The following is a 72,089-nucleotide window of genomic DNA, read 5'->3' on the forward strand; positions in this document are numbered from 1 at the left end:
GGCCCTGTCATGGTGGTGGGGGTAGGGCTGCACCGCTGGCCCTGAGACAGATATAGACAAGAATTAAGGAGACAGAATTTGCACTCTTAGCCCTGTCTGGTTTACAGGCATCAGCAGCTGAAAGCTCCACTAGATCTCCATCTCCCTCTGCTTTTACGTCACATCCTTCCTGGGGGTAGTGGTGACCCAACACCCGCTCATCTCCCTCAACACAAAGCCCCAAATTGAACACAGGTGGTGCTCTACCCAACAAATATGCTGGTGACTCGAAATAAACAATGGCTCATTATTGGATCTGAAAGACACCACTTCCGGCACCTGTCCACTTTAAGCCAGCTCCGCTGACAATTTCCTAAATACTTATTAGAACCACTTGTGAGCCTGCACACAACTTTCATTCCCACAAACTTCCCTGTGTATGTGTTTCTCCTTCTTGAGTTGCCCACACTATTCAGTAAACCCCAAATGTGCTTGTATCAGTGCTTCACTGAAGCAGAGAGGTGATCACGCTGAGCAAAACATTAAATCAAATACGCCATGTTCTTGCACCATTAAATCAAACGTAGATGATCTAGATATTTCATACATATTTTATGGAAATTCACGTCAATGCGATCTGTTCAATAATTTTTTTTTTTTTTTTAAAAAAAGGTCTGCGCAATGCTTGGTCACAGATGAGAGTATCAGTCAGAGATGAACTGAACTCACATCAGTTTTATTATGGTAACTGGAGACGTGTTTAATGCAGCTCTTCGGCTTATCCCTTGTAATTATCAAGTATTTATGATCCTTCATTTCAACCTGGCAGTAACGTTGGTATGTAACATGTTATGTAACTGCACATCGGATCCATTCTTCATTTTACAGAGGAATCTCTCTCCCCCCTTTCAGTGTTTAATTCAAGACTATACCTGCCGATTTGAAATTTAGTTAAATCAAAATGTGTCCAGCATTAGTCGCTGTTTATTGTCAAAAAAAAATCTTAAAAGCCTTAAAAGATTTTTTTAAGCAGCAGATTATGTTTCCGAGATGGATCTAGATGCGTAATAGAGCGCATCGCTGTGCGTAAAAGTGAAACTTTTCCGATTTGCTCCAGAGGAAGCCATGCATGGGTTACCCCGGGTAACCTTTCACGCCGATTCCAATGTTTTCGTTCTTGATTAAAGCTAAAAGGCATAAATAAACACTTTCTGGCCCGCAGCCCTATATTCCATGTTTAGAGAGAACACCTCCACACACACACACACCCCTCCCATCCGTCATCCAATCCTTACGCGGGGATAGCGTAGGAGGGGGTCAAGAGGAAAAATAGCCTCATATATATACGCCCAAACTGTGATTTCTTGCTCCGAGTCCCCTCCATTCTGTGCAGCACTCTTTGTGTGTCACCCAAACCGGGAATTGTCCGTGCTTCAGGGCTTAAGTACTTCTACTAACAGTTGAGATGGCACCCAAGAAGGACCCTAAGGCTCCCGCCAAGAAGGCCGAACCTGCAGCGGCACCCGCACCCGCACCGGCACCCGAGCCTGCCCCTGCTCCTGCAGCTCCCGCTGTCGACCTGTCCGCCGTCAAGGTACAATGAGCGTGAAGGCATGATCTGATGTGCTTTGGGGAGGGATGGAGATAGTGTGCTGGCTGCTCAGGAAGACCTGGGATTTGACTTTTCCAATCACAGTTGCGTAACAGAACCGTAGTGGTTCCCTCAATGGAGACTTCTTGACCAAATCAGTCATTTTTCTGATGTATATGTCATACTTTTAAATAGATGACAGTGTGAGCATATCACACAGGACTGCTGTGACTACACTGATTATATGACTCAAACACAGACACATTTATATGAACACCTGGGAGCAGCTGTACAGTTTACAGTTCAAAGTGAGTTAGCTGCAGGTTTAAAGGCCTGACTCAGAGTTGTGCAGAGGACTGGGGAGAAGGACTAGAACCATGGAGAGCTCACCAAGGCTTAGACCACACCCAAAGCTCTCTGGATTGGACTATCAGAGTGGTGACTAATGTGTGATGGCAATGCAGAGTGACACCAAATGTGGACATGTTAATGTAGCTAAAGATGGACCTCCACAGATCAGGTGCCACCATGTGGGGCTAATTTGGGCAAGTTTAATGTCGGTTTAGGTGGGATTGTTTAAACCAGACTGCCCGGCTATGTTAGTCAAATGAATAAAAAATCTCTGTGATGTTGATTGCACGGCACCTCAAAACTTGTATACTTACTAGGCTGCTTTGTATTGGCTTGTAGGTGGAATTCAGCCCAGACCAGATTGAAGGTATGTAAGCCCCGTCCTACCTTTTGCAACCACATAGCATCACATACAGTCCATGAAACTCAAGCCACCTGTATCATAAATGGCTGCTAACAAAGGGAAACAATTTGAGAGTGCACCAATGGGAGGACCTTTATAATACAATGAACTTTACCTTAACGCTAGACAGGGCTAGACTTGGCAGCAGGTTGTAAAATACTCACTCACTATGTCATTTTTGTGTTTTCATAGAAACTGCACAGAAACCATTCATGTGTGCAGTCCATTTTAATTAGACTTTTAAAAAATGAGTTTTCCAGCAGCTTGGTGGATGTAAATAAAACCTTTAATGCTACAGTATAGAGAAAGTACCTTCAGTGAGGTGGTCATAGTTTGGCTAAATGCATTGCTTGCAATTGGAGCTGTTGTGTCAGTGCAACATTTTCCAAGTAACAGTCTGTAACATCCAGCGATAAACGCGTGCACAGTTTCGTTCTAAACAAACATGAGCTGATTGACCTGAATTAAGCCAGTCTCAGATTAAAAGCATTAAGATCGTATCGCGCATTAGATGAAGGGCCACACATCGCAGAGCAATTCTATCCACCCCTGACTCCTGATACTAACTTCAGCTTAAGTGGCTGCTTGCAGATGACTTATCACTCTGCGTCACTAGATCAGTGGTATCAAAATAACTGTCAAGAAACGACAGCCAAAAACAAAAAAAAGTCAGCTCAGTTCAGATATTAGACAAAGAAGAAAGGTGAGATGATGGAGTGTGACAGAAAGAAACACCTGTGTGCTCTTTGCTGGATTGCACTCTGCAGGAACAGACCTGAGGTCTGGCCGGCTGCTCGGTACGCTGAAGTCAGCATTCTCTACTTTTACTCAGCTCACCCACAGCGGAGGGTCTTGCCTTTAAAAGGAGGGGGCTCATATTCTCAGCTATGTTTATCAATTCCAAGGTGGTCTTTTAAAAGAGTCCATAGCCCTGCCGAGAGAGAGGGAGAGAGAGAGAGAGAGAGAGAAGGAGACAGCTGAGATAGAAATAGTACGAGGGGTGACTGAACTCGGCAGGAGTTCGTCCATTGAGCCAATAATACCGCAACCTTTTGAGATGTCTTGCACTTGTTTTATGTTTCCCTTGTCAGCTTGTGGAGTAGCTCCCTCCACCTGCTGGCAGGCGTGCAACAGCCTCAGCTGCACCTGGTGAATTGTAAACCACTGATTCCAGTAATGAGAAGAATGCATTTTGAGGCATAATGTATATTCTGAAATGTGGTAAAAACTTATGAATGCTTGACAGTGGCCATCTCAGAGGTTAATACATGACTCTGCAGAAACAAAATAAAATACTTTCAGATACAAACACACTGTCACGGCTGAATAATTTGAGGTTTCAAACAGCTCCAGCGCACAAACACAAACTTCTCAATGATGCTGCACGTACTGGATCACTGAAGTGAGGATCTCCCCCTCTCCCCATATTCCACAGACTATAGGGAGGCCTTCGGTCTGTTCGACAGAGTGGGTGACAACAAGGTGGCTTACAACCAGATCGCTGACATCATGCGCGCTCTGGGACAGAACCCCACCAACAAGGAGGTGAGCAAGCTGCTGGGAAACCCCTCTGCTGATGGTGAGTGACACACTTTCTATCGTTGAATTAGATCGTGTCGAGGTTATATATGTATATGGAGTTTTAAAGGTACATATGTGTGCCTACGTGTTATGTTTAGACATGGTCATTTTATGCAAAAGGTCTTAAAAAAGAATCATGAATGATTTAAATTTACCAACCATTTTTAAAACAAATATTACTCTAATTTGTACTAAATGTTTTAAGGTGCATGGCTCTGATTTCCTTCATCACCAGTTTTTGGCACAATTTAAAAAAGAGGCACACCGTGCAACATGTGTGTAGGTTTTAGGCTCACACCTGTCCACGGACATGCATCAGATTTGAACATTTTTACCCTATAGAAGTCACTGCAACACTGTTTTTTTCTCCATACTAAATTTGATGGAGTTTATCTCTGGATACTAATCAGTGTGTAAGTCTCCGGAAACCAAAACAACAAAATAGTTATCATTCTATGTGAAACATATAAAGAAATCTTGTCACAAACCCTCCACCATGAACCTGCAGAGCTTGTAGCATAAGTATAGCCTGCGGCAGAGAGGTGGAAATACATTATTGGTGCAGAAAATTTCACCTCGGGATACAATTGTCTCCTTTAACACAGACATGGCCAACAAGAGAGTAGAGTTCGAGGGCTTCCTGCCCATGCTCCAGACCATCATCAACAGCCCAAACAAGGCAGGATTTGAGGACTACGTTGAGGGTCTGCGCGTCTTCGACAAGGAGGGCAACGGCACAGTGATGGGTGCTGAGCTGCGTATCGTCCTGTCAACACTGGGTGAGTCAGCTGCTGCTCTGCCGTACCTCTCTGTGCCGTATGCATGTGTGACCTTGTGTGTCGCTAATGTCAGATGTTCTGTGGCTCCCCCTACAGGAGAGAAGATGACTGAGGCTGAGATCGATGCCCTCATGGCAGGACAGGAGGATGAGAATGGCTGTGTCAACTACGAGGGTGAGCCGCAAATTTACATCATAACAAGAACTAGGATTGTTATGATAGAAAAATAAATTAACAGTCACTTTGCACGTAATAATTTAGGTTTTTAGGCTATAAGACAATTAATGATATTCCACATAGTACTTTTTATGTGTTATGGATGTGTTGTAAAGTAAGATGCCGTTGAAATGCATTATGGGGTTTTTGAGCCATACTACAGATCTAAAGTTTGAGATATCACCATAAAAATCTCCAGAGCTGATCAATTACAGTATATCACATTGTATTACAAGTTCTCTTAAATTTTATGTATTTAAACATAGCAATTGTTAATTTTTATACACATCCAGAACAGAAATCTGAACACTGGATGACGCCAGGTTCAAAGTTACTGTTTCCTTCTTTTGACATATGAAAATTAAAGCTTATTTTACCAAAGTAATTTTGGATATATATTGTTTTATGACTCATTCATAAAATACTATAATCGTCAGAAGAAATTCTTTTTTTTTTATTGGAAACCAATATTTACAGTATTGGTTGAGCTATCTAATAAAATAATAACCGTAAACTGTAATAAAATGTGTACATTTTTAATAGACTAATTGCAGCAAAATGAACTTTAAATGTAATTTTGATTGCCTTGACCTCTGCTGCTTTGATTTCGACCAGCTAGTTTTGATTTGATCTCTTTGTGAGTTCTGATTCTGGAATAATTACTGAATCACTGATGTGTCCTTTCAATACACGTTTAACTCCTGAAGACTGACCAAGCTGAATACAGTGATACATCTGCATCTGCTTATTTGAAAGCACAACGCCTCAAGATTTAAATGGGTGTAAACCACTCTAAGATTCCATTACCATAGCAACAATACTGGCAGCAGTATTTCCTTACGCCGTAATAGGAGCGCTTACACAGTCATTTCCTATTTTTTCAGTTGCCTGTAGGGACACATACTTGAAGAATCAGTATATGCGTCATTTTCCACTTTATATACATTATTTGCTAGTCATTTTTATGTTTTAATGTATTTTTCATCTGTTTTTGTTCTGATGTCGTTTGAACCATTTATTCATTCTCCTCACTCACTCGCTCCTCTCTTGTGTTCTTTTCTTTCTGCTGCCTCGGTCTTCATCTGCAGCCTTTGTGAAGCACATCATGTCTGTGTAAGGACCCTGCCACTGCGGTGGTGAGCATCTATAAGTGCAGACCCCATGGTGTCGCGACATCCACTCGCTGTTTTCCTGTACCATCTGTGGAAGCAGGGGGAACAAAGGACTATGAGATGTCATTTCCTGAACCCTTCCTTTTTTTTTTGTTTTTGTTCTACACTTTTTTTTTCTCTTTTTGTCCAACTGGTGCTTTTTTTTTTCCTTCTATCGTTCTCCTCCCGCTTTCGGGCAGCTGCCCCCCCCCCCGACTCGTCACGAGGAGTTCCGTTCCTCATCTTCACCCAAGTCCCCCTCCCCATCCTCTCTGGTCTCATTGGGGTTTTTGTTGTCACAGGGGAACAGTGATGGAGGGTAAAAGGCGGGATTATAATGACCACCCCCCCCCTCCCATTTACTGTCTGGCTCTCGATCTGTCAGTAAAGTGACTGGTTTGGCCCAGGACTGGCCATCAAAATGAATCCACTCCTCATCCATCCCATCCCTAAGTCTTAACTTATTGTATCCTCTGCCATTTCACAATAAATTTTCACACTCCCATTTTATTTCCCAGTTTTTGACTCTATTTATTTTTTTCACTGTTATAAGGGTAGTCACTTCAGTCACATGTGCATTAAAAGACATTTTGTAACATACACTACATATACACATAAGAGTCTGATGAAACATTTTGGTACCACTCTGAATTATGAAGCTTCAGCTAGCAGTGGATTGGCTTAATTTAGGACACACTTGTGACTTTTGCACTGTTTAATACAAAGCTTAGTGAGATTTTGATTTATCTTATCTGGCATGCAACTGCACAGAGCTACAAATCCCATCTCATCTCAGCAAGAACGCGAGTATATGTTTTGCCAACTGATGCCACTCCATTCCTCCGTCTGGTCATCTGAAAAGAAAACAGCACTCCAGCGTCACTTTTTGTCCTTTTTATTGTCATTAATTATTGTAACTGGTGTCATATCAACAAGAGAAAAACTGCGTACATCTACCTTTTAAATACATTTACACTTGCCGTGGGGTGGAGCAGGAGGTGTGTGTGGGGTGGGGGGGGGGGGGCACACAGAGATGGGCAATGCAGAAAAAACACAGAAGCAAACAAACAGTCGCAAGTGAGGGCAGTAAATAGGCAGGAGGCGGGGCATACCACACGTGGTGTCTGAGAAAGAAAAACTAGATCACCTGAACACTTTTTTTTCCTAACAGATACAACAGGAGTGTCTTTTTCAGGATTTAAGGATTTTTTTTTCCCAACTTCTTCTTCTCCAACATAACATAAACATAAACATCCAGTTGCGGAAGCGTCCGCCGCAAAAACGGAAAGGGATCTGCACCAAATGCACACACAGACAGGTTTCAGGATAGCTGCATCTCCCGCCAAATATCAGGTCTCAAACTCAAGCGACTTCCTCGTGATGAGTGCACCGTCAGCCCGCGTCTCATCACATCTCAACTGTTGATTTTTTTGCGGAACGAGCCCCGGCGTTTAACATTGTTCTGATGTGCATACGAGATGCTGCACGCGAGCGTGTGCGGCTCTCCGACAGGGCCGAGATGCATTCCTTAGCAACACCGAATCAGCTGTCTGACACTGTCACCAAGCATTACACTGTAAACAACTATTAACTACAAAACATGAATTTGTTTCATCTTTATCCAATAGTGAGGAAATAACTTACTAAAATCCTTTTTATTAATTACAAAATAGCCTCTTTTAATATTTGAATCCATACATGCTTGTCTTAACGCGACCTAGTTCTTGCATAAATGCAATTTTACAGTTATATTTTATAGCCATATTGTCACTTCCTTTTAAAATGTTTCGAGGACACGTGGATGGCGAAGAACTTGTATTTTATACATGTTTCTATATATATATTTGTTAAATATATTATATATTGGATGAGAAGAATGACTTGCAGTAAGGATGCTTGTTTCGTTTTTTTTTTTTTTTGGAGGGGGGGAGAGGGGTGTCTGGCGTCCATGCACGTTTACTGAGCAAGAACAATACGTGCAGCATGGTGTGCTGGTCACATTACGTCTGATTTAAAGTAGAAAAAAATGCTGCAGCTTCTTCAAAACACTGATCCGAGACCAGTCAAGCCAATACTGGGTCCCCACTATGAAGCAGATATACCACTTAATCTAGGACCGGTGCTCAGACCGAACTATTCTATGCAACATCATTCAAAAAGAGGGAGATCAATAAAATGAGTGAGAAATAGTACATGTTTGGGTTTAAAATAGGAAACAGTTTCAAGAGGACCAAAGTACAGTAGCTCCTAATTTGAGTCTCTACTTAAGGGTTGAGTGATGGATCTTGAAGTAAAGGTGTTTAGAGGCTGTGGTTTAGCTGAGTAGTGGTGTTAACCAGTCGGCCTCAGGGCGGCAGGAGAGGGCAGAAAAGTTTAAAAGGATCAGGGTGAGGGCGACGAGGTGCAGCAGAGCATCAGACCGCAGAGCCAAGTGTTCACAAACCCTGCTTGGCCAGAGCCGCAGTGACATCCTCAGCCAGGGTCGCTAACTGCGGGGACTCAGTCATGTTGAGGCTGCCAGAGGACGATAGGTGGCTGTCACGGTGGCGGTGGGGGGACACCGAGCCAGACATGCCGGGCGACTGGACAACGATATCGGCCCCGTGGTCCACTCGGGCCTTGGCCTGGTCACGGAACATCAACCTGTGGCTCTCGATCTGTTGAAGGCACGCGGTTTGAGGTGAGAAAACATTTGACATCACGTTACACAGTAATATTTATTTTATGTATTTGTGAATCAGCAAATGGAACAACTGCAAATGGAATGTGCTTTCCTGGGTTGACTACACTCTGAGGCCTCCGGAGGTCGACTGAACACTTTGTGAGGGTTAACGTCAGCATTATGAATTGGCTGTGGCATTTTCCATACCTTTACTGCTACCCACATGAGAAGATAAAGGAATACAACAAGTTTTTGGAAGACTGGCGCAGTGGAAACATCATTTTTACGTATATATTAGATATGTGCTTAACTATTTTTGTGAAAACATTATCACTTTACCCTACAGTGCATTACAGTATGGACCTATCTTTCAATAATACAGTAACATGTGTGCAGTATTTATTATTACCTTAGACACTTGATGAGTTTCTGCACTTGCATTCTCTTCTACACTAATGAAGGCAACTAAGCGTCTAAAAAGACCATGACTTGTGTGCGTAGTTTATATCTAAAGTGATTAGTAGGACAATCTCTCAAAAACTTGTTGTTTTCCTTTAAATCATGGATTGGGAGCACGGAGCTGACACTCACCGTGATGCGGCCTCCACCAGGAATGTGGTGAGCATTATCCAGGGAACCCACCTTGGCTTGGGCTTTGTCTTTAAAGTCCAACTTCACACTCTCTATGCGCACGTTGCCGCCCCCTGAGAAGAAGCAGAGAAATTGTAAAAACTGAAGTGAGGCCTGCGCAACAGGAATACTCAGCTTAATTTTGCCGACTAACGGAAGATCAAAGAAGAGTCTTTGAGGCTGGATTTGCGTTTGTTCAAAGCAACAGTTGAAAACGGTACAGCTGCTGTCAAAATGAATATTCATTCCCAGCAAGGCCTCAACAACTAAAGGTGGTATAAACACCACGAGGTGGCGCTGCAGGACATAACACACATATTGGAGGGTAAAAAGGGATTCATCAACTCAACAAAGCGGTCTAGAAAACTGCACAAACATACTGGTAGTGTTCCTAAATTTCTTTGATGCTGTTAGATTAGACGAATTTTCAGCCAACACAAAATAAAGAAATAAATAAAATGACCAATTATTCCTACTGTCTAATCATTACACTGTATCTGTTAATGGTAGGAGGCTTTGCAATGGCTGCCACAGACAGTGTAGGTTTGAAATATATGAAGTGGCATTCATGGCAATTAAATCTGAAAACTCAACGGCACTATTCCTACAAATATTTTACCTGTTATTCAGTATAAATGAACAGTTTTTGTAAGTTGTCTGTAGCAGATTCTAACAGATCTGTTCTCTCAGACTGGGTTCAGTCAAAGCTGTGAGAGTGATCTAATACATTGCATTTCTGTGATTTGAATGAAAACAACATTGAATGTATAACCCTGTCCAGGTCTGATCCAGCCCGAGTCAACAACATCCTGTTCCACGATTGCTCACACACTCAAGGTAGAGAGGCTCAAAATGCAGCGACGCTGCCAGGAACCGAAACACCTCCTACATTCGGCCGCCTGCGGGCAGATCTATCGAGCTGTCAGTCCAAATGCAGTCTACTGCTTGCTTCCAGTGTCACATTTTCAGCTCTCCGTGATACAGATCTGTGCAGGAACTCTGTCTGATTGACATGTTATTTCAGGACACTGCAGGTTACATGTGTTATAAGCATTGCAGATTGAGACTGCGCATTCAGTGTTTGACATATGCAAATAAACAAGTCTTTGAACAGCTAACCTGTGGAAGTTCTGGTTCCCAGCTAGACCTGGCGGGATCATGTGAATTGTATATTATATAGAGGTATATTATGTGAATAATGTTGTCTGATCCACAGGCAATTACAGTTTTCTTGTTTGCTTTTTATGAAGAAAGGCTTTCTTGCATACCTGTACCTTGCATTAACATGGATATTTCCTTATTCATATATGATATAAAGACACAGATCACATGTGACCTGAAGTTTTGGACCCTTTGCATAAAATTCATGCTGAAAAGTCAGTGTGCTTAATCCTCTGCCACCACCCTCTTGGCGGGGCACTGTGTACCTGGCCGATGATGGATGTTGTCTAGAGAACCGCACTTGGAGGTCACATGGCTCAAGTCGATCTTCTTGTTCTGTATTTGAACCTGGAATAAGCAAAAAGTCAACAAAGAGACCAGGTCAGAGCTCACAGTTCATTGTGACTTCACATTCTCCAGCTGACTTCACATGAAGCAAATAGTGCTGAATTACAGAGAAGAATAAAATATACAGTATCTGCTCTGAACAGTCCCTTTAGCTGCTGTTTGAATAAACTAAAAGTATGAGCTGAAAATGAAAGGCTGCAAGTCTCTACACTCCAACACATTGATATCAAATTGCATATAAGTATGGGAAAGAGAGCAGAATACCTGCTGTTTTAAGCACTGCAACTATGTCTTGGAAATGTTTTGGCACAGTCAGAAAACTTTGTCAGATACATCATAACACTGAGAAGTGCACAACAGAGATAAATAAAAAAAATAAAAACAGGAATGCAGAGTTGAAAGTGGCCACAGGCAGAGAGGAGACAGGGATGCGCAGTTATGTGACACACCGAGGAGGTCTGAGGAGAAATCCAGAGGGAGAGATATGTAAGGAGAGAAACGATGAGACAGCAAACAGAGCGGAGCTACGAAGCTTTAGACACAGCGCAACGAGCAAGAAGAGATAAATCACATCCTGAGATGAATCGCTGGGGCGCGCCTGTGGTCAGCAATCACTTTGCCGAGTCACTGATTTAGCAGATATGTATTTTGTAAGCAGTGATTTGGTGCTCTTTATTCTCTCCTCCCCTCCAGCGCCCTGAGAGACGGACTCGGCAGGAGAAGTGAGACGATGATGTATCGTGGGTTCTGAAAAAACACGAGACCAAGCGTGTGCATCTACTACTACGTGATGGGCATGTTGCTTAGTTGGGTGGAGGGCTGATAAAGAGCATGGACTCTATCACACATGCACAACACTAGCGAAGATATACAAAGACAAGATGTGCTTTGTGTCGGCGTGGGTGAACATCAGGCTGCAGTTTGGGACATACTTCCAGCATTTTAAGATTCTAGAAGTCCATTAATCCCACTGCTGGTTTAGTGTTGGTAGAGGTCCAACCACTCATACACCTTCTAAACGCTAAGAAGAGGTAACATGGTGATTTAAAAGAGACTTAATGATTTTTGGAACATTTCTTAGAAACAAAAGATTTTCTATCTAATTCTAACTAATAGTAATTTGGGGGCTTAATTTCGTATGTTAGAACACGTTATTGAGAAAGCATACCGGTGAATTATCGTTCTGCTCGACCACTGCAGCTGTGGGGATCCACTTCAGCGTCTGGCCCACTCAAAATCTCAGCCACCCACCCTGTGGCCTCGAGGCTCCTCTCCCCTCATTACTTGCTATGTCACCAGCGTTGTCATGTTCTCGCTATAATAAGCTGTCAGTTGTGCGGCAATAATTTAAAGTGACCGGTTATGTCTATGTGACATTTGACACTGTCATAGATATTTATGTTGATGCTTAGATGTTTAGAGTCTGGGGTACAACAGAATTTCTAGCCTCTATGAATTTCTTGCTTCTATGAAAATCAGAAAATAGATGTCATGTTAATTTAATCCTCACACCCTGTTGGGGACAAAAGTGTCCTTTGCAAGTTTAATTTTTTTTGATAACCTTTGCTGTGATATTTGGCAAAGGTGTTTAATTGAGCGGTTCTGAATGATACCTTTTGTTCTGTTACTTTAAAGACACATGTAAATGTGAAGCACAGTTTGCTATTGCAGTTTTAATGGGTTTTAATGGGAGTTACTTTTTAAATTTGACGATACAAAAAAAATCCATTAAAATAACTGTTGCCAATCACTGCCATATCCAAGACTGTAATAATGCCCCAAGAAACATCTACTTTTGTTTCTTTTTTAAGAAAACATTGTGATGCCTTCACAAACGCTGGCGTATAAAGTGTTTAAATTCTGAAATGAATTAAACATTCGGTATTTATGACTAGGATTGAAGTTAAAAAAATATATCTACTATTTTTAGGCCATTTTTGAAAAGGACACTTTTGTCCCTTAATGGTAATAGTGTAAGGTATGTGGGTTACAAATTAACGGTTACCTCCTTTTTTGTTGCGTTTCTATTCTAGCAAGAAAGTTAAATCACAGGACAAGCGGTTGCAGAAGATGATTGAATGAATGAAAGTTAAATTGCTAAAAAAATATATAAAACCAAAGTGTTTTCTTTTGTTTACGGTAGCTAAACACATACGTTATATGACCAGCCATGATCAGTCTGAAACGTGACGGTCCTGTGACGCTTCATTTTGTTTTTTCTTTCAGCTGTCTGAAAGGAGACGAAGCCAGCAGCTGTTGCCCAGGTAATGTGATGCTGTCAGGTGCACATAAAAAGAGTTGTCATAACAAGAGACTCCAGTATCCCTAGGGAGGTGATGGAAAGCCAAGACATCAGTTACAATTGTCTTGTGCTTGTGTAACAGCGCACTGATAATGTGCATGAGACAAATCAGAAACTGCAGCTGAGAAGCACACGGTGTACCTGCTGCCTACACATGGCTGCAATCAGACTAAATCAACTGCTTCATGCCGTGTGCTACCTGTTGTGGATGAGAGTGCTGACAATAACTGGAATTATTTTTTTCCCAATGTGCTGAGTTTGTGTACTTCCTGACTAATGTGCTGCATATTAAATGTGTTGGAGCGATTTCTTCAAGCCTTAAAGACCTTGCCTCCACCAGAAAGCAATTATTACAGAACATGCTGTAGGTCTGTTAGCTATAATGTGCAGTTGACCCGCTCTGAGTTGGCAGGCGGTTCATGATTTAAAATGTGCTTAATCTTGATACCTAAATTACAGTGCACCGTCAGCTGACCAGTGACACTTCCCCCTCTCCTCACATTGCGGGGCACAGTGACTCACCAAATTAATGAGACGCAAAGAAACTTTTTGTGCAAAATGGAAATACAAATGTTCAACCTTTTAATGGTGCTACGGTCCTGAATGCTGTCAAGGGCTGGAGGAGGAGGAGGAGGTGGATACATTCAGCCTTTAGAATGAAAAGGCCTCACACGACACAAATCATTACAGCAGAATAATGTGTGTGATTCCACAATAAACTGGGAGAGATTAAAGCAAAGTGGAAAGGGAATAAACAACACAGGGAAAATATGAAAAAAAAAAAAAAAACAACACACAACACATAAGAGACAATGGGCTTGCGGCACAGGACTCACGTTTCCACCTCGTGCTGAGTAGCCCCGCCTGTCCAAGGACCCACACCTAGACTGAACATGGCTATAGTCCAGCTTAACAGTGGGGATGAGAACCTGCAGGAGCGGAGGTGAGGAGTGAGTCTCTTGAACTGTTTGTTTCCCCCCACTGGTTAAATAGTCTGTCCTAGAGCGTGTTTGGCTGATGTGTGGGCACTAATGGTGGCTCCCCTGTTTCCCTGGACAAACTCTAAGATGGCAGGAAAGGCAAGTCTGACCCAGTTAGCTTGGCTCATGTACCAAAAATGAATGACATCTGACAGCTGTCCTACTTCTAGAAACATGACATCAGCATAGTCTAACAGCCAAAGACGGTTAATGCGCCTGTCATCCCAATGAAGATCTGGAGAAGTAGAATCATCAAGTTTCAAGAACGAGCTGCACTTATTTTGTTTCACGTGGACTGTGAGCCCGTTAAACAAATACGAAACTTTCAAGGAAAACTTCACTCGGCGCGACAAGAAGAGGCAAATCCTCCAGAACATTTGAACATTTGAATAAGGTGTCAAAATTCCCCTCCCTCCATGGTTTTGCATTTCCGCTGCTAAGCCTCAAAATGACTGTAAATGCAAATTTGGAGCAGTTCAGATCATTAGTTCAGGGTGTGTGGATGATAAATTGTGTGAGTGTGCTGTGATGGTGAATAGCTGCAAGGAGAGATAGCAGGAGGGAGACGCAGACACAGCAGAGTTGGTAAAGTACGTAAGCAACAAAAATAAATACGCTTTAGCTAGCAGCACAGTCAAAGCAATGGGAAATACACTGGATAGAAAAAAGACACAGGTACAGATCCCACACAGTTTGTGCATGAGGAGAGGAGAGGACTTTTTTCTTTCTTTCTTTCTTTCTTTCTTTCTTTCTTTCTTTTCTTTCTCAGTAATGAACAATGAGCTGATGATTCACACATCTGATGCCCACCTTATTAATGCTATTTCACCTTGAATTGTGGACAGACTTCATAATAGAAGAAAGCATTTTATATTGTCAACCAAATTGCTTGTCGTCTGCATAGGCTTTAATCTGGGAAACACCAAGAATGTGAAACTCTTTAAAGTCAACGGCTGACCGACTACTAGTCCATCAGCTGTAAAAGCACAGGGTTACGCCATAGCGGGCTACGTCAGTGAAAGCACCGACCACAGTGGAGACATCTGAGAACGTAGGAGGCTGAGCAAGGGAGAACTTTCAGTGCATGTTCAGCCGCTGAGCCACGTGAATAAGGATGTGTATTTGGGTCACAGAAGTGATGCGTGATTATAAATTTAGCTTTAGGGTTACGGTTAGAGTATCAGATACGAGGCTAAACCTAAAGGTTAAAGATGAAATCGGAATTAACATAAAATACATAATGACTCTTTCTAAAAAAAAAAAACACTTCCAACAGGAGGTCAGGTATGAAATACAGTTAGGGCTGACTTGCACGAGGACCTTTAAGCATGGCGGACATTTGGCAACATATGGTTGTGGTCATCTGGCTGAATCAGTCTCTTTAACCATCAGGCCACCTTTGTGCCCAACAGCTGAGTTATTTAGAGGTTTATGGTGCTGCTCTCACAGCAGGAAGTTGGCTAAAACCAGACACTCTCAGACCAGTTGTCATGTTGCTAATGGCTGTTCAGGTATGCCAGTAGTATATAACATTTAGTCTGCTCTAAAAGGGACCTCTGATTTCCTCACACTAAGTGTGAAAAGGGACACAATTACTTCTATCTAAAATTGAAGGTTGAGAATAACACTGCAGTGACAAAATAGGTCAAAATACAAACTAGAGTACTACATTACAAGGTCATAATGCTAGACATATATCTGGACTTGAAGAGAACACCAACAAGCAGCTTGTAACAAATTACATGCAGTATATAACGGGGCGTATATCTGAATATTTAATGGGAATACTTTGGACAGACACACTAACTAGCATAAAACACAGCTTTCACCCCTCTCCTCAGTGGAGGAAGTTAAAGACAAAGGTACATACGTTGGCTCCACGAGCAGAGTGCTTCAGATAGGCCTTGAAGCTGCATTTTGACAGTAAATGACTGAAGTCCAGCTTCTTGTTTAATATATGAATCTATGGAGAAATACACAGACAGTATGGACCTCTCATACAGACCTCAACAACAATCAGAGAATCCTTTGGTCACCACAGGTTACTGATTAACTGAAAAATAGTGTGCTAATGTAGATATTACATGGTCTTTAATGCTGTGGCATTAGTGTAAATCTTTTTTCTTTTGCTCTTCTTTGTTACGTTATTGTTTCCAACATTTCAGAATCCCATTAACCTAATATTGTATAATTCATGTGGCAAGATGCAGGTTTGATTTGAGCAACAAAAGAAATGGGACGAAAAAAGGACGTCTTGCTCCTTTAAAACATTATACCACTTTGAAACATGTTTTCATATGCCTCCACAACATCAAACAATCCATCATTTCTACTAATTAATATTACATTTCTATAATGGTTAGGTTGATAAACATACACGAAACCCTCGCTGAAAAGTGGATCTTTGCCACTAAAACCAATATATTGTCAATTTTTTAAAATATATTGCAATGTATTTAATTAAGAAGCAATTAATACTAAGATCCTAAAGAAATAGATACTGAACCATTAATATCTTCAACGTCTATCACATACATTGCATTTGATTCACTTTTTCTTTGTTTAAAAATGTGTACGCAAAATTAAACAATCTAAGCCACAAAGCAGGAGATAGAAGTCTCAACACCACGCAAGATTTTTTTTTCCTATAACAGCTTCATATATTTTTACTTTATTAATGCCTCATTTAAATGTAAATTTAAACAATAATTAATATGTTTTTTGAGAGCATCAGCATATAAATTGAGTAGGATTAAAAAGAGTAAAGGTTTTCATAATTATTCCAGTGGAATGCCCTTTTCTAGGCTATAAAAAAAACAAAAAACAAAGGTGCTATAGTTAACAGTGAAGAGGTATACCAGCAGGTCTTGGGTCCAGGTCACACTGTGTGCTGCCGACAGACACAGAGTAACGGAGATGAAGCGCAGCACTGACTTCCAGATCAAAGATGCCCTGCATTTGGCTTCTGATGGCACATTTTGCTCCTTGTGTTTCTATTGAGAACATTCAATGGACAGGTCAGTGGCTGGGCGGAGGGCAGCTAGGGGCTGAGGGGGGCTCTCTACAGGAGTTGTTTACAGCAGCGCTACGTGGAACTTGGAGCTACTAAGGACTACTACAGGTCAGGGTAGCAGAATATCAATAAATGTGTGCATATTACATTCAAATCTCAGAACTTTTTTGCTGCATTTCTATTTTTGTCTTAGAAATTACATTCAGTAATAATTCATCCCACTCTGAGCTTTTGTTAAATCCACTTCTGAGTCCACTCTTGAGACCAAAATAGGAACATTAAGTGTTTGTCTGAGGACTTCTTACTGAATCTGCTAAAACACACATAAACCTCTGAACTCCTTCTCTCCTCCCATCCTCAGAGCATAAAGCCAGTCCTCCGGAGGCTGATTAAATTTTAACTTTTTGTCAGGCAGAAGTCAGGGAATCAGGTCAGCCAGTGTGCCAGCTGAGTTTAGACGAGAGCTGCCATCACCAGTTTGTGTCTGACAGATAGCACCTAGTGCCATCAAGGGGTAACACACAGACACAATGGAACAATAACAACAACCCACATTTAGCATAAAATTAAGCTACTAATGCAGTTATTATAATGGCAGTATACACTGTTACTCCTCTTTATATAAATATATATATATATATATATATATATATATATATATATATCATGACTTTATAACGACCCCAAGAAACAAGACTCTTTTAAGTTTTCAGTGCAAATGCAATGAACATTTCATATATTGCTGTGTGTATTGAGTAAGGAGATACCTGCATGACAGTGTGTGGTACCTGTGTTACACATGTACAGAAGTGTGATGTGTTTACATCCGCACATTGGCTAAAAACGTCCATATCAACTACTGCTAAAATCCCTTCCACTGCATAAATTGACTGAATGGGAACACCGGCTTACCTGTCGCGAAGTCAGCCTCTCACAAATGCTCACACTGCTTCATTACAATACTGTCTAACCCACCACAGTCATCAATACTGTTACACAGAGCCAGCATGCAAACTCAGAAACTCCCGTCAGCCTGTTTCCCCTGCACATGACAGGCCGGCGTTCTGAACATGATCCATCCCTATTTTGCGGCTGACTGCACAGAGCAGCTCCGAGACCTGGAAGTCATAAAGATGCCAGCCAAACGCTTAGATTCCTAATCAGGCCATCAGTGGAGGCTTGTAAGAGCTGATGGCTACAGACACACTGCTGTTCTCATCATCACACTTCCTGCTCCAGTGCTGCGTTTGTGTTTCAGACAAGATATTTGTCAAACCGTAGGGTATAAATTCCCAGACACCCTGCTAATCCTGATTCTGTGCAGCAACAGAAAACTCGATTTGAAATGCAGATTTATGCCAGCTGGATTGTTGTACTCACTTCGCAGAGCCGGGAGCAAAACTTAAAGGACAAGCCTGTACGCAGTTTCAGTGGTGACTGAGGTTTCAAAGGCTTGTCTCTTTTCTGTTTACTGAAATCAGGGGCTGTAAAAACTGTTACATTCACCATACGACAAAATAAGTATGGAAAAAAATTAAATAACCTAAACCTTTACTTGAAATCTTGTCCATTTAAAGTTAACGTTGCAATCATTCTAAAAAATCTTCATTCCAAAAGTTTCTCCACGGGATCTTCATAGTCGATCCATGGATGTTGACACAGCTGAAGCTGATGCATTGTGGTGTTTTATCTGAATGATGTTCAAGCTTCTGTAAGCAACTCACAGCAACACAATAACCTTCCTACGCAATATGAGTGACTGTAATCATCTATCAGACACACAGCAACATGCACAGCTAGGTTCACAAGCGAGTGCGAAATTATGCCTTTTCCCGTTACATGTACCGCTCATTCCTCACTGGCGTATCCCTTGTCCTCTACCATTTTAATCAGGGTGGAAAGCACATAATCGCATGTGAGCTCATTTTGAACAAACTGCTATTGGTGCTATAGTTTCATAACGGGGCACTAGAGGTAGTCCATCAACAGGTAAAACAAACAATGCTGCAAATATTTTCTACCACAGAATGAGATGAGATAAAATAAATGAAAGTCCTTGTATTCATAGAATATGGATCTTCCTGCGCAGAGTCACAAGCCGTGGACAGTTAGCCGCCTTTCAGTCAGATAATAGGCAGAGTAAACACTTAACTGAAAAGTACACCTGCAATTACAGCTCATTTTCATAGGTTCAGCCAAAGAGAACAAGCGACATCTGCCGCTTTGATAACAACAATATGTCTTTAAATGTGATCTAGTCTTTCACATTGACTCCAGTGGGGTTTAAAATGCTTTTCAAACTGCACTGACTAGACTTTGATGTGTCCTTTAGTTTAGGAAAGTTGTGCAAAAAGATTTTATTAATGTAACTTGTGAACTTTCTATCATAAAACACCATGATTTCTCTGAGAACTCATTGTTCTTAGTGGGCCTGTGGCAGGAGTGAATGACTAATGATGGGCAGATGTAGCTAAAAGACTAATACTAGGCATTTTGTGGGCAGCATTTGGGGTAGGAGAGAATCTATGGTGAACCAGCATCACAGGGCTGGAGGAAAAGGCAGAGGATGTTCATCAGAAGCACATTTTACAACCAGAGCGCTCCTACACCTCGTCAAGTCCCGACTTCCTATCTTATCGTTGCTATGTTAGACAGAGAATAGCAATGTGGGGGTCCATTCTTACAGAGAAGTGTTGAAAATCTGTAGACTTAGTTGACGTTGATACTCATGAATGTGTTCTTCAAAAGCATGAAAAAACATAGAGCTGTCAAGTGTGGGTACAGCAGAGCGAATAACCAGACATAAAAACTGAAAAGTGGTGAAAAGTCACTTTTCAGTATCTGCCAACGTTAGGACAGTTGCAATCATTAGCTGTCTCGACTACAGGTTACGTTTTTATTACAGGTTTTTAAGATATGACTCCATCATTTGTCTAACCTAACAACAGTAACATAGGAAATTGGCATTTGTCAAAGGGTAGGAGTCCTCTGTCGGGACCAGCTGTAGTAATACAGCTCGCCTCATAGTTGCATATCAAGGTCAGAATCTGAGGTCTGATAGGAAGTAATCAAATTTCTCTGTATGCAGGTGATATCTATTGGAAATATGCACCTCAGTGGCTGGTGGAGTTTTTATTTCTACATGTTAGCTGTATTAACAAAAATAAATCCAGGCTCCATTTTCAGAAACAGGGGAAAACAGAAATATATGAAAAGGAGTAGAACTAGGAATGCATAGGTGACAGAAAGAACTAAGCAGGCAATTAGACAGAGGCTTCAGGATTTGGGGAGGTGGGGAGGATAAGAGAAGCGCACCTGTCCTCCTTTGGGCTGATACTTGATATTCTCTGTGGAGCCGATCTTGGACCTGACATTCTTGAAGTCGGGCAGTGGTTGGTTGATGATGCGGAGCTGCTTGGGCGTGGTTGCAGGCGATTTGGGTGGGGTGCGCACCACGGCCACCTTCCTCTCCTGGGAAATCAGACTGAGGGAGCGCGGGGTCCCGGGGGTCCTCGAAGATGATGAGTAGCTGGGAGGGGTTCCGGGGGTGATGGCGGTGGATCCGGGGGTGCGGGGGGTGGAGTGGCCACTGCGAGCCGAGCGGGACCGCATCGATTCTGTAACTGGTCGGGAAGAGCGTATAGGTGAAAGTTGGAGCTGCTGATGAGGAGGAACTGTAATCCTCTTATTAAAAATACTTTAACAGTCTGTAACAAGAACTTTGCTCCATGGATATACACTGATCAGTCACAACATTAAAACCACTGACAGGAGAAGTAAATAACATTGAGCATCTTGTGACAATACAATGTTCTGCTCGGAAACTTCTGGACCTGGCATTCGTGTGGATGTTACTTAGACATGTACCACACACCTAGACCAGACCAGACACCCCCACTCCATAGCAATGACAGTCCTTGATGGCAGCAGCCATCCCCAGCAGGATGCATGTTGAACTGTCCTCCAAATTCATTAGATCCCAAACTGACCAAGTATCTGTGGGATGCACTGGAACAAGCCAAAGGCCCCCACTAACAACATTCTGTTGACAGACACCACAGGACACCCTCAGAAGGCCCATTTCCATTCTCTGATGAGTCACAACTGTTTTGGAGGCACAAGGGAGACCTACACAATATTAGGCAGGTGGTTTTAATGTTGTGGCTGATTGGTGTACCGCATTAAGCTGAAGTAAAGACTCTCTCAAGTGTCCCATTTTACTTTACCAACATCCACAGAGGTACCAAAGTTTCAAACTTTGCGTTACTGTACAGTGACAGAGGTTTTAAAAGCCTTTCTACCTGTCATACTAGGGGCTCGCCCTGTCCTGTGCTCTGCCCTCATCTCAGTGCGAAAAGCTGCAGGTAGGGAGGAAAAGATGTAAGGTTTAGGTTTGGTGAGAAGGAAGGAGAAAGAAAAAAGGAGGGCTCGGAGGCCTGCTAATAGTACAGTCTGTACTAAAAGCAAGGTAAATGTCAAGAAAAACTGTTAAGAAGGAAGAAAAAGAAAGATAGAGAATGAGGAAGAAAATTAGGTTGGTTTAAATGTAAACTTATTTGATTACTACAGAATGGGCAATAGCAAGATTCATTATATCTGAAAAGCTGGTTGGCTAAAAGGATATCAAACAGAAATGCTAAAAGATAAAATAATTTCAACAGAAATGCACATCTCTCTTTGGCACACTACAGCTATGGTATTTTAAATATTACTACACAAGTAATAGTAAATATCAGTAGTTTCTTTTGCATCCTCAAATTGGCTGAATCAGTGTTGTCTTGTTTGGTTGGTTCGAGACCACCTAAATACAGATCCTGTGTGAAGTGGGTTGATTGAGGAGCTGCAGCCTACATGTGGGTCTGCGGGGAGCCGTGGAGCCAGAGCTCGTGATAGAGGTAGAACTCTCCTCTTGGTCATGGTACCCACGGCGAGTCAGAATGGAGGCATGCCGCGGCAGAGAGGACCTCTTGTCTGGGCTCCGTGACCCACCGTCCTGTTTGAAATACAATACAATGAAGAAGATTTTTTTTGTTTCATAATATAAATTGAAAGAGACTCAGACAACATTATAAACTGAATCTATTTCTATTTTCATGTTTTTTTTTAGGGGTGGGACTTTAACGCGTTAATTACGATTAATTAATTACAAAAAAACGCATTTAATCGCGGTTCGCATTCCAAACAACACGAAACATTTGTCAGAGCACGATTTCCTGGTACACCGATTGCAATGATGCACACGTCAGAGCTCGGCTAACGGCTACCATAATTGAGGAATCGATTAAAAAAAAAAAAAAGTTTTTTGGGGCAAATATTGTTACGCGATTAAAATGCGATTAATCAAGATTAATTAATTACAAAACCTCTAGGTAATTAGATTAATTTTTTTTTAATCAAGTCCCACCCCTAGTTTTTTTTTCTGAATTTTCGTTCATGCAGCTACACTGCCACCCTGTCAACCACCTACCTGGGCTATAAGTCTCTGTAATTCAGGTGAGACCTGAGGCTCTGCTGAGGATGGACGAGGTCTATCTAACGCGACAGTCGCTCTGGATATGGAGGTGGGGATCTTTGTAAGTGGCAAACAGTGGGTATGGCACTGAGATGGTACGGTGATGAGGCCCAGTGGGTAAGTAGCATGGCACCGAAATAAAAAAAAAATGGTGACAAGAGAGTGGTGAAAACATCAGTACTTCTACATGCATTATCAGTGCACAAGATCTCATGTATCCTTACTGGGATTATTATTTAAATATTAACATCAGATCTTGGGTATTTTATACACAAACAATCCAAATTCATGCACATTCAGACAAGAAAAAGATTAAATGCCTGTGTTACATCAAAATGCAGAAATGAATCAAGAATAGAGAAGGACTGTTCACCATGCTCATGCAGCAGTAACAAGTTACAGTGCATGGTAATAGATGTATTAGAGGACACTTACAGTGTGCTGTAATGACATGACATTTAAGAAATGCAGAAACGGTGTTATTTTAGACACAATAACTGTCATTAACATGGTGGAGGAGTAAAATGGAGTCATGACCACAGCCGCTGGAGAAATGTCACAAGGTGATACAACACCCACTCAGTAAAATAAACACTCCAAACGTATCTGCTTGCGCAAAAACCCATTAAACATGGCAACAATAGGAGCGTTTTACAAAAAAACAACTAAATGAAACCTACATTGATATATTTTTTTTTCATAAAGTGAAAAGAAACTGAAAGGGGCGTGAATATAGCAATGAAACACGTTTTTTGCGCAGGGATCAGTGCTTAGATAGACTGACGTAAGGTGTTATTCCAAACAAATGATTAAGTCACTCTGTAAATCAAAAGAGAAAATATTCAAACTTCAAGTCTTAATTCTATTTGTTCTATTTGTTAAAGTGGCATTTATTGTCCCAGTGATTGCACAAAATAAGCATTTATCACTTTCCTCATGATAACTTTACAATTTTTCACACCAAAGAGCCTGATCAGAGACAGAGAGGGCAGATCTAAGTTTCCACTGTTCTACACTAGATAACGTTTTAAGCTCCCTCTTCCCTGCCTTTACTTTGTCGCTCTGTGGTTGTATTTGGTGATTTATTTGCCAGTAACGCTTTAATCTGGCATTTATCTGATTGTCTTTTCATTCCAGGAGTCATGCTGTTGTTGGGTTGGTTACAAGCAGCCAACTCCGTGGCTAAAAACTAAAGTCAATGCAGAAGTGGAACAACTGCAATTCCTAGAATGACCACTTGAGGGTGGCTATAAAAGCGATATTAAAAAAATCTAACTTTACAGCAGTGTCGTACAAAAAAACAGCTATAGTCTATTTGTGACAACTGAACTGGGTGAATTTTGATATATTTCACTCAGTTAATTTATGTCAAAGCTTAATAAAGCGCATCGCCATTTCAGTTGACTGGTGGGTGTGTCTCATTTTCTGAATTAGTTGGGGGTTAGCCAGAGCCAACACACTGAGCTTCAGAACTGTTCTTGAGGAATTCTACAAGTGGTGACGAGGAGGCTTTGTCCATCTTTATATCCTGCACATGTATTGTCCAATATTGGTTGAGTAAACTCACCGATGCTCTGTCACGAGACTGTCTGGCGACGCTGAGAGGCTGACGACCGTCTGGTAGGGCTTCTGAAGGACAAGGACAGGAAACAGAATACTCAGAGAGAATACATGTGTTAGCCTTCATACATTCAAGGAGAAGAAGTGAGAGCCTTTTAAATGTCCTACTTTGGAGGATTATCATCATATATATACTGTATATCCTTGCGGGGATATGTGGTTCTCATCATAGAACTATAAAAAATATAGACTTCCAACTTTGTATACCAAAATCTGGCACAGTAAGCTATATGACAAATCAAATGTTCTATGGGAGCTGGATGTTTCACCCATGAGAGCTCTGTTCAGCGAAGATTTGGCAAGATATCACACAGAATGGGGGGATTTTGTATTATGTAAGGCAACCCTGGGAAATAATCTAATTGGGGCAATGCAGCAGTATAGCAGGCTTTCATCACCAGTGGCACAGAATCCAGTCTGTCAGGGGAAAATGAAGTGCACACCGCCTCTGGGACTGAGCAGCATTGCAGGGTCTTTATGTGGCCATAGAACAAAACCTTGGACTACTAGTTGCTAGGCAACCATAGGCTGGAAAAAAAGCTTAAGAAGAAAATGTAATTTTTAAAAAGGCCAGACAGGTCAAGAAGGTTTCAAGGTTTTTCAGAGGAAAAAAAAACTTGTTTGAGGTTACTGGAGAAAGCTTTAAAACATTCTGGAAAATTATGCAAAAGATTAGTATGCACATGTGACAAATCAACAGAACGGCAATCACTCACAAAGCACGTAAGAATTAGTTAGAAATGGCATTGGAAGGGAATGATGCAATTAAAGAGTTAAATACTGTAGTGATGTAGAAATGGATTATCACAAACACATATGTCTCTGCACACATAGAAACATTTTCAAATCATACATCAGTGAAAGTGTGCGTGTCAGTTTTGTCATAACTCACTCTTTATGGGTCAAAAAAAAAAGACACAACACAAAGAAAAGATAAATGAAGCCAAAAGAAACATCTATGACAATGTCAGTGTTTATTATGGTCAAATACAAAGACACCCACATGACAGGAGAAAACAAAGAACTGCGACCAGTAACACAAAATGCGCCAAAATCAAATGAAAGCTGACAGTGGAGGTAAGCTGACAGTGGAAGCTGGTATTCTGGTCACTCTTATTTGCAGAAAGCACCAGCTGGCAATGTGTCACCTGTGGGTCTCCTCCTGGGGCAGGAGTGGTGCTGAGTGGGACGGGTCTGGCGGACTGCTGGTTTCATCCCACTCCTCTTGGACGGGGATTGAGTCTGGTTTTCCATTTTCTTGGTGAGCTCAGTCTTCTTTATCACAGCTTTATTAAGGAAAAAACAGAGCCAAATGACAAAGACAGAGGGATACAACAATAAGCAGAAATAGATCTATGCTGAACCATATGGAAATATAATGTTGCAGGATGAAATTCAACAGAAACCCTTTTCAGCTATTGTATTTGTTATAACAGCAAAGAGGCAAAGACATGACTCTATATCGGATATATGACCTGTACAGTATTTATGAGTAACTACTGCCTCAGTCGTGAATATAGTTTAACAATAAGATGGAACCTTTTTTCTTCTTGACTTCCTCTCTGGGGATGTAGACGGGTTCTTTGCGAACAGGTTTGCGCTCTGGTGTGGAGATTCGGCCTTTAGTCCTTCCCCCCTTGGTCTTGGGTTTAACAGGCCTTTCCTGTTTCTCCATCTTCCGCTGTTGTGTCTGCTTGTGCTGGACCTCAGCAGGCTTTTTGACTGGAGTAAACACCTTGGGCAAAGGCTCAATCTGCTCTGTTACCATACTCTTATCGTCGTCTGCAGCGTGGCAAAACATAGGGGTTAAAACACAAGACGGTAGTCACTTAGTGTATTTGAAGAGGGAAGAAAGAAGAAAAATTAAGTAAGAAAAATGGAGATCTCACCTTGTGTGTCGACCCAGGAGCTGTCCAGGATGGAGTCGTCCATTGTGGTTTCATCTCGATCATAGCTTTCTGTTGGTTCTTCTGTTTCTATGGTCTGAGCCTCCCTCTCAGGGGAGGCAGGAGTTTCGGGAACATCGCCGACCTCCTCTAGACTGGCAGCCTCCATGTCTGCTTCCTGTGCCAACTCCACAGACTCCTCCTCTTCCTCTTCCTCCTCCTCTTCTTCTTTCTGTTCAGCGACACAAAGGGCTTCAGCCTCGGGTGGAGCCGAGAAGCGAACGCTGTGCCCCGGTTCCTCGGCTTCGTCGATGGTTTGGACCACAGTGATGAAATCATCTTCAACGGTCACCACTGATTCGATGGCAGCACGAGTCTCTGGTATCTCCTTCGTCTCTTCACCCCCTGCTTTCTCTAACACACCTTCCTCATCTTTCTCTTTCAACTGCTCAGCTTCTTTCTCAGCAGGCTTCATGGCTGCTTCCACTTCAGGCTCGTCTGCAACCTTTTTATCCACCTCAGCCACTTGCTCATGCTCTTCTTTTTCTTTCAGTTGCCTCTCCAGCTTTTCTTTCTCTTCCCTTTCTTTTATTTCTTTCTCAGTTTGTTCTTTTTCTTCCTTCTCTCTCAACTCTTGCTCTATTCTTTCTTTTTCCTCCCTTTCTTTCCTCTCTCTCTCCTCTTGCTCCTTCTTCTCCCTCTCTTCTCTTTCTTTCCTCTCCCTCTCTTCTTTCTCCTTCTTTTCCCTCTCTTCTTTTTCCTTCATCTCCATCTCTTCTCGTTCCTTTCTCTCCTGGTCTTCTTTCTCTTTCCTCTCTCTTTCCTCTTTTTCTTTCTTTTCTTTCAGCTCCCTCTCCTCGTTCTCTTTCTTCTCTTTCAGCTCCCTCTCCTCGTTCTCTTTCTTCTCTTTCAGCTCCCTCTCCTCTTTCTCTTTCTTCTCTTTCAGCTCCCTCTCCTCTTTCTCTTTCTTTTCTTTCAGCTCCCGCTCCTCTTTCTCCTTCTTTTCTTTCAGATCTCTCTCCTCTTTCTCTTTCTTTTCTTTCTCCAATCTCTCTTTCATCTCCTGCTCTTTCTGTTCTTTCTCCTGTCTTTCTTTTTCTTCCCTCAGTGTCCTCTCTGCCTCCTCTTTCTCTCTCCTTTCCTGCTCTTCTTTCTCTTTACTCTCCTTTTCTTTCCTTTCTGCCTCTTCCTTGATGTTCCTCTCTTCCTCTTCTTTCAGTTTCTTCTCAGCTGCTTCCTTCTCTTGCTCTTCCTTCATTTTTCTTCCTGACTCCTCTTTCTCCTCTTTGTTGACCCCCAACACTGGTGAAACTGATCTTTTTGGGGAACCATAAGCTTCTCGTTGTTTAAGTTTGGATGGTGAGAGTACCGGAGACAGCAGCTTGTCATCATCGATGTTGCTTTCCACGGATGAAGCAGGTGACGTTTTGACAGGTCTGGCTATTCGGTCTTTGGCCACACCCGTCAGCTGGTACACATCTTCAGCGTCTACCTCCTCATAGGCTTCCTGGTGTACCAGCTTCACCTTCTCCCGGAGCTCCTGAAGTTCTCGTTCCTCCTCCAGACTGAGAGGCCTGTCCTCCATTTCCAGTTTCCTAATTTGCCTCTCGTAGTCCGCTATCTCGGTTTCTGACGCCGAGCCTTCACCACTGGCTTGCCGTTCAGTCTCACTACCTGACCTCCCACCTTCTTCTAGAGTCACAGTGACTGTTGGTGTAACAAAGGACTCGATTGGCTGAGTAAGAGGTGGCTCACTTACAGATTTAATCAGCTGATCATCTACAATGTCTTTGCTTTTTTCCTCAGCTGAATCTTTTCTCTCTTCTTGCCTCTGGGCTTTCTCTACAACTACTTCACCAACTTCTGATGGCTGGCTCTTGTCTTCCACAGAAGTATCTCTGACTGCTAATTTCCTTGCCTGCTCAGCCACTTTCTCCTCCAGGACAGAGTGGGTGAAGGCTTGAGCAGAGGTGTCTGTGGGACTGAACACATCTGCAGGGGATGGCATGGGCCCTGAATATTCGCTGAACACACAATAGCCCATCTCCTCTAGCTGGCTCTCACTCTTTCTTGCCCCAGGACTCTGTTCCCCTGAAATCAGGCTAGCCATTGGGTCATCTGAGAAAGCAGGAACATCACCCTGAACTGACTTTCTGCGGATGATTTCTGGGTCAGTGGTTTCTGATGGCAGTCTGGAATGGGTACCAACCAGGTCCAGCATTTCAGGCAAGTCTTGTGCCATCACTGTGCCATTTTTATAGGTGCTCTTAGATGGCTGAGGCGATTCTGGAGACTCTGGTTCAGGACTGGATTTTGAAGGTGGTTCAGTGGTCCTCGGAGGAGACGAGGAATCTGAAGTGACAGACGCAGCAGTCTCCAGGATCAGAGGAGGAAAAGATGGAGGCTTATCCACGGAGGGTGTAGTAACTGGAAGGTAGTCTGCAGACTCATCTAGACTTCCACTAGTATATGACATGATATCTGTGGCCAGTGGGGAGAAGTTCCTAGGTCTGCCCTGGCCGCTCTGATCCATTGCACCAATGGTGATGTTAAGTGAGTAACTCCTCTGCTCTAAGGCGAGCTTGCCCGGGGAAAGCCTGCATTCATTGCTCCTGTCAGGAACTGTAAACATGCTATTGTCTTCTGCTGTACTTTTTTTAATTTCAGGTTTATCCTGAGCTTCAGCTAGTGTGCTGTAGCTGATCTCCTGAGAACCGGACTCAACTGTAGTCTTGTCTTCACCAGCCCTACTCAGTTCGTAATAACCCTCACCCTTACAGAGGGGACCTTCATCAACCTCAGTGGCTGATGTTTCAAAATACGCTGACATGCCAGATCTGTCGCTTGCGTCTCTTGCCGAATCTCCTTCTTGAACTTTTGTTCCCAATGAAGAGAAATCCGAGGGAGCACCAATGCTGCTGATCTCCACCACCTCCACCGATGGCTGTTTCTCTGACACTGTGATCGGCTCACCATATGTAGGCTGAAGTGTGAGTGATTTGGAAGATTCTTTGGCTTGGATTTGAACATCTGGAGGTACAAAGGATGGCATATCCATGGTGGGGCTCTCAGGTACAACCCGTTCACCAGCGAAGAAGCCTTGGATCTGGGGCTCAAAAAACTCCTCTGGGCGTTTCTCCGATCCAATGCTGTCTGGGCTCATGGACCCACTGTCTTGCTTCTCTGAGTCCATCTTCAAGGCTGAAAGAATATCTGTAAGTTTGCTGTTTTGATCACCACAGAAAAGTATTGCTTTGGCATGCCGTGAATTGGATATTTATTAAGCCAGGGACTGGGAAAGCTATCACAGGAACACGCAAAGCTTTCCTCAGAAACTTACAGCACAAAGATACGGCCATCACTGAAGAAGTACGGCGAGATTATGGGGTCCACCAGGTCACAGATGGGTGAGAATATGGGATGGTGTGTGACGGAACCGGCATGAGGCAACTGTGATACTGATTCACGGGAAACAAGCAATAATCGATGGGTGGAATATCCATGCAACTCAAAGATCAGATACACAATGAAACAGCATTTCTGTCATTCCATGTTTAGAGAATTTGTTGAGTGACCAAGATTCTTATAGTTTCATTACCATCGGATGGGGTGTTGACTTTTAAATATGATTCAGACTATTAGAACAAATGCAGAAATGTCTTGCTGGTGAATGACAGAAAAATGCCGTACGCTGTCACCTCATAAAGATGACAAAAATAAACCAAACAAAAATGAATGAATTTGAATTTTGCTGATAAAGTAATGCATTTGATGACATATGGTTCTACCAACACTACCGACCACACTGAACATGAGACAGCCAACACAACCCCCCTGCAAACTCTGCACTATGATAATAATATGAGTGATACAAGTTTAATTAGTATGACTCATGGTTACAAAAAAGTGCGGAGCACTGGCATACCAGCACCAAGCCAAGTGTAAACATAATGAGAAACCTGTAAGCTTGTAGCAGGTGACAAAAAAAGCACCATCACATTTAGCATCACTTCCATCATACCAATACGAAACGGCCGGCCCCGAAAACCACAGCAAGTAAAGAAAATACAAGCAAATATAACACGATAAAACCAGGTTAAGTGGCTCTTTTCACCAACAAGCCTGTGTTGCCTTGCAGCCGCAGCAGAGCGCAGGGAGGATTACTTGCCATTCCACCTGAATTATAATGCTTATGGTATACGCTTCCTTTTGACACATCTTGTGTTTGCATACAGTGGGCAATGCAGTAACATGCAGGCAGGGAGAGCAGAGGGCAGGACACACCTGTCTCAGGGCTCTCCTCACCCTCTGCTTCCTCCTCATCCTCCTCTCTGTCCAAAGAGCTTTCTGCTGCAGCACTAGCTGCCTCGGCCGGCTCCAGGTCTAGATCCTGGGCCTCGTCTATGGCCTCTGCCTGCTCTAAGGGCTCAGCCTGGGGGCTGTCCAGCTCGGGCTCTTCCCCACTCCACTGCTGCTCATCAAGAGCTGCATCGGACTCTGCTGCTTCTGCACTCTCCTCCTCCTCTTCCACCTCCTCCTCGTATTCAGCTGTAAGAGCCTCCATGGTCTCTTCTTCTCAAAAACAGGGTGAAAGGGGGACACATTAAGACTACAGGCAACACAGACTTGGGTTAATGTGAGAACACAACTTATGATGGGACACTTTCAGCTCTGGAAAAAAGAAGACCTAAAGTGTTTGTCTGTTCACACATATAGATACATTACACATACAGTAATCCAAGTGTGGGAAGTTTTATCATTCAGATGTTTCTACTGTGGGTGTTTGGTCTGCCCACTGTGTGAGCAAACTAATGCATTAAACCTCATAACTGTAAGTCTCCCACCAGTTTCTCAGTTAACTAATGTTGTACATCTAAGTTTTCTGTAAATTGGTATTAAGCTTGGACTTAATAGATATAATAGCTCAAAACAGATCACTTTTTTACTTTTTTTCTCTGCCTCATAAATGTTATTAATTATGCTATTCTAGCTTAGACATGTTGGGGTGGAGTGAAGTATTGAAAGAAGTTACGTGGTAACAGTAAGTTCAGAGTGAGGACATTGGTACACATGTAGCTCTTATCTGCTAATGAACATTTAATCTGATTTTGATGGACTAGGGCCATGTTTTGTATTTGTATAGCCTGCAGTGTGCAAACACACAGAGGTCCTGGTTTCTGCCAGCAAATTTGGGCAAACAATAGTGAAAAGAACTATTCAGTACATTGAACTACTTCTTTAATATAAAATAGTATTAAAACTTATGAGCCAAAAACCATAGATGTGTTGAAGCTGAGGACTTTCGTTAAAGCAATAATGGAGACAAAAGAGAAAAATGATCTCAAAGTTTGGGAGGGTACAATACTAGCATGGAAAATGGCTTGCTAGTCAGTAGTTTGAGAAAAAGCTGCAAAGAATGAACAAAATTCATTCATCACTGAAGATGTCAAGCTGTTATTTGTTATTTGCATCACTGTCAGCTAAATGGAGATTTGTGCATTATACATACAACATTAAATTAATTTAAGACGGTTGGAATACACATTTGTCAAGGAGGGAATTTTGAATGGCGATTAGTTTTGTTTTGATCAGTTGATGAAAAGAACTGATGAACTGGCCTGTCTTTAGTTTCCAGACTTTTAGGAGGCTGGAGTAAGATGGATTTTCTGCTCAAGCAGCCGTAAAAGATGCAATAGACATTGCAAAATCTTAGTTAAAATGTCACACAGTAGTTATTAATAAGTTAAAATATGAGCTTTAGAACGTCGAACATTTTAAAATGCATTTAAGAACTTTAAATGCTGATGAGCCTAAATAACCCAACAGGTGGATGTTGATTTTGGTATTAATACAGGTGTGGGAAACCGGAGACCCTGATTTTGGAACCGATGTGCGTTAATGTGTCTGAGCTGAAAGTCTTCCTTGTTACCACAGTGAGAGTAGGTACGGATGGGTGTAGAGGGTTGGACGTAGTACATTATGGTTAAATAAATTAGGAGTAGTCTGGAGGAATGAACCAAAAATATAAAAATATAGCTCTAGGAAATGATTGGTACAGAGAGGTTTTTGTGTTTAGAGGTCATGTCACTGAGACATTTATGAAAGCCATGAACCTTAAGTCATGTCCCAAAAGTCAGCCTTGTGGGTCATGTTGTCTTACTGATGAAAATGTCCACTGAGTGAATCACAATAAAATGTTGTCATATTTTACAGACATCACTGCTGTGTGTTGGAGCTAACAGCATGGCAACCACAGGTAGCAATGGCTTTTAGTAAAATAATAATAAAAGAAAAAGAATTATGACGGTTAAATAAATATGTTGTCAGATAGACTGAGCGAACACACGCCACAAGGACACACAAACGCACACGGAGACAGACGAAGAGACGAACTGACGGACGGAGAGACGGAAGAACGAAAGGAGGGAGGTATGGAGGGAGGAGGTCAAATCACAAAAGGAGAGGAAGGAAAGAGAGAGGAGATGGAGGGGGGGGGGAAATGGCAAAGAGGAACCATGCGTGGTTCACCTTCAATCTGTCTAAAGGCCACGGCCTGCCCTGTGGGGCGAGAGCCCGAGTGCGTCCACTCTGGGCTGAACAATGGGTGCTCATAGTACTCCTCGTCGGAGTGGTAGGGGTCGTCCTCAGGCACGGAAACTGAGATGGAGGGGGCGAGGAACTTGCACCTCTCCCGAGAATTTTGGAAGCGGCGGAGAGGCCCCGCCTCCTCCTCATCCCCTACATCTACAAACAAGACAGACACAAGGAGAAGAACTGCAGGGAAATCTGGACACACAGACTGAAAGAGAGAATGTGAAAGATAAAGGAAAAGAAAGAAGAAGAAAAATGGAGACCAAACCAAAGAATGTCCATCTTAGAAACAATTTAACATACAATGTAACACTGAGGCTTAAAAGCTACATTTTTGTGTTTTTTTTTTATTTTCCACTTTTGTTCCACAACACTAACTACAGTGTGTTTATTTGCATTCATTTTTTTTTCACTTTGAATTTTTTGGTTCTTATAAATGTAACTTGTTATTGATTCACCACCACTGGCGGCCAGTAGAACATAGGAAGCATCCAATTAATTAGTAGTTACAGCCCAAAAAAGAAAGTGATTGACACCAGGGACCAACACTGGGACCACTGGTGTGGCCTCTCTTTGCTAAAAGGTGGTTTAAGTAGATAAACTGACTCTGGAACTGCAGACTGTAGGCATACATTATAGCAGGGTCTCACCAGCAGGACAGGCAAACGTAGCAATGGCCTCATGAAAAAATAGGTGGCTACAACAACCATAAACCACCTTAAACCTATGATGCCACTGGTTTATAGGCATGTGTTGTATTCATGTTTTTCCCCAGCAAAATGGATAAAAAGTTTGTATCATAGTGTTAAGCCATTTTATTTTTTGCTATTACCACTGGAATAACTCTCTCTTAACTTATTTAGTTGTGGCTGAGCTCATCAGTTGGAAATGTTGAACACTCGATTGAATATACTAAACTACAAATAGGACCAACTGTGTACTTTGAAGGACATGAGCACCATGTTCTTTCCCACATAAAACCTTAAGTTAATTCTTTAAGATGGACATTTTTTGCGGTGAAACCTCGAGGAGACAAGGTTTAAAATAGACGACAAAAACAGAAAAGAGTCACCAGAGAGGGGGATGTAGGAAGAAGACAAAGCTAGTTTGGGAGCAAGAGAGACGTAACGCACACAGGACAGTGACAAGGGGACAATGACAAGTAACTCAAAGGTAACAAAGCTTCGGGGGCCAGCCATCCTCTAGGACCAACAGAGCAATCAGTATAGTGTATCATTTCAGAAATATATCTGCTTCATGTACACATGGTTAAACCTAAAGAAAAGACACACAACATTAAAAGGCAACAGTCACAATGACAGTTACAATATCAATGTAGCAGTAGTCGTACCAAAATCAGTAATGTTTGTATGTTACACAAACAAACCTCTAGGTTTAATACAAATCCATAGATCCACTTAAAATGTATCTCAAAAAGGTCTTTGTCTGAATCGACTGAGCCTCCCTATGCAACACGCCAAATATCAGTATATTTCTTTCCACTCTGTCGGTGCAAGAACACATAACAAGTTTTAAATACACTGTCCAACCAATCCTCTGAATAAAATGTAATAATCTACTATATTTGGAAAACTGAAAGGCCAGGAATAAATTACATTGCATACTTAAAAAAATCTAAATGAGGTATTTTCAGATATTTATGAGAACATATAGTCTGCCAACATCAGAAGCTAACGCATACAAAAACACTTTGCTTCTGCATTATTTGTACGATTCAAAATTGCTTTATTATATCAGCTAGCTAAACCTTATCTTACTTTTATTAAGCACTAAACTTTGGTCTTACTTAACCTCCGGCTTCAGCCTGGAATCTGCTCTGTGTAGTGTTCATAGAGCCTAAAACCCTGATCTGTAACCACAGCCGAACACATACGAAAACAGACAGCGGACAATGACCAGAAAACGCAACACCATGATTAGACATGCAAAACTGAAGACACAACGGAGCTAAAATGACAAACAACAAAAAGTTGTAGGGGTACCTAAATTGGCTGTCATATTAGTGTGTGGAAAGACAGCGTGGAGGTTAGAAAGGGGAATGAAAGAAGAGGATGACAAAAAGAGTGCACTTGGTCATGCACGCGAGTGGCGATGGAGACACCGAATGTGTCCGATTCAGGCAAAAAATGAGGGTGAGTATTTCAGGAGAAATGGATGACAGAAAAAGGGAGAACATGTTCCTGCTTTTAGCAAGTGTGTAAGGTGAAGGTTTTTTGAATTCGTATCAATGTGAGCCCTTTAGGCAGGGCGTGTCTTGAGGGGGCTGGGGAGAATACTCCCAGTGTGAGCACAAACCAGCACCCCAATGTGCTGGTGATCACTGAACTCAAGAGGCTATAGTCAAGGAAAAGAAGGAAACTACACCCGTTAGAGACACACTCATGTACTTATAATCTTGGCCTACCTTGTTCCAGGGGACCAAAGTGCTCTGCAGCAGGGGAGGGGGGAGGGGAAGGAGGCAAGTTGGTGGTGTCTTCAACTACAAAGTCAGAGAAGAGAGAAGTGGGGAAGAAAAGGAAAGAGCATAGTCATAAAAATCCCATACTAGAAATGGCTTTAAGCATCGGCTGCCATTCTTTGATATGAAAGTGTGAGCTGCACACAACACTCAAAAATGGAAATAACAAGACACGAAGATAAATGGAAACAGCTCAGCCTTCAAAAGGTTTTTAATGCTCTTTTTACTTATGTTTGCTCCAATATGTTCCAGTGCTGCTCACTGTGACAGCTGATTACTGTTCACAGTTTACCTCAACCCCAGCAGATCTACTGTATGTTTTGAGTCTATAGGTTCACATTCTCTGTCTTACTGGATGTGCAATCACCGGGAATGATTGCCTTCTATAGTGTGACTAACATCTGAACATCAGATCAGGGTGCAAAAAAATATTTAAAAAATTGTGTACACAAGTGATGCATTTGAAGGTTACACAGGAGGTACTTGTCTTGTGCATTGTAGGCTTTAGTGTTTTAGTGATTGGTTGCTGTGGTTTCCTGTAAATGCTTAAGCATGAGCATGTTAGCTGAACTGATGACACTAAAGCTGCTTGTACTGATTTAACTAGCAGGTGACTGAAACACTGGAGAACTTTACCTCACCCTGTGACAGTTTTATTCGTAACTCATACTGGGCAGCACTAGTACACGTGTGTTGATGTGTGTGTCTGACCTGACGGCAGCCTCTGAGTCTCCTGTTCTCCCTTCAGCACCGCCACCGCTTCTGCCGTCACTTCCTGCACGATCCGCGCTGACACTTGCTCTGATCATAAAGAGTCACACAGACACGCATGGTCAATATTATTCTGGAAAATACAGAAAAGGACTGACTTAAAACAAGCTAATTTAAGGCTTGTGTAAACCAATAAACTGGCTCAGGTACATATAGACAGAAAATCTCCCCAAATTACACTCATACTCTGTTTTCTGATGTCACATGTCACTCAGAATGTGAGATGAAATGCTGTGTGCGGGGACTGAAACCGTTTCCATGACTGCAGAGATACTAGGGTTGCTGGTGAAGGTTGGTAGTGTCACCATGGAAACCCACTATCTATAAAAATGTGCAGACCGAAAATAAAAATTTCATGTAAGTTTCAGACATGAGTGAAGTTCCAGCGACTGCAACTGTCAATTGTGCTCCAAACAAATAGAACACATTTGAATTCACACACACACACAGACAGACACAAATAAAAACATCAAGTCCGATCCGAATCCAGTCGTGGCACTTCTGAAAAGTGATGCAAGACTGACTGAGTGACTGAGTTTTGGCTCTGTTTGATAGTGACAGCTGAGATACAGACGGGAAAGGCTAAGATAAGAGTCAGGGAATGACATGCAGCAAAGGTCTATGGCGTCAAACAATGGAAGATGTAGTAACCAGATGTAGGCTTCTATATGTATAATGGACTATGAACCATGAACAGTTTTTTTCCCCTGGTTGCAAGTAGCCCACATTCCTAAAATCCGGTACATATTCTAGTGTTTTGCAAGAAAAAATTGATTTTAACTCTTCTTGACAATACTGATCCAAACAGGGACAGTTTACTACCGCGGCCAAATATGTATTTAAGTTAATATTTGTCTGACATTCAGCAATCTGTTTTCATATTGCCTGGCGTGCAGAGGACTGCAGAGTCCTAATCAAAACCTTCATTTGCATAGTAACAGTGGTTATGTAGGATTGGGTGGCTGCTGCTGTTTTAGGACCCTTTTCTATCCAGCATCACCCACACAGCAACGCAAACATGCTGGCAGCTACATACGCAAGAACACACACACACATACACACATCTTCCGGGAACACTTAACACAGCCCACTCACCAACTCAAAGCAGCCATTTCCCGTTTTCAACAGCAAAGTGCAATAAATGTGTGCCACCTATTCAGTGCTTCCAGGCAAAATCCTTTCTTCTGACGCTGAAAAACAGATGAGAGGCGTCCACGCCAAACCCACTCAGTTGCTGCAAACAATGGCCTCTGAAGCTTCGACCTGGGGTAAAATAACCCTGCTGATTTGAGGGTACGTTCAAGAGCGACACTAAGAGCACTGGATTGGCTGTGAAATCATGGACTTTTAGTTTTATCAGCGAATCTACAGAAATGCTCAGCTCATTCACAAAGCAGGGGAAGTCCCCCCTCCTCGCCCCAAAAAATATGACCTTGTCACATCCTTAAAGTCAGCTGGCAGGCAGGAAAACTAGCCTCGGTTCAGCTGTCTCAGCTTTTCTCTGACAAAGTGATGTCAAATGACACAGCAGCATCCCTGCCACTGCTTTTGACAGCAGAATTAACCACATCCACAAATAGCTGGTTTGATTTACTGCACATCTTTATCTGCATCAGCAATCAAAAGTAACAGCATATACTACAGTACATACACAAGGGTGCCATGCTCTCTTAGTCTAGTAAAAGTGTGCATTACCTGTATGGTTGGCAGGTTGAGGCTCAGGGTGCTCCCGCTATGAGCAGAGACTACGACTGGAGCCCAGAGTCAAGGCACAGCACAACCAGACTGCCACACACACACACACACGCACACACACGGCAGGGCTGAGAGGGCACAGAGAGAGCAGGAGCGATGTTTGGTAGAATACCAGCAGGCACCCAAAATGTGTAAAGCAAGTGGTCGCGTAGCAACCGTCTGGCGGGCCACTGACTTGTGTCTGTATGCAATTCAGATGCAAGCAAAATGTCACAGCTGCTTCAGCCCATCTCCAGGAAATGACGACTGTGGTGTCTTTCAGATACACGATGTAAGTCTGTATCACTCCTAAATATTTCCCATTCACTTTTCAGTTCCTATTCATATTTTATATTTTGAAAATTAAATAACACTTACTGGACGGTGTCTGTGATTCAGTCAACGGTCTATGAGTCAATGTCACGTGACCGAAGTAGCTGCCACATGCCACTCCATGCGGGGTTTAGTTACGTGATCCACAAGAGGGAAATGACATATTTTACAGTGTATATTTAGTCTATTCTATGAAATTAGTCAAGCCACACTACACACAGACAAATATATCTGATGGCTAAGATTTCCCAAACGAATTAACATGTGACAGTCATCAGTGCGGGAGTCGGCATTAACTGCATCAATTTCAGACATCTTGTCATAAGAGCGGTCCGAGAGAGTGTCTTTCACATCCACAGAGAAGACGCTTGAAATGAGGAATTGATGCATCATCACCTTCCAATGACCTGGGTGAAGTGGAGTATTTCTTGACACTTTGCCTTGTGTCACCTAAATGACATAGACGGCAGTCAGTACAATATTCCTAATAAAACACCAGAGCTTCCTTGGTTTATCCAAGCCATCCACTTCCTGTGGTCTCAACAACTCCTTGCGTTCTCCGTTTCTCCCTCTCTCCATCTCTTTCCCTTGACCACTTCTGCCATGGCTGACTGGCTTTCTCAACTTCTTCACAAAGGAAAGTCAAGAGGGCAATTTCGTGCTTCAGCAGCTCTTGTTGTGTCTGAAGAGCTTTTCGCGGGGAGAGAAGACTCTCCGAGTGCCAGCCTCAGCCCTTCTGCCACCCATCCTGCCTCACTTATCCCCCGCACTGCCCTGCTCTGGAGCTCTGGAGCAATGCTAATGTGTGCTGACACAATGCTCTGCAGACATGCACGGCCAATGGACGGCTTTGGTTGCACAGCTGCACAGCGAATGTCTGTTATGCAGACGATTAATGAAATATATTGATATACTGTTGGTTTTTAATACTACTGATTGATGCTTTGAAAAAAGTGGAGTTGGTAACTTTCAGTTCATTTACACTATTTTAAGGACCATTATTAAGGCCATTATTTTAAAAAAATGTTAGCTTCTACTCATTATGGAGATATTTTTGAACATCTGATTTTAGATTTACATCATATTGAAGTCATTTTCATCCACCATGAGGACCATGATAAATAGCTGAAAAGTCTACCCAACTTAAAAAAAAAGTGATCTTTAAGTTCTGTATCTTTGTTACAGTTTTCTGTTTTAGATGAAATTCAAGCGAGAGAAAATATTACTTTTGCAAGACAGTGCTGTCCTTATCCTACAACATTCAGTGGAATTTTGATTGAGCGGAAGCGAAACAATGCAGAGGAGCGGTTTGGTCTCCAAGACTGGTTTACTACCAATAGTGATATGATGGGGAATTCCAAATATTGTTATAACTACATATGGCGAAGATTTGCTTAATTACAGGGCAGTATCAGGCTAGAAACTATATCTAAAAGACTGTAAATTTGTCATAATTAAAGCTTTCACACTTTGAGAGTATGTACGGGCCAATTCCAATCGACTGAAAATGAACAAGCTTGGAAATATTCAGTGCCAAACTAGTTTGCGAGTCAAACATACAGAGGTAAACTTGGCAAATTTCTTGGACCGAAAAGCCTTTAATCCGAAGTAGAAATTAATAAAGTATGAAAGAAGATTAAGGCTGAAATGATGTTTTGTTTAGGAGATGTATGATTTGTATTTTTCTGTTCCCTGCCACAGCAGAGCCTGCAAAGCTCTGACATTTACAGGTGAGAGAGAGAAGTGTTTTCTACCCACACGTTATGTTTACTGATAAAACTGGTCACAGTAAGCCAGCAGAAAGGAATCACATGAGAGGGAAAGATGGAAAAACACTGCTCCGGACGCAAAAACACTGCCTTCTCTAGATTGACTCTATCAACTTATAGTATGTGAAATGAGATCATTGCTACTGAGTAGTAACACTTTGACACTTTCTAGTCAATCTTTTGACATTGTGAAATTGTGGTTAGGTTAATTGGTGATTCTAAATTGGCCGTAGGTGTGCATGTGAGTGTGAATGGTTGTCTCTCTCTCTGTGTTAGCCCTGCGATAGACTGGTGACCTGTCCGGCCCTTCACAGGACAAACAGTTACAGAAGAATGAACGAATGCACATATATATATATATATATAACAAGTAATACCTAAACAATAGTTGTTGATTCCATACTTTCTACCGCCTGATCTGAGCACTGAAACTAATTAGTAATATGATTTAAATGCAGCGATGAGACTCAAAGGAAACAATGAAATGTTCCTAGAAGCAGATATATTCATCTCACAATTATCTTCACTATTGTTCCCTTTCAAACTAAAGATGTTCATTAAAGGCATAAAGAAACGGTCAAATGGCAGCAGGCAGCGACACTCAAAAATACCATTATCACCATTAAAAACTAGTATCAGTAAAGCCCCAATAATGGGGAGATGGGAGGTTAATTAGGCTCTTGTCATTGCACGCTAAATGGCCTTGTCTGTGGCAAGCTATAGCCAAAAAGAACAAAAGCCACTGCAAAGCAAAATGTAGGGGAACTGTTGCCATGGTTACACCATTTGGTATGTTATCGGCCCTGTCTCCAGGGTGCGAGCGAGGGTGGGGAGGGGTTGGAGGGGATAGGGAGACAGATTTTATGTGTTAATTATAGCATTGTTAATAACAGTATGTGATGCTAGAGAGGACTGAGAGTTCTGCAAAAGCACACAATAAGAACCAAGACGCACCGGCATAAATACACGCACCAGCACATCACCATCCGGCACACAAACCATAAGAAACCACGTCCCACACTGCCACACAAACATGTACACACATGCACACACATCACCGTCAAAAGTCATTTAAAAAGCCTCGCATGTACAAACACAGCGCGGGAAGCACAACACGCACAAGCACACACACAAATCCAAACTGCACTGATTGAAAGAGCAAAACATACTCTTGTATGGAGTCTCCTCTCTGTTAAAAAAAAAAAACTGCTGCTCTTATTTGCCATGACTGACACAAGACACTTCTGCAGAGAGAAGTACGTTTGACAAAGCATCTGAGTCAGCACATCTGAACACAAAATTACAAGCAAACTGGATTTTAACGACCAAAAGGAACTGAACCATTGTTCTTGCTTATATTTGCACCCTATCTGTCAAAAAGTGGTCGCACTGAAGTGCATCTCAGCAGGGTGTCTGATGTGGTTCTTCACATATTGTCACTTATCTCATATCCTCTATTGTCAACTATTGACTAACCCTGAAGCTACTGCCATTTCTCCAGTCATGGTAATTGCTTTTCTCCTACAAAGAGTTCCCTTAATATGCCTGTGCAATGGAATCACATCTTGATATTTGTAATTTATCTATCAGTAAAAGTAAACAGATGCCGGATGACAAGTAAAGCTGAAAAATTACAAGGACCGATTACCTGCAGTTATAGCATGAGCTCCTGTTAGCTCCCCATTGAAGCCGTTCTCCCTCGCAGAGTAGGGGGCTGTGGCCATGTGGGCCCCGCTTGGCTGACAGGTCCTGTAGCCCGAGGAAGAGTAGCCATTGGCTCCATGGGTGCCACCAGGCTCCTGCCCTCCTGACGGGTCCCACTGGGGGGCGCCGTCTTCTGGCTGTCGACTATCCGCCATGGTGGTGCAAGCTAGCAGCCGGGGAGGATGGGCGAGGGATAGGGTCTCTCCTTCTGGGTGAGAGTCAGGAAGAGATGAGGGGGAGAAGAGAAGACGAGGCGGGGTCAAAATTCAGCATGTCTGTGTTATTAACCGCAGCGTTAAGTAATGTTGCATAAAGGAGCGTGAACAGCGTGCAGACCAGAGGAGGCTCTGGGACACACTGAATTCAGTCACATTCACAAATCTCTTTTTGTCGGTCATAATCCCTGCCGCAGCTCCACTGAGCTTCACTGTCAACAGTTCTGATAGTGCAGCTGTGCTTGTGTCAGTTTGTGTGTAGGCGGTCGTGTGAAATACTGTCCTTGGATGTTGGCGGGCAGATGACAACTGGATGAAACCCTATTGATTTGTGTGCTTGTGTGTGTGTGTGCGTGTGTAATGACTCATATAGCCAGCGGCTCAAGTGGAAATCACAAAAGGCTGAAAATGAACAGAGCAGACCTTGGATTTCTGTGACTCATGAAGGGTTGAGGGGATTTACGGTGGGCTCTGATCAATCTGATGAGGTCTGGTTCAATATTAGACAAATGGGTTGACAGTGTTAGATAGTGTCTGTCTACTATTACATACTTGTGTTGCCCAGCACAGTACAAACACTGCAGGGTTAACAAAATGAAGTCCCACGCCGAGTGCAGGTGACTGATCAGAACCACGGGAGGAAAATATAGATCAGCCCATATAATTGCTTAAGGCAGGGACAGACAGTAAGACTCAATGATCTCTTGGAGAATACTGGGCAGAAGGTGGGGGAGATGAGGGGATGAATGGGTTAGATGTTGTGTGAGATGAATGAAAAAGGTCGTGTCTGCAAAGTCCTTAAGACCTGAGATATTTTCTTATGACCGCCATATTATGTGATGCTTGAATTCACCATTAACAATGCTTGCAATTCTACTTTAGAATTAAACGTATTATTGATTTACTAGGGATAATAGTGAGAGCATTTGTTGTTTATGTCTGTGACCAAGCTGTCAGCATTTTTAACCCCTGCACTTGAAGCATTACATTTCTGTGTTGTCCAACTGGCCCCTTCTTGTGAATGGTAATGCTCGCATTTCTTAAGATTGGGTACAAATGTCCACTTGGACTTAAAGTGGTTAGACTTTCATTTTCAAAGGTTAACAGTCAAAAGTCACTGTGGCCTCACAAAAATCCAGCCATAACTCAACTCATGAATCCTCAAGGAATAACTGGTTAGAACTGATCACTCAAAAGTCACTGTGGCTTCATAAAACAAATTTTTGACCATATTTCAGCAAATCATACTGGAATCGACTTGAATGGACACTAACTAATTAACTAGACATCCAGATATGCCTGGTAACTTGCTGGTACTTCTCACTTCTCACAACAAATCCATTGCGGACTGAGTCAAGGGTTCATGACCATCCATCCTATCTATTTAACACTTGACAGGTCCATTGCCTGGGTCCCAACTAAGTGCAATACCGAGTGTGAAGTCTTCCGGATGAGAGGTCGGCATATTTTGGCTGAACACTGTGTACTGTCACAACGTGTCATCATCCTCAGCCTCTTCAATTGCCTCAAATAAAGTCGAAATTGACCGTTTGCAAGCCAGCGTGTTTTTATCGAGCAGTGCACTTGTCCATATACTGTAAGTGATGCAGGGAGAGACGAGAGGGGCCACAGAGAAGAAAGTGTTCAGGCAAAGGGGTCTGGATGGGACCCCGATAAAATAATACAATAAAAATCTGTATTCATTAATTATTATGAAAATGTTCAACCCCTTAAGTAGCCAACATAGACTTGGTGTAAAGAGGGCAGTATCACAGTGCCCATTTATTTCATTAACAATCATTAACAATGATTGAAAAATAGATATGTACAATAATGGTCTTATGTTTTTGTTTTTTCCCAGTTGAACTGCTACCAACACTACAATCTATCATCCCTCATCCAGACCTCTCGTAATACCACTGCACGCGGAGGATTGTTGTGGAACTTGAAAGCTGTTTTTGTGCATGTTACAAACTTCCTCATACTTCTCACAACTGTAATTGTGACACGAGACTGAAATTATGTGAATGACAGGCATCTGAGAGGGCCTCTAAAATAACACTATTGATCTCTCTTTTGTGCTTCTCCTCTTCTAATGACACGTACTTGTCAGTCACTTAGAGAATTTGGTCATGAATGCATCTATGTCCCCCACTCCACGACTGTGATGCTCGCACGCAGTTTCTGTACATAGAGATGTAGCTACATAGCTACCATAGTACATAGCTTTCTAAAAATAAACACAACACAATGTCTGTGAAACAAACTAAGAAGGATTACAGGTCAAATCTGGGTCTAAATGTTAAACTATAACTTGTTTCTTATTATTATAAACCCCTGGAAAAGACTGAAACCGATGATCAATTTGATTCTGTTGCGCAAGTCACAACCTGACATCTAGAGCTCATCTATGGACAAAAAAATAAATAAAGTCATAATTATGCAATCTTAACGCTACATTATTAAAAACTGGCACGTTTACTAAGAAAGTTTTAGTGAATTGTCTTCTGTCCTCCCAAGGCTCAAGGTGCTGTTTGTGCCACTCCTGCAGTCCAAATCATAAATCTGTGCAGTTTTATGTGAAGAAGATTGATACAAGAAGAGTCCATATGAATGCATCCCCTTTTGTCATATTCACAAGCTTGAAAGTGGAAATTTTCTGAAAGCCCTGAGTTCACAATTTGCTTTGTATTTGTTAATGGCGTAGGTTTTTGTTCACGTCTGAGGTAAATGTTGATGTTCTGACAACCTCATATTTCCATTTTGCTTTTGCATTTCTGACATTACCTGACTTGCTCGTTAGTTAGAAGGCTAGATTCTTAGCCTTCTAGACGCCAACAGATCCCTTCTAGCTACCACTTGAAGGTGAAGCATTACACGACTTCCCATTTCGTAATCACAAACTCATGGATTCCTTTTGGAGGCAGAAACTACTACATTGCAGTGGACTGCACAACAAACTTTATTAACATTCTTTATCTGGTTTCTTCCCCATGAGCGGTCTGGTGATGTAAGCCCTGAGGGGCTAGAAGAGACAAATGGTAACAAAGTGTTATAAAAAAGAATAGAATATCATTTATTACCATTGCAGAACACAGGTTGTACAGTCCCGCGAGATATCCTATCTTTGTGTGACATAGATTTCCAAAAGCTATTAAAAACACATAAATGACCCTCACTGGGGCTCTATTTCTCTATTTATTTCTAACAAATATGAGCACTGCAGCTTCTTTTAAGTTTCTTTTGTCGATCAAATTGCTGATAATGTTTACACCGGTTCTGATAGAAAGGTGTCAGAATGACGATTCCTGTCTTCCTTCTTGCCACTGCCATGAGGGTGTGCTTAGTCTGCATCGGTGGTACTGTATATATCAAAGTAACAGCCACTTGAGTGTCAGGACCCAGGTTTCCAATAAGAACATTACATCAAACAAGCTCTGTGGTAAGCTGAGTCTGTACTTACCAGCATGCACCCAATAAAAATGCGGACACGCTTATGTTTAGCGTGTGCATTGTTTACACACAGCAGAGGCAATGCTTTGAGAGCGGAAAAACCAGTTTTGCAAGTACCCATTGGACATGAAATTTTAAACCCCTCTACTTCCTTCTTTTCTGGCCCTTCCATATGAGCAAATTCAGCTCAAGGTCAGGTTAAATTGAACGGAACTGATGCCATCAGAGGAAACATTCAAGCATTCCTCCTGAGAGGAATGAAATTAGTCAGACTTTTGTCTAAATAAGTGAAAATCAAGGTCATCATTCAGGTCAAATAAGAATCTTTCTTTGGTTATTCATTCATTCATCTTCTATACCCGCTTATTCCTGTTAAGGGTCGCGGGGGTCTGCTGGAGCCTATCCCAGCTGTCATCGGGCGAGAGGCAGGGGTACACACTGGACAGGTCTCCAGTCCATCGCAGGGCATCTTTCTTTGGTTAATTATATCTAAATCCTAATTTCATTATGGTGTTGTGAAGGAAAACGTAGTGGCATCCTAAATGATGAAAGGATTCAAAACCCTTTCTAAGTTTGATCTAAATAAACAGGCCAACAAATGAGTCCTGTCATCCACAAAGCCGATAAAATGTTTCTACCAAATTGTGATTTAGCGTTATTTTCCCCTCAGGTAAGAGTCTCAACTCTCAGTGCTAAGCCAGCAATCATGCATCACGTCGTTGTTTGGTCATTGTTTTTATGACCGCATCGCTTGACAAGAAACCCACTGGCATGAGGAATGTTTTCCATATAGAAACTTCCAGTTTGTGGTCGAACAACATTCACAACATATTGTTGTTGAGGCCCTGGCAAAGTGACATCGTATCTGTGACACTGGCTTTGATATTATCTCAGTCATGAGACTGTTGTCAACATCACTATGAATTTCCCCTTCAAGCTACAAAGAGAACTAAAGTAAAAGCAAAACCTTTTTGTTTTTTTTGGCACGTGGCATGTGGCATGTGGCACAGTGCCCTTTAAAGTGTTCACTCAATGTCAGGAGTTAATGAACTTGGAAACAACCATGGACACTACCTACTTGTAGATAGTTATTTTATAGGTAGTTACTACTGTATATAATGTATACCTTTTATTTGTATTTTTTAAACAATTATGTGCATGAATTAATCTTACAAAAACACAAAATACATTTGGAATGAGGAACACTCTGTAATGAAAACGTTGTTTCCCTTATCTCAGTTTCCCAAAAAACAGCAGTGAAGATTTCCTTGGACCGGAAAATTGCAATCAAGCTAAGAATATGCTCCAAACAACATCACAACAGATTTCCTGAGAACACATTCCACAAGACATGACTTACTTGCATGCAAACCACTACGTGACATAACTTTTTCCCTGGTATAACCAGGGAAACTGAGTTGCGGCTTCTGAAGAATGGCAGATTTAGATTGCAAGATGCATTAACCTTCCGAACGTCCTCTGAGTCAAATGTGACCCATCTCAAATGTTTCTATATCACATAATTTAATATAAATTTGGTCTATTGCCCACGGATACCTAAAAGAAGAGTACAGTATATAGTAATTAGCTGAGAAGAAGTTGGCTAAATGTATGTATGTATGTCTAACATACAATTTATTTTAGGCTTTATAAATAGTCGAACAGGCCGGGCAATTTTTGACCCGGGAGGACATAAGTTGCATGGTCGACATGAAGACAATACAAGGATTACAATATAAATGAATAAATTAATCATGTAACAAGTGTATAAGAGACATAATGCCCTTAAGGCATCCACTATTAGGAATTCAATGACTCAGCAGAAGCAACCGTGGGCGCCTACTTATAGGCAGATATTGTTGTATGTCAGGATGTACTAATTTTTTTTTGTTTAGTATTTTATAATTCTATGTTTTAATTAGTTGAATGGGGATCCCAAATGTGTCATAAGAAAAGACAAAAGGAATTAGTTTGAAAGCATCTAAGTGTGTTATTGGAATGAGGAAACGTCTGTCTCAAGAACATTCTTTTCCTGTTTCAGTGAACCACTTACAACACATAATCAGCAGCATGTTTGTCTGTTAAAAACCTTGTCATTAGCATAACACACAAGACAGGAGGTCAAGAGGTGCTGAGTATTTCCTATGAAGAAACAGATTTTCTGAGATTCCACATTTCATTGTGTCCAGACAAAGCACTCTGGCATGCAAATGTTTCAGTCACGCACTGTAACTAGCCGATGTAATCTTAAAAGGATATCTAGACTTCAAAAAGCAGATATGTCAGTCTCTCTTGAACTGGTCGATGTACCGTACTTCGGTAAAATATAAAATAAAGTTAAGGCTTGGGTAAAACAAAAATACAACTGCAACACTTTCATGTGACTACGCAGAAAACAAATCCTTCCAAACCAAAACTGTAGCATTAACAGTGACTGAGTTGTTCATGCTTACTACTTTGTAATATCATAAGTAAGAAGAACAGGTTAGCCTACTCTGCCTCAATAACATGCTTAGTAATGACAGCCATCTCCCCCTGACACCTCCCCCTGGCAGCTGCTCAACAAGTCGAGTAAGCTAGTCAATGAAAATTTCTTCCTGTGACGTGAAAAAAAAAATGTGAGAGGATATTTCCTCGTCGTGCCATATAAACGGTATAAAATGAACCCTTTCCACATCGGCGGGTTAGTCTCTACTCCGAGTTGGTCCATCCTCAGGAGGACACCAGCATCTCAACGATGAGTTGTGGTAAGTAAAACCCCTCTTGATTTCACGTCTCGTGTGTTAAGCCCATTATCTGCATTTTTCAGTGTTGCTACCTTTTCCCGTTGTGTTGGGTTTAAAAACTCTTTGAACTCATCTTTCCTCCAGATAACACAGAGGTGAAGCCAGCACCAACAAAAAGAATGTACATCAGTCTTCCAAGGAAATTCATGGCTGGTTTGTCTGAAAATTATGAACTGGTAAACAGTTTCTTTTTATAACAAAAAGCAACATCGCTTGTCTTCACGGCAACAAAAATATGGATTACATTACAATACATTTTTTTGCTATAATATGCCAGGAAGCTCACAATTTAATTTTTTTCTCATTTAACAGGACCATGGATTGGCCATAATGGATCTGAATCCCTATATAAATGAGGGCTACATAGTGGCTTACTTTAGAGACTGGGGAACCGTCACATCATGTAAGGTAAAGACTGAAAAAATACTGCTTATATTAACAATTCAGTCCTTGTATTTGTCAATGTCAATTGATTTATTAAGCACATTTAAAACAAAGAATGTTGAACAAGGTGCTGTACTGAGTAGTCAAAGAATGTAAAAATATATAAAACATATAAAAAAATCTAAGACAACAAAGAGGTAAAACTCTGCTAAATTAAAAAAACTAAATTAATTGAAATATCACAAAGTCACAAAAGAGAGAGCAGCTCTTATACTGATTTGAATGCCAAAGAATATGTATATATGTGTAGATAGATATAGATATATGTACATACATAGTGGAAATAAAGTTGTAATCTATACATTCTGTTTGTCTATTGATGTGATCTCAGATTAAGAAGAGCCCCAGCTCTGGGAAAGATAAGACAGTGGCCTTTGTGATGTTTTCTTCAGAGGATGAAGCAGACAGAGCTGATTGGGCTGGTCCTCACTATATTGGTGGCATGGAAGTGAGTGTGAGACGAATTGTTAGTCCAAAGGTGAGTGGAAGCCAGTGTTATTCTCCTTGTGTGTGAGCCTGTAAGGGCCAAGACAACTTGTAGATACAAGCGTGTTTTTGTTGTCTGTTCATTCATCAGCTGATATATTAAAAAAAATAATAATAATATGTTTTGCAGATTGAGGGGGACTCAGATGAAGAGTTTGTTGCAGCTGCGGCAAAAGGACCGCACCGTTCAATGGGCCTGGGCTACATCCTGGAAGATGCTCAGTGGTTAGATGATGAGTAGTATAATATTTTGGAACGAAATGTGAAAATGTGTGTGTTTAAGAACACATGCGAACACCTATGTATCTGTTTATATAGCGTGACATATATATGTGACAATGATAGTTGCTATAATACTGCATAATGCTGAATATTGTTTAGTGAACTAGAGGTTTTGTCGCAATATACTGTACATATGAAAACAGTCATGCTGTTTTTTGTGCAGCCAATGTTGTTGATTTTATAAAATCATATTTAACTGCCAAGTGATGGGTAAATATCTCAAACTATAAACCTGCATTGTTGTCTGTAAGAATAAATGTATGATGATATATTCAGTGATGTTGTTTGCTGTTGTCTTTCATTCCTTTAATGCCGAATTTTTATTTAAAGGCCTCTATGATGTGAGGGTTTTCAAAAACAGGTACTGGAATGTATATGTAAATCGATTTAATAAGAAAAATGTATGTAGGAAAGGAACATGCATTCCCACCGCGCACGAATAAATCAAATATATATATTATTTTCAAATCTGAATATTAAATCTTTGCTGTTAAGCCAGACTCAACAGAAAAAGTGGGCGGGGAGGCTTGTCTGGCTCCATAGCTCATGCAGTTAGTGAGGGGCGGTGCCAATGGCGTCACAGCTGAAACAGCCAATCACAGCACAGAGCGCCAAGTTTCCCCTGCAGCGTCAAAACATGGCGGAGATGGACGCAGAAATTTGCTTTAAAAAGGTAAGAGCGACCATATCCCTCCGTTCATTAGCACTGTTCACGCTTTTCACACGTTCCCCCACAAAAAATGTAACACTAAGCTTCTTCGCTTTCGCCAGTCCGCCTGTGCTGGCAGCCTTTACGCATACTGTTTACAAAGCTCACGCGTAGTTTTGTAGTGGTCCTGACCTAAAACCTTATACATCATGAAGATATTCAGCTATTCATTGGATTTAACAGCATACCAGTAGACGCCGAATAGAAGAGCTATTCACGCAGATTCAAAATAGTGCTTTATGTTTAAGGGCAACATGTGGTAATTTCACCGACACGGAAGAGTCAGTTAACTTGACGTTTTTCTGAAGGCAGTTCGGCAAGCGGAAGGTACGCACGAGAAAGAACCACCTAGATGAAAACACAGATACCTCATCTACAAAATCTATTACGGGCTTTTATAAATCCCGATAAGGAGTTAAGTATTATTGCGCCTGCCTTAATGTCAGCTCAAAGATGTCACTAAATATTGTATTATATTTAGTTTGCATGGTTATTAGACGTAAATAAATCCCTCAAGATGATTGTAACTTCAAGAGAAGTCACATTGCAGTGTTAAAGTCATTGTGTGTCTTTTTCTTGTATAAAGGAAACCGTAAGCAAACTCTTGACTAGTTTCTTCAAGGAGGACAAAACCAAACGTGAGTTGCATTTTGTCACCAGTGACTTTTTGTTGTACTTGTGATTCTGTGGCTCAACTATTCTCACTGTGTTACAGTAAGTGGTGATGCTGCGCTGCTCATGGCAGACATACTAAAAGTGTTTGTTCAAGGTAAATGAGTTTTGCTGTTGTTACGTACAACATGGGATGCAATAGACGATTGCTTGGTGATAATAAAAACTTTTAATCTATCTCATTTCCAGAGGCTTCTGTGAGGTCACAGAAACAAGCTGAATCTGAGGACAGTGACCAAGTGGACATTGAACATTTTGAGAAGATTTTACCTCAACTGGTGCGTAGCTCAACAGCCTCAACAAAATTTGTTTTTCAAGTACCTTATATCTCAATGCTGAAGCTGCCCCAGTGTCATTTTTTTTGGTGAAATATGTGTGAGATTCAGTGACCACATGTAAATCCTAGTTTTGTGTTACATAAACTGTTGCCAAGGACACAAGACAAATCTTCAAATCATTTGCATCATCACATGAGAACTTGAAATGTTCACTATTGTTTTTTATGTAAATGCATTCAGACTTCTACAAACTAATGTATGTGTCTTTTTTTTTTATTACCAGACAAAGTTTCATTTCCATTATCTCACAGTTTTTTTTTTATCTCTTTTCCAATGCAGCTTCTGGACTTCTAGCACAATGATGCCACAAGATGGAGCCAGAGTGCTGCCAGCGTGTCTCTCCTACAGTTCCCACAGCTACAACTTTAATTTACAGTATACCTGCAATTTAATGATTATTCACACGTGAGATTAGATTAAGATTGTCAGTCTGCATTTATATGGGTTGAGTGATTTGAAGTAGAAAGCACCATTGCTGCATTGCACTTAATAAGGGTTATTTTCTGCAAACATACTTGTGTCTGTGGAGTCAGACAGTCTTTGTGTCCACCAACTAATAGATAGAGTGGCATGAAGTCTGGTACAGATACACATGATTCGAAGAGGATGAGTGCAAATGTTTTTGTGTTTCCCTGAATTCTCCTGGTGATTAATCCTGATTGACTTTAACCATCTCATGACAGAATGTCTATTTATTGTTATTTGAGTAAAATGTCATATGTCTCATTTATTGAACTTGTTGCTAATAAATGTGGCGCTGACCTTCACGTCTGTACTACTCGTGATGACTTTAGCAGTGCATTCACATTTCAACAAGCGTCAAAAATACGGTTTAAGAGCAAAATACTTGCAGAACTAATGACAATCCCATCAGCCTCAGCTATACTCTGTGCTTAATTATAATTAGCAAATGTTGGCATTCACTTGACTTATGAACATTATGTACATTATACCCTGCATTCATTAAAATGGTAGAAATATCTAAATGAGGGTGCTGGCATGAGCATTTCCCTCAAAGTACAATCTCTTGCAAGCAAACGTGTATACACTGCCTGGATTTAACTAAGCAAATAGGTATGAGCCTCCTATTGGATAATTACTGCATGGGTGATTATCTTTCAGCTGGCAACAAGTTATTTAACCCCATCTGATGCAATGAGTAGCTTCTCATTTCTTTAACAACCATGTCTAAAGACACATCCCGTGGTTGTGGAAAAGATGTTAGTCTGTTTGAGGAGGGTCAAATCATTGGAATGCATCAAGCAGAGAAAACATCTAAGGAGATTGTAGAAACTATTAAAATTGGGTTAAGAACTGTCCAACACATTATTAAAAACTGGAAGGATAGTGGGGAACCATCATCCTCGAGGAAGAAATGCGGTCAGAAAAAAATCCTGATTGATGGTGATCGGCGATCACTTAAACGTTTGGTGAAATCAAATCGAAGAAAAATAACAGTAGAACTCAAGGCTATGTTTAATAGTGAAAGTAAGAGCATTTCCACACGTACAATGTGAAGAGAACTCAAGGGATTGGGACTGAACAGCTGTGTAGCCTTAAGAAAACCACTAATCAGTGAGGCTAACTGGAAAAAAAAGGCTTCAATTTGCTAGGGAGCATAAAGATTGGACTCTGGAGCAATGGAAGAAGGTCATGTGGTCTGATGAGTCCAGATTTCCCCTGTTTCAGAGTGATGGGGGCATCAGGGTTAGAAGAGAGGCAGATGAAGTGATGCACCCATCATGCCTAGTGTCTACTGTACAAGCCTGTGGGCTCAGTACTATCATGTGGGGTTGCTGCAGTTGGTGCAGGCATATTCCAAGATGACAATGCCAGGATCCATGGGGCTCAAATTGTGAAAGAGTGGTTCAGGGAGCATGAGACATCATTTTCACGCATGGATTGGCCACCACAGAGTCCAGAGTCAGAGTCTCCCATCATCAATACAACATCTTGGTGGAAAATTAATGCAGCACCGGATGGAAATAAATCTTGAGACATTGCAGAAGCTTATCGAAACAATGCCACAGCAAATGTGTGCTATAATCAAAGCTAAAGGCGGTCCAACGAATATTAGAGTGTGCAATTTTTTTGGTGGTGACTTTTTTTTGACCAGGCATTTTTCTCCTTGAGAGCAAAAGAAATCAAAGATGCATCTTGGACAATTTTTTTTTCTCTGGCATATGAAAGGGGCGGGCAGGACAGACGATTTACTCTGGGGTCGTAACATCAGTCTGGAAATAAACAAGAGCTGCTAGAAGCATGTTAGCCTGAAAGAAAAGAGTTAATGCACAGTTTTACAACTCACACCTGGAGCATGGACAGTTGTCTCGAATATGTCTGCAAGTCACAGGTAACTCTGAAAGACACTTGCTCTTTGCAAACTCACCTTAGAGGCAGGCACTGTACACTGTAACACTCAGTTGGATAATTGTCCAACCTTCAAACAGAAAGCAGAGACACTCACATGAGCTGTAACTTAAAAACCCCTCTACTAGAAAGAACAACAAATTTGAAAGTGCTTCACAGGGGCCTCAAGTGCTCTTAGTTTCTGTACTTGAAGGAGTGGCGTGTTCAGTTCCACTCAATCACTAAGCCAGTGATGAAACACGCATCTAATAACACAAAAAAAGAGATGTAGTGGGAAAAGAAAAGAGGCTCCTTTGAATTTGATGGTGCAAAGGCTTTTATGGTGTCTGACTAGATTACTATTGACTAAAGAGTTATTCTCGTCTTTCACCTGCTCTCACTTGGAGTCTGTATCAATCAAATACAAAATGACACTATAGGTCCATATAACTGGGGGGCATCCTCACTGTGTGGTAGCTTTAAACAATTTGAATTTAACCAGAAAAATATTAAGGCTTGAGAAGGACTTAGAGAACCTTCCCCTATGTATGTGAAATGAGTCTAAGATTTGTTGTGTAAGTCAAAGTTTCATTGTCACATTCAAAGTTTGTAGCAATGTCTTGGCATAATTGTTGCAGAACGTTCGGCCCTGTTATAAATAAATTTCTCTATGTCCTTCCAAAATGCAGTGAAGGAGGCATAACTGTTTCTGGCTCAGAGCTACAAATGCGTGCATTTAATACGAACACCATGTCAATAAATTTGGAAATCCTTGTGTTCGATGATGTAAGATCAAGCCCAGAACTGGAAGGGGCACGACTATGCTTTGCGCTAGTTTATACGATCCTATTGTGCTTTTAGAGAATTCAATAAATTCTTATTACAGCTGGAACTTGCTATCCATCCCTCCAGCTGCAGTCAGATTACTATTTGACTGCAGCTGAAGATACAATACGATTGGGTTTGGTCAATGTGCGTAATACCAGTTGAGGACGATGCATCACGAGGTATTTTGCACATATAAACATTATATACACATGTAAAAGTTGGAGAATATAGTGTGTGGGACTGACTAAGGACACAGATACAGAAATGTTAATAGACAGCTTGTAAAAAATCCAAAAGTATAGATCTAGTTTTGAAATACGCACAGGTTCTAACCTTGGCTCCATGTAGCTCCAGGTCTGAACTGTGCAGGGATGCTTGGACCCCAATATATTAGCTTCTAATTGCTTCTAGTTATTTCTTTATCTTGATCTCACAGTAACAGCACAAGTACACTCATGTGGTTCTACTGTAAAAGGACAGAAGCAGAGATAAACAGACGACTGTAAGCCTGCAGTCTGACAGACAATAAAGGAAATACTCTTAGAGGGAATCGGTGATTGGTCTGTAGTACTTCAAGCATTTGCAGAGGAGCCTGTGTAGTTGTGCATTATCGGGTGTGTGAAGGAGCAATTTGTCATTTAGCTCTGCAGTCCACAGAGATCTAGAGACTGAAGGGAAGTCTGCTGGAGAAAACAGGAGTCAATAACTGCAGCCTTCGACCAAGGTACTGCTTCAGTGAGCACTAGTTACTGCGTTCACAGTACTTCAATACTGTTGCTCACTGTCTACCCACCCAGAAGATAGGACAGAATGGAATAGATTAGAATATAATAAAATAGAAAAGATCAGAGATGTGATTCCCACTCAGGGGGTACCTTTGCATTTGTCGGGGGATTGTAAATGAGAAGACTGAAAGGAAAAAGGGAATAAAATTAAGGTTATGTATAGGACATGTCCCCCCCTAAAGCTGAGCAAATCCTATCACCTTGATGTCACCTGCTGTGATTGAGCATTTGTGAAAGAGAATTTGCAAGACAATTTCTTCACAGAAACTTCAGTGAGAATGTATCAATAGTTGTACTTGAAGGCAGCGTTTATCATAGTTTAGACTCTTACTGGATCAAACTGAGTATTAGCTCGCTAATCAGAACCAAAAACAAAGTACTATACAACTGAATATGAAAGTCATTAGTAAACAAAGTACTGAACAAAGGGAAATTTTGTGTGCAACTGTAAATAGTAATAGAGACATTTTGCACAAAATCCCAAACTTCTAGAGGGACTAGAGTCGACAATGCAGAAATCGTTAGGATTCATCACCAGGGAAGCATGAAGCATGAAACTGTGAACACACCAAAGTGACATCACAGAACAACTGGAAACGAAGTCCAACTGTGTCGACATGTCAAGTCCCCTCTGTCTGGGCAAAGAAAGTTGCACCTGAACACATCACAGAGACTACGTACAGTCAACAGGTCTCTGGCACATACGACTGCCTGAAGCCCTAACCCTAACTGCAAGATCTACTACTAGCTGCAAGGCTAGGAAGCTAGGAAGAGCTACAAACGTTATACAGCGCTTTTCTAACTATTGGCACTCAAAGCGCTTTACAGTCACAAGGACACATCTAGCCACTTGTTCAAACAAGCACACGCACATTCTCTACCAGTTCACCAGTGCCAAGTTCAGTGTCTTGCTCAAGGAGACTTTGACATGTGGTTGATGTACTGGGGCTCAATCTGCTAACCCTCTGGTTCGACAACCTGCTCTACCTATTGAGCCACAGCCGTCCAATGATTATGATCATGATGCAGTGAAAATATCTGTGTATATGAATGTTGAGATTAGATAAAGATGTAAAACGTGTGTGCACTTTGAACTTATCTGAACAGACAATCAGAGACCTTTCACACCAACTTATTCTGACGCCAGTTCAAACAGAGTATTAGCTCGCTAATCAGAACCGAAAACAAAGTACTATACAACTGAATATGAAAGTCATTAGTAAACAAAGTACTGAACAAAGGGAAATTTTGTGCGCAACTGTAAATAGTAATAGAGACATTTTGCACAAAATCCCAAACTTCTAGAGGGACTAGAGTAGACAATGCATCATGACTGATTCAGCATCATGAATCATGATTCAGCATCATGAATAAGCTAAAAAGCTGATGACAGGGGTCCAGGCAATGCCAACGGTGCGTTAAACAGGGCCACAGACGCTCACCAACTCCCCAACACAGGAAAACATCTGACCGGAGATATTCACTTGATATTTGATATTGTACTGAAGGTGGTAGTGAAAGATGGTCACCAAAATCATCGAGGTTCATGTTCTGGGGATGAACAAATGTGTATAACATCTTGGCAGTGACTGAACACTACTAATCTAGTGACATTTTGTCTAGCAGTGTTAATGATTATGGGGTATTAAAGCTCAACTGTTAATATTGGGCTGTGCGAGTATAATGCAAAAGGTTGAGAACTGTAAGAAAAGATTTACAGTAAGGATAGAGAACAAAGGTGTGGGGTAGCAAGGGATATGCAAACAAACAGAAGGGAACTGTCAAGGATATGTGATGGCTGTAAGCTCTTACAGACTAAACGGATCAAAGCCAAGAGTCAATGGAGCTTCGCATGACTCAGATCTAAAGGGAACACCAGTGTGAATGAAACCTCTGCAGAGACTCCACAACACTGCACCTCACTCACTCCATTAAAAAAAAAAAAAACGCCCTCTCTGCCTCTGCCCAAATGCCACGGCAGTATATTTCGGATTGTTCCTTTACTGTCTCTTCTGTCGCTTGTTCAACAACTATGTCCCTGTTTAGGCCTCCTCTGAGTAGCACTTCCAATATTAAAAGTCATAAAATACAGTGATGAGGCTGCTGTCCTGAAGCTATGTCTACGTGCTGTCTGACGATGAAGGTCACTTTGAGCTCTGTGGCTGATTTCCAGACCCAACGAGGGTGTCAGTGGTGGTGCTGGGGAAAGGAGAAGGAAGTGTCGACCAGGATGGCTTCCTCTAGGCCTGTCGAGCTGTTGATGACAGTGTTACTGTATGGACTGTATGTTTATTCAGCAGCACCACCTTCTGGGTTAAACATTTGGGAACATTTAATATACACCAATCAGCCATAATATTAAAACCACTGACAGGCGAAGTACACAACATTGACCATTTTGTGACAATACAACGTTCTGCTCGGAAACTTTTGGACCTGGCATTCGTGTGGATGTTACTTGACATATATCAGCCACCTAGCCCGGACAAGGCACCCCCACCCCATAGCAATGAGACTCCTTGATGCCAGCAGCCATCCCCAGCAGAATGCAGCCTGACACAGACACACACACAAAAACGGTTTAGGAACAACCCAAAAAAACATGAAAAACAGCACAAGGTGTTGACCTGGCCTCCAAATTCACTAGATCCCAAACTGATCAAGTATCTGTGGGATGCACTGGAACAAGCCTGATCCACAGAGGCCCCTCTCCCCAACCCATAGGACCCAAAGGCCCCCACTAACAACATTCTGTTGCCAGACACCACAGGACACCCTCAGAAGGCCCGTGTCCATTCTCTGATGAGTCCCAACTGTTTTGGAGGCACAAGTGAGACCTGCACAATATTAGGAAGGTGGTCATAATGTTATGCCTGATCGATGTATTAACACATGTGAAACTACATCTTCCTCATCACCTTGAACACAGACTGGGCTGCTAATGCCTTAATAGTGTCTCATCCCTCCCAACTAACGGGGCACGCATTTGGACCAAATTCAAAAGACTTGTTTAGGGTCCGAAAATAAAAATGAAGATGGACCAGTGAGTATCAAAGAGAAGACGGACAGAATACTAAAGCATAGATTATTCAGTTAATATAGTCGTCCGTCCGGTGTGGGGCGAGGCCGTATCAGATTGTGATATGATAGAGTTAGATGTTGGGCATCTCAGTAGACAGCAGGTCTGTTGCACTTGGCAAAAAGCCCGTGGCACTATGCCAGGGGGTTGGCTGATGCTGACAGGGACTCTCTCCGTGTCAGGGATGAATGGAGTTGAACAGTGAGCAGACAAGCAGAGCTGGGTGCTCCTGCAATTGGACATTTAGGAAAGTAACCTGCCAGTCTTTAATGTGTATAGTAGCAGCTGTACCTTTCCTGTGATTTCTGTTATCTGTCAGAAATAGGAATTTGTGAACTGATCCACCACACCACAGCTACTGAATTACTTTCAATAATTTTTCATGTTACTGTGATATATGGTAAATGTTGCTTATACTATAAAAGATGGCTTTCTCTTAACAGATGTTATAAATAAAATAAAACTGTTCTAGTGTAGATTGACACAAATGCATATACTCTTCTGATAATACATTAAAATATTCTACACAGTTTCCTAAATCATCTTAAGAGAGACTTATGTAACATGATGAAGGTGAAAAGCATTTATCAAAAGCCCCTGCACTTGATGCTTCTGACCTGCTTTTAAAAGCATGTTCTGTTCAAATGCTAACTTTAAACATCTGAGATCCAAAGAAGGACAGGGCAGGGGTCTGAAATAATATATACAGATGATTCGACATGGGGAGCAACAGATAATGCTTTCTTCTAGTTAAGTCTTACAATCATGAAATTATGATTATGTTTCTGGGATACAGTTTCCAAGGAAATAAAAGTTATTTTTACTACTATTTGTGAGAACAAGGTTTAAACAAGAAATAAGTGATGACGTATTTTAATAACACCTGCTGCCATCCATCTGTCTTACCAAATGGCAACCTCCAAGGATGAATGAAGAATGATCGCAACATGAAACGCCCAAAAACTGTAGTTTGTTGAATGTCACTTGAGGCTAATTCCAAAAGCAAATAAAATCCAATCCAAACTTACAACAGAATTAAGCATGTTCACAGCCTGATAGAAAAAAATATCTATTTAATCTCTGTAGTTAATTTCCCTGACACAACCATTTATATAACTTATGTGTTTTAAGCATATCAGGGCATAAGGTTATGCATAATTAAGGGTGTAGCGTTTATGAGTGACAGGTGGATGCCATCACTGGACGTGGTTGCCTGAACATCTGACTACTTGTGCTCCACCTCTTAGCCCATGTTTGAATTAGTCTGGAGTTAGGTGGCATCAAGCATTTCTAAGCCGGAGACACTACACTGAGCTTTAAAACGATCTTCAGGAAACCAGTTGGTGACATTGCAAAGAGTTTGTGAGTTTGTGGTCCATGACCTTACTTTAATACTGCAGTACTATGAAGAAACCAGATGTGCCGCATTTGTTGCCAACTTGCATGAAGCTACAATGATTATATTACAGCTAAGATCATTTACTGTATATACTGTATACACCATATACTGTATGCCAAGGCAATTTGTTTTTCAAGAAGCATAATAGCACTATTTAAAAGAAAAAGCAGCTTCAGAGAAGCTAATTTATCATTATCATCATATTATAATCAAAGTGGTTGCTAAGCAACATGTGCATATGTACAGGTATATAGGTATGATCCGAGACTGCTTCACCGTCGGATGTGTTTTACAGTACACATGAATAATTCACATTTTATTGACGCGAAACTAAGGCGTATTACGTCTATCGTCTCCAGCTGCCACGCAGTGACACATTGTTGCTCCGATATCTGAATCCTTTCACCTACCTCATGCGGGCAAACTGTTCATTTTTTACAGGAATAAAACAATACATTTGACACACTTCTGATGTGAGAGGATGAAAATAATCCGACAAACATGCTGCATGTAACTCTTATGCAAGAATACTGGTTACAAGTATTACTGAAAAAAGTCTAAGGATCTTGAAAAGCTTTTTACAGCTGCTGTGGGGGACAATTTTGCTCAGAAAAGACCACTCATGGTATTTTTTCCTCCTGCTACTGTCTGGCTAAAAAGTGTGGTTCAGGAAATAAGTCATTCACAGAGGAAGGAATGGCTAGGCCGCAGAAATATAATAAATACTGTTATATAAAAACAATTATATAAAAAAAAAAATGCCTTGAGGAAACATGAAATGGCCAAATGAAAAATTAAACACCTCTGATAATAAGTATAAAACATTGTAGGCTATTTGTGGAGCAATTACGCTGCACCTGGCACAGACTGTCTGAGTTGCACCTTCCCTCACCCCTGTCACTTTCACAACAGACACACAGAGGTCATCAGGGTCATCACCCACTAACCTGATGTGGCTATTGCATGAGTACAACCACCTACACAAATGTTGCTGCTCTGAGAGCGTCATACTTAGCGGCTAGCCGTGTTGCACGGGCTAAGAATCCTTTCACTTAGAAGAATCGATTGTGTTTGCCGCCCAGACGCCACAAACAGTTGGGGAAAGCTGCAGCTAATAAGATGGAACAGGTTCCTCTTTCACCTTCCCCAGTTTCAAGGAGAATTGATGAAATAGTGAGAGACATCGAAAGACCGTTTCTGGGTTTAATGAGCCACCATGGCATGCAATCTTCGTCAATATGTGGACAAATGTTGCAAACAAGGGAATACCACTAGTTTGTGTTAGCTGCCACCTAAAACAACTGGTGCAGAACTATCCATGTCTTTGCATGTCTACAGGACACGTTACGGTTTCATTCTCTAGTTTCCAATCTTCTTTAATATAGCATTTAATGTTTGTAAATTATGTTCCAATATGGAGTCAATTAGATGATACCGCACCCTTTGCTCCATTCCACACTTTTGACCAAGTGTAGTCAAATCTGGCGCCAAAAAGAGCAATATGGAAAAAGCCAAAATGCCAAACACAAGGCTTCAAAATGGTAGTCCACTACCAGCGGGTGTCCACTTCTTATATACAGTCTGAGCCACTGAGCTGCTGTCCTGGAGAGGCTGGGAGATTTACTCTGTAGCTGAAGGGCACACTGACAGTAATTTTAAAAGGAAAGGAAATGTTTGACACTATTATTTTTGCCATCTGTGTTTCCAGATGAGGACCAATCCATACCAACAAACAGACAACAAATCAGCAGCAGTTAGAAAGAATATACACGGGTCCTTATCTTAAGAGCAGTCAGACCAAAACACACACACATTTGCTCCACACGGGCGTTTCTGTGTCCTCAAAATAGCAGTACGCGAGCTGTCCGGCTGGCACATAAATATAGTCCATTAAGGGGGAGATTTTAAAATTTTAAAGTTTGATTTGGTACCTTAATGCACCTCTCATTTCATCACATAGCAAGGGGAAAGTGGAATTATATGTTTTTCCAGAGGGTGGAAGTGTCTGCTGCCCTCCACCAATACCGTACCGCCGCTCTCCAGCAAACATGAATGGAAACTGTAATATTGTTTGTGGTGGATTACTTCTACTGTATGCAGACTGTAGTGTAGCTCAACAAATCGCCAATAGATTAAATGCTGATGTCAAGTTGTTCCTGCATCTCTTCACTATAAAAGAAAAACACGTATGAATCTAAAGGGGGCATCCTGCATCCTTGCTAGATAAACGCTGAAGCAGTCTGAATACTCCATTGGATTTTAAGTTTCCTCTGTCAGTTCAAGTGCTTATCACAATGTGTGTCCATCTTAAAGAGATGAAGGGAGACGGATAAAACTGGCTCCCAATGCATCGGCCATAAAAATTCTTCCAAGACAACGTAATCTCACTAATTAAGCAGTCCATTTGTAATTTCCGTGGCTTTTATCTGCGTCTTCTTCTTTTGTCTGATTACTTAACGTCCTTTCACTTAGAAATCTTCTTCCCACCTGTTATTTCTTTTTCCTCTTCACCTTCCTCCACCTACCATCACTGTTCCTCCTCCTACTCACTTCTCCTCCTCCTCCTCCTCCTCCTCCCCCGCCTTTCATCAGCCTTCATCTTTCTCCACACTGTGCGCTCTATCGCCTCATCTCCCTCCTACGATCTGAGCACTTTTACATGCCGCCATCTCGCTGTGTGTGTGTGTGTGTGTGTGTGTGTGTGCGTGCCTGTGTGTGTGTGTGTGAGTCACACAGATGCTGCATTGCAGGGCTCTCCTGTGGGGGCCATCTCGCTGCAGGAACCAGAGCACAGGAGCAGCTAGTAATGCAAGATCTTCTTCAAGCATGTGCTTTCCGTATTGTATTTGCAAGGCTGCATGTTTGCAGATGTGTGCAAGCCTGACGTGGTTTGGAAGCACTGTCATGCATACGCATTTTAAAGTAACAGTTCAACATTTTGGGGACTTACGCTGATTTGCTGAGAGATAATATTCAAACCATTCTCGTGCATGTATGGTAACTATATAGCCACAGCCAGCGGGGAGCTAGCTTAGCACACACACTGGACCAGGTGACACAATCTCTTGGGCCTGGTGTCACCAGATGGTATATGAGTAACACAGCAAGTCAGTTAAGTAGCCTCTATGAAAGATTGCCTATATCTCGTGTCATTTATGGGCATAAAATGACATGCAAAAAGCTTGAAGTGCGTAGACGTGACACACGGAGCGTGCCGGAGGTGCGACATCACTTAGTAGCTTTGTCATTTGGCAATGGCTCTCCGCCACGAAATGGTCCCGTAAATGCATCCATATAAAATAGGGAACTGTCTTGTATGGATATAAGAAATTATACTTATTAATAATTACTAAGCATTTGAGGTGTTGGCAGAATTTGTTACCACTAGTTTTGTTCTTCTGTCGCGACTGGGCAGAGTGAAACTAGCCGTTTCCCTGTATTTTCTTTATGTTCCAACAACATATTTACCACACAAATATGAGAGTGGTGATAATCTTCTCATCTAACCTTCAGCAAGAAGTGTATTACCCAAAATGTAATACTATTCCTTTGGCTTTTTGCATGAAGAGGTTGTCTACGAACCAGAGGGTTCATGGACCACAGTATCATTGAGCAAGACACTGAAGCCCGATTTTCTCGCAGTGCCGGGGACTGGTGTGTAAAAGTGTGTGTGCTCGTGTAAACAAATGGTAGATGCGTCACTGTGGCTGTAAAGTGCTTTGAATACCAATAGAAAAGCGCTACATACATACAAGACCATTTACCATTTTTCAGGGTATGCTCATGTTAGAGCACATTCACAAAAACACTTAACAAGTTGCGGAAGATCACACAGAAGAAGTTAAAATATTAAAGTCATCTTGTCAGGACGTCTGCTTAAGATGCTCTTACAGAAATCCTTATTAGAGGAGCTCTCAATGGAAAGTTGTAGATGTACAGTAAATGCTACTTCAAAGGGTACGCATCTAACAAATATACACACTTGGGACTTTAGGCATTAAAGCAAAAAAAAGGATGAGGAGCAGCAATAAATAATGCCCTTCAAGAAAGTGTTGCTATTAGTGCTGGATAGACGTTCAAAAAGCCTGTGATGAAGCACTCATAAAAAGAAAGAGGCTCTTCCTGATTCACGAGATGGTTGTCCTTAGAAAAAAAACTAAACAGCAGCAGTGGCCACTTGCTGAAACGCTTTTGACATCTTGTGGTCATGTACACAATGACTTCAGAAGCCAAAATGGATTATGACTGAGCATTCCCATACATTCAAGTCTGTGCAAGCATGCAGACAGACTGGTGCAGCTGTAATGTAGACATTGTACCAGACTATTTTAGCCGAGAGAAAGCTATATGGTAACGCTTTTGGTTTACCAGTGAGTGTACCTTTCAACCATCACAAATGGTCACTTACTTAGAGCAGTGACCAAAGGTATGACTCTGTGGATAGAAACTGCTGAAATGAGGTGGTTCGGCATCTGATGAGAATGCCCTTTTAGCACCTTCTCTTAGAGGATCGATCCAGACTTTTTTCCTGCACCAGTTCAATCCCCTTTGTCCGTAGTCGGTCTTCCCCTTAGCTTCTGCTTTTTAACCTATTCACAATATTCCAGTTCAATACATAAACCAAATAAAACTTTTATAAACCAGCACACGCTCAATCGATTGCTTCCTCAGGACCATTTCCTTCAGTTGCTAAGCCTTGTTTTTTCGTCTTTTTTATGTTTTCACCATAATATGGTGTTTCTGTCCAGTCTATTCAGTCTGTTCCATCCTGTTTCAATGCAGTCTTGTAACTAGATACATCGTGATTGCGCACGGAAATAATGGGGAGGAAAACCACCCACTGACCTTCATACATACGCACATTTATAACTACCTGGAACTCTGTCTCTGTCAAAAAAAAAAATAACAAAGAGAAGCCATGAAAGCGTGACTGCCTTTCAGCGGGTCTCGGTGCTGATTGTCTCACTAAAGCAGCTCTTCTCTTCCCACTCAGTGCCCACTTCCCACTCATAGCTCCTAGCAGCCTGCACTCACATGTATATCCACCCACACAGCCATTTTATCTGTGGAGGTACCAGGCATTCTTTCTGTCTCTCTAAATGTTATGACAGACATTTATCAAATTTATAATATTTAGGACAGCGCAATATGATTCTGAATAGGCCTAAAGTGATAATATAGGAAGTTCTGGGTAAATTCATTCAGGTTTGTTGAGGTGCCACAACAATCCTGATGCACGATAAAGCTTTTTGGGTTAAAGAGTGTAGGTGTAGTTGTATACATATTGCTGTTCATGTAGTATATTGTCTCTAGGATGTTTAGGCAGTCGTAGCATTCGGAGTACAGCTTCGTTACAGGTACACAAAAAGATGATGAAACTGTAAAAATCTCTCCATTGGATAAGTATTTTCCATGTCTTAGACAAACAATCTAGTGGAAAAGCTACTTTAATTGTTTTGATTATTTGGGCTTGAATTCAAGAGCAGCAACTCTTAGTGTAACCAGAGAGCAGGCACCAGATGTAACAGCATATGTACTCTGTGAATGTGCATACACAGTGTGGTGGTGTCTTTACCTGTTTAGCTGGTTCGGGACCTCAGAGGATGAGTCACGCTGCGTCCCAAGAATCTGTCCTCTCTCCAAATATCACAAGGCTGGCGTCAAGACTGTCAGTAGAACACTAAAATCCAAGGAAGACAGCGTCCTAGTTCACCTGTTAATTATGAAAAAGAAGATCAATACTCTATTTTATTTAATATAACCGGTATCGGTCTACACCACTCTGAACTGATGTGATTTATCTCCCTGGTGGAACAGCTGGTCTATTAAAGTGCAAGCTATCACATAGTAAATCATTTTTAGACTTATTCTGCAATCTTAGAAAAGATAAGGGAGTTGTGAAAGAGGAGAGGAAGAGAACGAATTGAAATTTGCCGTTTCTATCAGATTAAACACAAAAAAATTAGAATTCCCAACCCATCACTTGGCTTATGAACCATAAAAGAACAATGTATTGATGATAATAATAAGTCAGTTGCCAGGGTAACAGGTAGCCTAGCTAAAACATCTTATCTGTTTCTAATATTTAGTCCTCCTCCTACATATCAGCAAGCAACTTGATGAGGTAAATTTTCTTCTTAATTATTATTATTTCAGAGCTGTTGCATTAGAATGTACTGGCTTCACAGAAAGTTCAATAACAGAGATATTGGCCATAAACACTGATTTTCCATTGTAGAAACAATTTGCATATAAACTCCTACGGTTTGACACAACCATTTGTTGTTTGTTGCATACTGAAACCAGATGGGTGCATGGTGATGTGGTGGAATTATGTAATTAATCAAATAATGGGAACAAACGATCAAACGTCATGAAAAAACACCACCAAAAAAAAAGAGCTCCTTTGGCAGCCATTACGGCTTCGCTGGGCTCTTCTCCGAGGTGTCCATGTCGTTATTGTCACGTGATCGGCGACTAGTCGACTAATAACTTATTGCTTAAAGCGTCATGGCACAGCAGTAAAGTCAACTAGTCGGTACAACCCCTATTGAACACTACTAAAAATGAAACTGCACACCACGGAAGCACAGCCACAAGCATCTCAAAAAAGCAACTTCAAAGCAACAGGGGACCAGAATCAGTATTTGGACTATTACGGTGAGTTTTGTCTGATTGTTGGTTGGTGGTCAGCGCTTGGAAGTCACTGTTGCATCCATTTCACTTGTTTTTCAGGCCAGAACTCAAAAGAGCCTTTTGAGGGTAGATGCTAACCCCTCAGTGAAGTTAAATCCAGAACAGTAAACTACATTTGTCCTTATGAGTTCAACACTGACTAAACCTGAACTTTTGCTGTATTGTATCATTGGATAAAAGTCAATGTTTAAAATGGGCTCTTCATTCATGGATAACAGGAAAATATGTCACAATTATGTCTGAATAAAAGTTTAAAGGTTTAACAGAAGAAGTACAGTTTAGGATTTAGTGGTTAACCAAGAGATTAATCAACTACTTGGATAGTGGTCGAAAAAGAAATTAACCAACTGAAAAAATTCAATTCAAGCACACAAAACAAATCGGTTTTCTGTCTTAATTGCACTCTGTTGTTACACTGTTTCAGATGGATCAATCCTAATTCCGTTGTATTCTTACATCGACAAATAAAGCACTCTATTCTACTCTATTCTATTTAGTTGCATGCTGAGTTTGTATTTCCGAATGTTAACTCATGTTTATAATTGGTATAGAAACATAGTGACGAATATAAATAGACTTGTCTACTGTTTCCGTCAGTGATGTCCAAAGAGTTTTTCCTCTTTGTATCTAATTTTGCCAGAGGCAATAATCAAATTTTCATCCTCCAGTTTGAAGAGGCCAAGGAAAAACAACTGATTGAACCACTGCTATAATCCAAAGCAATTAGCTAATGCACAGACATGTGGATCCGCATGCAACAGTGATATTGTAAAAGCAGAAGACAACTCATCTGAGTAAAAAACATTACAGTTACTGGTGTTGTTTTCATTAACTGCATGGTCACAAATAGTCTATATGAAAACATTTATCAAAGCTATTCAAACCTAGGCATGAAAGATACACGTATATATAGTGCAGTTTCAGCAGGTGGTGATAGTTGAATCAATGTCTCTAGAGACTATTATTGGGTAGGGACTTACCAACCTGGGAACTTGAAAGTGGATCATTAAGTGGTTGTTTAACCCAACTTAGGATCTTTTCCTGACCATAACTAAGTGTTTCTGTTGAATAAACCTAACAACGAAGCAACTGAAAGCAACATAAACTTAAGAGTAAAACGAAAAGGAAATAAAATAACTGTCTCAGTGGGAATACAATCCCCACTCTCATGGGAAAAAATTCTTACGTGTCACTTACATCACGACACCTCCAACCCCTCCATGAAGACAGTCTGTTTCTACCAGTTGCTCCAACACCTTCATACACACGAGTACTTTTCACACCTAGATGCTGACATGGTGGGCCGAAGTCTATATGTCACCCAACAGCCATACCTGTTTTTTAAAAATAAGGCAAGAGCCAGCAGCATACACCGATCAGATCAGACATAACATTATGACCACCTTCCTAATATTGTCTCAAGGTCTCCCTTGTGCCTCCAAAACAGTTGCGACTCATCAGAGAATGGACATGGGTCTTCTGAGGGTGTCCTGTGGTGTCTGGCAACAGAATGTTGTTAGTGGGGGCCTTTGGGTCCTATGGGTTGAGGGGAGGGGCATCTGTGGATCATCCCACAGATACTTGATCAGTTTGGGATCTAGTGAATTTGAAGGCCAGGGCATCACCTTGTGCTGTTTTTCATAATTTCTGAGTTGTTCCTGAACCATTTTTGTGTGTGCGCCTGTGTCAGGCTGCATCCTGCTGGGGATGGCTGCTGCCATCAAGGAGTGTCATTGCTATGGGATGGGGGTGTCTGGTCTGGTCCAGGTGGGTGCTGCATGTATACATCCACACAAATACCAGGTCCCAAAGTTTCCCAACAGAATATTGCATTGTCACAAGATGGTTAAGATGTTATTCACTTCACCTGTCAGTGGTCATAATGTTATGCATGATCAGTGAAATAATAACAGCAAGAGCAAAAGAGTGGAAGTCGAGCAGACTCGCATTTCTACCACTATTTCCCCTGCTTCCAGTCTTTATGCTAAACTAAGCTCCTTGCCTGCTGGCTATGGCTTTATACTTAATCGACCGACATGAAAATTATCTCATGGTAACGTGGGCTGGACAAATATCAAACTAAACCTACCTGCCTACTTGAAGTTTTCTTGTAGCATGAAAAAATAGTGACCAGATGAAAAATGTAATTATCAATATATGTGTGATTATCTTAAAACTAGTCTAAAATACAGAATACAAACTACTGGCCTCATCCGAGTCAGAGCATCTTTGAAACTATTTGCAAGACCATAATTTCAGCAAACTTTCTCTTTTCATGACATCTATTATAACTTTGTAGTCAACACCAGGCTCCCCACTACTTATACAGAATATTGCCCTTTATTGACACTAATTCAGCTAATGTATATTTTACGTGACGACTGTGACACTGCCACAAGCTTGAAAAGCCGGATTACTTCCACCTCCACCAACACGCACCTTTACCAATATCTAATCCTAATATTACATTTAATTATATAATGCACCTTCATTAGCATAGAGTTTACAGGGCTGCTGTTTCTCTCAAGGATCAAAGCTGAGTGAGTCAGCAGCACCACAAGTCTTTTCTCCATATAACGGCATTTTTATATCACACTGAATAAGAAGGGGATGTGGGATTTCTGTAGGAGAGAGGAATGCAAGAGACAGGTGCACACATGGGATGCTAATTATTAAAATTAATGTAAAAAGTGAAGCAATCGCCTGATAATCAGACTGAGCTAAGATCAAAATGGATCTGAATGAACAAAACTTGAGATCATGATTTAATTCAATTAATGTGGCTGATGAATGACGAAAGAATGCTTCCTATTTTTAAACTCCTTTCTGTTGAAGCAGACTTTATGTACTCTGTTTGTACGACAACAAATAACTGTGAAATAACTGTGAATAAATAAAATACATCAACTGCACTCGCAAGAAACACTGAGAGCACACTACTATACTACAGAACTATCATCATACATTAACATGGTAAAATCCTCTTTGTGTTACCAAATAAAAAGTGACCTCAGTTCACTCTACTGTTGTACACAGAACAGCAGAAGCAGAGTGACTTAACTGAATGCCGGCCTGTGGCTAAGATAGCCAAAACCCCAGAGCTTAGAAACCAGAGATGTTAAGAAAAGCAGAAGACACATTTTTATTCTTTGCCTCGGCTCCACAACAGCTGAGGGTCACCTGTGAGTCATACATCAGAAAAGGACCTTGGACAGGCCTACATGTTCGCTGTGTAAATATGCGGGCCGGTTCGCACACAAGGACATAACAAGTCTTCTGTGTACAATTCTACCTACTGCTGTTGACTGATTTCACATGAGTAATGATTACATATCAGTGTTAGTGTAATCATTTTAGTTGTAGACTTTAGTCCAGTGGGTCCCAAACTTTTCACAGCCCGTACCCCTTCAGACATTTGACCTCCAGCCATGTACCCCCCACTCTCACGCACTTGTAGCAGCTAGAAAAAGAAATGTCTGTGAGCCTGCCGCCACCCCCACCACCCACATTTAGCATGCATAACATACAAATAAAATCTCTTAAAGTGAATTATTGCTCACAAAATAGAACTATTTACCAGCATTTTCATTGAGCAGCAGCATTTCACTTTTGAAAAAAGAAATCTACCAAACATTTCTACATTTGTGGGCTGACTGGTGGTAGCAGTTGAAGTCTCTCTGGAAGGGCAATCTATCCGTTTTAGCCATTTATCCATTTTTGGCGGTTAGCCGGGCGACCTAATTTACCTCAGACTGATGACTTGACAGCTCAAATGACAGAAAGTTATTAGAATTGTTGACGGCATAATTTATTTTTTAATCAAGAAAAACTGGTGCACTGCACCTTCAGAAAAATAGCGCTGTCTCTTTAAGAAAGACGGTAGTCTTGAGTTGTTGTTGAAGTTGTGCATGGCTGTGGATGTGTGCCGCTGAACTGAGGGCATGTTGCAAATATAAAGTAAAAATAAATAAAGACGTTTGTCTTGCTGTTTGATTTTAGATGTTTAGACTAACATCTAAAACATTTTTTCCCGCACTACCTTTGCGATCTACCGGTCGATCGCAATCGACGTAATGGGTACCCCTGATCTAGCTATTAACATAACTGACTCACATGAAAAACAGTCTTTTGATTTTTCATTTAGGTGGAGAATCAGAAAATGAGAAAACAACCCGTTATCTGTGTTTTCAGTTTCAAAATGTAATCAGGCTGAGTTCAGAATCAACTCTTTCGTGTACCCCCTACGTCACTTTGCGTACCCCCAGGGGTACTGCTTTCATCACTGCTTTAGTCAATTCGTATTCATACGCTGTCTGGAACAAAACTTCAATTTACTGAATATTTACACATTCAGGCGACATCAACCCTGACAGCCTGTCAAGCCAAACTTAACTTTATCTGAACATAACTCTAGCCTTGAAAATGTTGTCCTACAGCTAACAAAGTTAGATCAGGTTTTTATCCTCTTTAAAACACTGCTATGCACAAACACTAACACACACTCCAGAAAGAAAGAGTGTGAGGGCTTTGGACACATTTAAAGCCATCCTCTCCTTACCCGCCGTGAAGGTCGCTTCTGCTCGTTTCTAATGCAACCTCATACCTCTGACGCGCACGCACACACACACAGAGAGATCACACTTTCTGAACCTGCAGACACACACATACTGATTAAGCATACATGCACAATGAAAGTGCTTTGTTCTGTCTCTTGGGACTGCACATCCAGAAGCCACCTGTCGGCCCACATTTAATGTAGCCTGTAGGGGATGGTGTGTGTTGGTGTGTGTGTGTTTACTGGTGTGTTTTGAGAGACCAAGCTTCTTCTAGCTTTGAAAATGCAAGGGCGTCATGTATTGAACTTGAATCTGTGCAATTCCTCGAGCGCCCCTTAAGAGCACAAACTGATGCTATGGATTATTCAGTAATACTGTACAATTGGCTCCTAGAGGGTTTGATTGAGAATCATGTGGTTATGTGAAGCTTTAATTTTTAATAAGTGTGCGCTCTGCAAGCTAAGGCCTTTGTATGATGCTGCACTAAATCTTCTCTACCTCTGTGTAATGTGTAGACTATGATTCAGCCAACATTTAGTACCGCACTGCCATCCAAGGGACTGGAGCACTGCTAAGGCGTTTGCACATCAAGTTTTTAATCCAGAAACATTGCGCACTGAATCCAATACGTTTTGTCGCAAAAAAGATGTTTGATGGAGTCATTAAGCAGCAAGGATAATTTTGCGGTCCTCTCACTTCTTAACAGTAGAAGAAACACATTCCTGAGAAGACGAGAACAATGAGTTTCAGCTTTTGGCAAAGGAGCTGTGGAATTACTCAGATTGTTTCCAGGTCTATGGCTCAGTTTGGCACACTGCTAGCAATACTGAAACCACACATAAAACATAAAACCGCCAATGCTGCTATCCAGTAGATCCTGGAAAGCAGCTAGCATTATGACCACTATCGTGTAGGTCTCCCTTGCGACTCTTTTACTCCAAACGTTCTGACCCATCAGAGAATGGACATGGGTCTTCTGAGCATGTCCTGTGGTGTATGGCAACCAAATGTTGTTAGTGAGGTCCCTGCAATGGGATGGGGGTGCCTGGCCTGGTCTAGGTGGGTGGTACATATCTAAGTAACATCAACACGAATGCCAGGTCCAAAAGTTTCCCAGCAGAACATCATATTGTCACATGATGTTATTTGGTGTAGTTGCTGTGCAAACATGATTGACACAACACAAACATGTATTTAAAATAACATCGAACTGATGAGCAAGCTCCTTTAGACTTAGGGGCAGATAATTGCCACAAGGATAAAGGGAGCTCTTGGTTCGATAGATGGTAATCCACCAGCTTCTTTCAAGCTATCTCAGCAGGTCATATATATCTTGCTAAAAAGCAATATTACATGTAATTGATACCTGAAATGAAAAATCTGTGCTGTTCAACAGAGTTTTCCCCCAGCTCAAGCTGAGCAAAGTGATTATTCTTCTCCATTAGCCGCACATTTATCATCCCTCT

General features: G+C 41.5%; 4 protein-coding genes across 4 annotated transcripts; 3 read left to right on the forward strand and 1 right to left on the reverse strand.

Moving 5' to 3' along the window:
- The first annotated feature begins 1,180 nt into the window (after positions 1-1,180).
- myl1 (myosin, light chain 1, alkali; skeletal, fast) lies at positions 1,181-6,561 on the forward strand. The gene is made up of 6 exons (XM_084545331.1): positions 1,181-1,573; positions 2,261-2,288; positions 3,760-3,903; positions 4,511-4,684; positions 4,781-4,858; positions 5,989-6,561. The coding sequence occupies exons 1-6, from the start codon at positions 1,445-1,447 to the stop codon at positions 6,015-6,017; spliced, it is 582 nt and encodes a 193-aa protein (XP_084401457.1). The 5' UTR covers positions 1,181-1,444; the 3' UTR covers positions 6,018-6,561.
- Positions 6,562-8,040: 1,479 nt separating this feature from the next.
- Positions 8,041-41,701, reverse strand: map2 (microtubule-associated protein 2; the record flags this gene model as incomplete). Its single annotated transcript, XM_084545385.1, has 17 exons — positions 8,041-8,708; positions 9,305-9,417; positions 10,771-10,852; positions 13,991-14,083; positions 16,005-16,097; positions 20,463-20,770; positions 21,449-21,505; positions 21,999-22,140; positions 24,227-24,288; positions 25,428-25,565; positions 25,819-26,061; positions 26,169-29,366; positions 30,450-30,737; positions 32,694-32,909; positions 35,182-35,256; positions 35,947-36,036; positions 41,491-41,701. 17 exons carry the CDS (start codon positions 41,699-41,701, stop codon positions 8,487-8,489), a joined length of 5,631 nt encoding a protein of 1,876 aa, XP_084401511.1. The 3' UTR covers positions 8,041-8,486.
- A 6,388-nt stretch (positions 41,702-48,089) lies between these two features.
- On the forward strand, positions 48,090-49,491 carry LOC311487658 (heterogeneous nuclear ribonucleoprotein A2 homolog 1). The gene is made up of 3 exons (XM_084544012.1): positions 48,090-48,408; positions 48,776-48,922; positions 49,061-49,491. The coding sequence occupies exons 1-3, from the start codon at positions 48,331-48,333 to the stop codon at positions 49,169-49,171; spliced, it is 336 nt and encodes a 111-aa protein (XP_084400138.1). The 5' UTR covers positions 48,090-48,330; the 3' UTR covers positions 49,172-49,491.
- Positions 49,492-49,600: 109 nt separating this feature from the next.
- cenpx (centromere protein X) lies at positions 49,601-51,698 on the forward strand. Its single transcript, XM_084544013.1, has 5 exons — positions 49,601-49,885; positions 50,508-50,559; positions 50,637-50,690; positions 50,783-50,871; positions 51,211-51,698. The coding sequence occupies exons 1-5, from the start codon at positions 49,784-49,786 to the stop codon at positions 51,223-51,225; spliced, it is 312 nt and encodes a 103-aa protein (XP_084400139.1). The 5' UTR covers positions 49,601-49,783; the 3' UTR covers positions 51,226-51,698.
- The last annotated feature ends 20,391 nt before the right edge of the window (positions 51,699-72,089 follow it).

The sequence above is a fragment of the Chelon labrosus genome (genome assembly GCF_963514085.1).
Source record: "Chelon labrosus genome assembly, chromosome: 5".
In the NCBI taxonomy this organism is placed as follows: domain Eukaryota; kingdom Metazoa; phylum Chordata; class Actinopteri; order Mugiliformes; family Mugilidae; genus Chelon; species Chelon labrosus.

Excerpts from the sequence above, each read along its gene's own strand:
- cenpx (XM_084544013.1), top strand. The coding sequence starts at position 49,784 with ATGGCGTCACAGCTGAAACAGCCAATCACAGCACAGAGCGCCAAGTTT. Across the intron at positions 49,886-50,507 it reads CAGAAATTTGCTTTAAAAAG|GAAACCGTAAGCAAACTCTT; the intron begins GTAAGAGCGACC and ends TCTTGTATAAAG. Across the intron at positions 50,560-50,636 it reads CAAGGAGGACAAAACCAAAC|TAAGTGGTGATGCTGCGCTG; the intron begins GTGAGTTGCATT and ends ACTGTGTTACAG.
- myl1 (XM_084545331.1), top strand. The coding sequence starts at position 1,445 with ATGGCACCCAAGAAGGACCCTAAGGCTCCCGCCAAGAAGGCCGAACCT. Across the intron at positions 2,289-3,759 it reads CAGCCCAGACCAGATTGAAG|ACTATAGGGAGGCCTTCGGT; the intron begins GTATGTAAGCCC and ends CATATTCCACAG. Across the intron at positions 3,904-4,510 it reads GGGAAACCCCTCTGCTGATG|ACATGGCCAACAAGAGAGTA; the intron begins GTGAGTGACACA and ends CCTTTAACACAG.
- LOC311487658 (XM_084544012.1), top strand. The coding sequence starts at position 48,331 with ATGGATCTGAATCCCTATATAAATGAGGGCTACATAGTGGCTTACTTT. Across the intron at positions 48,409-48,775 it reads GAACCGTCACATCATGTAAG|ATTAAGAAGAGCCCCAGCTC; the intron begins GTAAAGACTGAA and ends ATGTGATCTCAG. Across the intron at positions 48,923-49,060 it reads GACGAATTGTTAGTCCAAAG|ATTGAGGGGGACTCAGATGA; the intron begins GTGAGTGGAAGC and ends TATGTTTTGCAG.